This window comes from Glandiceps talaboti, chromosome 2, assembly GCF_964340395.1.
Source record: "Glandiceps talaboti chromosome 2, keGlaTala1.1, whole genome shotgun sequence".
NCBI classification, from domain to species: domain Eukaryota; kingdom Metazoa; phylum Hemichordata; class Enteropneusta; family Spengelidae; genus Glandiceps; species Glandiceps talaboti.
In genome coordinates, this window is record NC_135550.1 from 22875156 (window position 1) to 22936103 (window position 60948).

Consider the following 60948-nt stretch of genomic DNA (forward strand, 5'->3'; position numbering starts at 1 on the left):
GTTCCTGTATAGTGGCTATGTTTTATCGCATTGCTCGTTCCCTTCAGCTGGCTACTTGGTGGACTTTAATTGGGGCGGTATAATAGACGTATCATTGCTTCCCAGCAACTAGGAAGACTGTCAAATCCTAGCTAAGCATACGTAAATGTGTAGTTGAATGACTATTTCTTCATCATTTCCATTTTGTTCACAGAGACAGAAAACCCATTAGAACCGGCTACACGTCAAACGGTCAGTTTTATACGTGTTGAAGATTAGTTTCCCAGGACTATGCAGGTATGAATTTTTTCAAAGGATTCCAACTTTTTATTAAAAGTGGCTTTAGAGATCTATGACACAGGTGGTGTTTAGTGTTTAGGAATGATCTTGAAAATTACCCCCGATATACTAGCTGTCACAACTGTTCACTCATTAGTCACGCAGGAATCGTACTTGCAGTGGCAACGACTACCAGACACTGCAGATACCGACCTCATATTGTGTAAGTGTCAACAACTTCTACTCTCACTACGGTTACACAAAGCAGAAGGTAATGAAACAGGAATATCAATCATCTAAAAGTCGTAAACAGTATTTTTGTGTGACCATACACCATTTGTATTAATATTATTCATTTTAACAAAGAGTAAGTAATTCAAATTTTCCGTTGCTTATGTTGTATTCATTATGAACTGTGTGTTTGTACTTCAGATTGAGTCTTCTTTACCATATACAAACATTTGTGATTGTTTTTTCTAATAGTGTTTTATTCTTGGACACAACGGAAATCCACTACTCTTTTCAGCTTTAGATACCTAATAGAACAAACACCCCTCTAGTATTTTTTTCATCACCCGGGGATTCGACCCAAATTATTTGTGTTTACAGATAAGATTCCAGTCGGATGTATACTGAACTTTCCTGCGTGGCTTCTATTTACGATGCCGTACCACTGACATACTCGGCAAACATACTCTTTGTCCGTAATTGATTTCCGTGCACGTTTTCTCTTTCAGAGTTGCCCTCACAAGATCTGCGGCAATAAGTCCAATGTGCACACGGTATGAGAAGTGAAGAAGAAGTAAGATTCACACCATCAGCAATTCATATTGCTGTATCTTAATTTGTGATATACCCAATCAACTGGTTATCAAATGTCCAAACGTTTACAGCTATACCTAGTGACTGCATCCAACAGAAATATTTCGGTGTATCGTTTTGCTAAGACCAGCATGGCAGAAGGCGTCGGACGACCGAACAAGCCATCGAAGACGTCAAATGTGGGACCATCGGCCTATGACAAGGTCATCCGAAGGCACCGCAATAATGAACAAGTTCTTCAATTTATGAAATTCATTCGTGAACAGGAAACACAGCCTGTTGGCGTGAACAGTATTCAGCAAATGAAATATTTACAGAAACCGGCACCATTACCGAGCATCAGATCAAACTATAGAAATGCACAAAGAAATGAAACCCGTTCTCCTGACAGCGAAGAGTCGGGGTATAACGGAATGAACGATTCCGACTCGGATTCAGAACTTGAAATGTACAACAGAACGATTCCCAGCCCACCTAGATCTTATAGTCCCGACACGATGATGACAAATCATGTAATCGGGAAGGTGGCGAAATCTAATTCTTACAGACATTCGTATCATGGATGCCCGGTGCCTAGTGAAAGTAAAATGAGAGGCGGAACTAAACAAAATGGCAGAAATGTTGCCAATAGCATGAATCAATTACCACCAATAGACAGAGCTGGTCTGCCTAGCAGACCATCAGCTCCAGCACCATCATTTACACCACCATTACCCGATGCCTTGGATTATTTCGTGCCAGAAGAACCGATTGATTACATTGACCCCGAATAATTGGTGAGTATATTTAAGTATATTTGAGCCCAGTTATTATTATAACTCAACCTTAAGTTTTCCTCACTGATATTATATGTATATATGCTATATAAAAACCATTACTTTTTTTCCGAATTACATGCTATTTTTCCTTTTGAATTTAACGTTGACCGTGATACAGTGAACCATGACAATCTCACGGTCTGTACTATTGACAAAACACAGCGAATGTTGACTATCAACACTTAATGTTTTAACATGAAACAAACATCTTTGTTATTTTACCAAACGTACGTAAGTTCTCCATTTATACAAACTTCAAATGGGATTTGGGAGGCAAAAATGTCCATATTGTCATCATCGAATGACTTGTTTGAGTTGGTCGGTGGATTACCGGTTACTATTGGTTTTTACCAACATTGTTCAATTGACCTTAGGTCAATGAAACTAGAAGTTGCGCTGCAACTTTTATCCGGTACGTATTACATTTGTACACGGATCTTTGACGCTTTAGTATTTTGTGGTCCGTAGTAACCGCACGTGTGAAAATTGACAATTATTTCTGTATAATTTGAACGAAAAAATTGAACGAGTACTCGTTCAGCGCAGAGATTATTCCATTAACACGACATTCATGTTTAGTTCAGAGATTTGTCGTGTTTTGCTATCCCCAATTCTATAGCTATACAAATAGTAAGCTATAGTAAACTCATGTCAATTCTCTGTACTGCACAGACTAGACATATTTGCCGCCATGATGTGTACCTGTAATGACATAAGTCTACTGAAACACTAGCTTAAAAACACATTTCAATATAAAAGTTCGTATTTTCTTAGTATTTCTGTTTTCCTTCATTTGTTTCCAAAGGTTCTTTTTTGTTGCCTTTCTTCGTAGGGTGGACGTGCACGTGGCTGGCTGTTGTGTGTGCCGGTCTGGTAGACCCATGGTTAGAAATGGTTCCTTTATGTGAAAAGTGAATGCTTCTGTGCCTACCAATGGAGTAATCACTGATTGTGTGAAGTGTGCCACCTCAACGGTTTGTTTGCTTGACGTCTTCTGAAGGCAAAAACCCAACCTTATAATGACTAATGTTTGCTGACAAAATTCTTCAGATTTAACGCGAAATTCGTCGTTTGCAAAACGTGACGTTGCTTTCTTTGTAGCTGAAAATTAAATATGTGCCACACTGGCAGCTTACATGCGGTTCGTGGTCGTTGAGTTCACATCACCGAGGACACAGTTAACAACTTGGTCCAAAATGTAATCTATAACAATGTCAAGAGAACCCCTTCATGGTAACCTGTTTTGACGATGGCTGAGTGGGTAAAGATCAGTAGCTAGGTGGGTTTGATATGATAGATCTCTTATCAAAGATACCAATTTTTATCTACATACCAACTCAGTAATCGAACTCTTTCAAACAATATAACACCAAACTTGGTGACCTACGTTGAACAGCTTGCTAAGATACATGTGTGTTTTGTGGAGGCAAGATCCAAGATAGATCTCGTTAGGCACCAGTTTGTCTCGACACCACTATGACCCTATCTGGACTCGATACATGGACCATGCTATCAACATTTGGAAACATTTATTACTATACAAATACTTCTTATCAAACACATCTCCAATAATTTAGCTCAAAGGTCTGCAAAAAATCAATGTTTATTGGGGGTCTGTCAAATAGCGTACTCAGGAGTGAGTACGGGCAAACAACACATGACAACTCATCAACGTTATAGTTTGTCGTTTGGATACTAGAAAAAATTCTACGAATATTAGTATGATCCAATTAGTTTGTGGGGGTTTCAGGTCATGCTACATTAGGGCACTATGGAGAGAATCTCTCCTTTTTTGGCCAGCTCGGCTTGCCAGTATGAAGAGTTCAAAAGACAATTAAAAGAGGAACATACTCATTGAAGCAGTACTTATGTATATATATATATATATATATATATATATATATATATATATATATATATATATATATATACACACACACACATATGTGTATACATATATACATACACACACGCACGCACACACACACACGTACACACACACACACACACACACACACACACACACATATATATATATATATATATATATATATATAATTCTAAGTTATAAGTAGTAGAAAGATCAAATGTGTATGATGTATTTATGTAGTTATTTTATGTGTATTAGATTGATACAGCTTTGTACCGTTTGCCTTCGACATACTAGTTATTTTACAGCGAGTTCAAACTAAAAGCTCTGAAGTAGTGTATACTGCCTTTAGTTTAGGTACATATCACAACATAACATTGTCATGACAACGGTTACCTCTTATCGGATGACGTCACATTTAGCGGATGTTTGTATGGCTCTAAAGATAGAATACATTTCTTTGAATTCGTTTACATTCTTTCTCAGATAAATTCTCTATAAAAAGCTATTCTACATGTTCCTAACCATCACTTTAGTATTTCATTAATGGTTGTATCGTATCTGAAACTGTATCACTGTGTTTGCTATACATTGTTCAGAGTTCATTTTGAGCCAACTCAGACTCTTGACAGAAAATATAGCTGTGTTTATACAATATGTTGATGATCTAAATATCTCAGGCCCCCAGGCCTTCATACCCGAAGGATCCTTTGACATAGATTCCAAGGTCGTCGACCAACACAATGAAAAATCGGTCACAAAATTTAACAGCTCGCCAAAGCAAACCATGGGGTTTAACATTAAAAACGGCTTGTGACCCAAGGTCAAATTATAGTTACAAGACACTGGTGTGAGTATGCCTTTGAAGGTTGGTGAATGGATAAAAGGATAAGCTAATGAAAATATCACACATATCATGAAATGAAAGTAGTAAAATTCACGATTGTGCTACAACTTAAAAATACTATAGATACACAGCCATCTTTGCCAGGTGCACTTCAGCACTCCTAACCAACTGGTATATTTTGATAAATTGCTAACTTATCTAACTGGATAGGTTTGTTGTAAACTTGACCTCGTAGAGATATTGATTGATATATTGATGTAGTTTGATTATTCTTTATGTACACTTTTGCAGTACAACCTTGAATTCTTATCGATTTACATTACTTCAATAGAAGTTCACCCATTTCGATAATTGACACTTAGTGTTCCATCGCATCGAATCGTCTCTTCTACAGTAAGGTTCGGTTATATGTAACTGTATAGACAGTTACCGCTATTCTTTACAGTGTGACAGCTGGTAACAAAGGCCTCCAAAGAGGTCTGCTTTCCAGATAAAGGAAAAAACACACATCAATCTTCGAGGTTATCTTTTCTTAGATATCAGAATCACAAACACACACACCATATTGTAGGATAATATTTTGGCCTATCAATATTAATTACCCCAAGCACTTCACGTTTGACGTTGAGAGTTCGTGATGAAATACAGTTGTTGGAGCTCCTCCAATAAAAGTGGCAGATACTTTCATACAGTAGCCATAATATACTTCTTAACAAAACATTTACTCTTTCCAAGATGGATTGAAAGTAATGGTGCTTGTCAATTGATTTGGCGGTAGGCCAGGAATGGAAGCCACATATATTATTCTCTCCTAGGTAAGCTGACTAAGTCTCTGTCGTAGAGGGGGATCTTTTAACAATCACATTGTATATTTGCAACAGTGGCTAAATCTGCCACAAAATGCACCAAAGTGTCATTTTCCAAACTGCTCCTTTGCATAAAAGGTTGTTTTACATAAATAACTGAAGTGCATTCTTTTGAGCAATACATGGCTGTAACATTGTTTTCCCATATCGCTTCAAATCTGAGTCGGTAGTCGAGCACCAACTTGAAATTATAAGTTTTACAAAGTCTGTAATGTTACTGTGTTTTTAATTACCTTTATTCAAAATTGAAATATTTGACGTCATTCTGATCATCACTAAAACACCTTACGTCATGTCTAGCAACTGGTACAATTCTCAGAGTCATCAGGAATTTACACCATGATCAGATAATAAAATGACAATATCACCAAATTTCTTTGGTAGTAATAAATTCGAAAAACGCCACACTCTTAGTTAATTTTCAATAACTTTTAGCGTATATTGTGTATTCTTAATATTGATTTATGTATATTTCAATGAAAATATTTAATTCATATTTTGTGTTCATATCATCGTAGTTGTTTGCTGGATCTATATCTTTTTCGTTATTTTTGTTCTTCTTTTCGACAAACTTACAATGGTATGTTTGTTGAAGCACGTGCTATTGTCAATATGAACACTAGTACCTATCAGTATCCTACAATTTGCAATTTATTGACAACAAATAAATGGTCCTTATCTCGCTCAGGAATGTTTACACATGGGCATCAAGTCAGTGTACACAGTACAACGAACGACCAGTAGACGGGTAATTCAATTAATTAATTGGAATGATTAAACCGTCAGTGAAGGTCTGGTGTATATCTCAACGGGTAAAAACAATACGGACGAATAGTGACAATTTACAAGTACAGGGTATTGCACAATTATGAACAAATATCCCAATGCACGAAAAGGAAGTTTATCAATGGAAAGTACCCTACTCCCACACCCACCCACCGAATTTCGGTTTTTATGGCAATTCCTTGAAATCTTCAGTAATTATAAGGGGGGAGGGGTAACATTTTACAACTCGGTTCTCTTGAGGGGGGAAGATATTTTCAGAGAATAAAGAATTGGGGCGGGTCACGTGTAACTTTGACCCATTGCATTGCCTAAATTTACATTATATTTATAACATTGGCATTCCATCGCTGCTGCCGCTGCTTCATCCCACTGCTGTCACATAGCATCACTATCAATGTTGTACTTTAAACATATCAGTCCAATCGATTTTGACAACCATGCAATTGTTGGTTGCTGTGTGAGGAGAGAGGAGTGGGTCTCACAGGAGTGAAGGAGGAACATTGCAGTGAAATATTGAGGATAATGTGAGAGTATATGTTGACCTCGGTCCCGACAATGTAGGTAGTGCGCTTGTCCAGTCTTAAAGATTTCTGGCCAGCTAGCCTTCGGGTCCACCAAACTAGCCTTCAGGTCCACCAATTATATCCAAACACGGGCATTACTTAATGCAGTGCCTTCACACAGATTCACTGTGGTTGTAGTAGTGGCAAATAGCCAACATGTATCAATGTGAACGGTGGGATCGAGTTATTGATTCTAGGACTCGTGCTCTTTTTCACGTCTAACAGCATTTAAACCTATATGTTTGAAGTATTTGAACTGGGGGGGGGGTCTTGTTTTAGAGAAAGAAAATTGAAGGCGAGCCAATTTTCAGTCAACGGAATCGCGGAGGGTCACATGTTAAGCAGCAGCTGAGACTGGGCTTGATCTCTCCCCCATGTGTGTTTCACCAAACTGTAACAAAATTTACATCTACTGTAGCTTAGCTTGTTTTCAAATATACATATATAGTAAAAGATATTTATAAAAAAAATCCTCTTTTGACGGTCAGTTTATCGGTTTATCATAGTATATCATCTGAATATAGTGTTCTTCATAAACACATACGACCTTTTGCGTTGAATTGTGTCACGTGAGCAACTAAAACCCGTTAGTATCAATTGATAAAAGTTCAAATGAAGGGTTTGGGCCAAAGTCGAAGGTGTACGTCAACGGATATTGACACATAATTTGTCAACATGACGTTTAGACTTATCGGAGGACGTTGACTGTCAGGTTGTTAAAACAAAAGACATTGATTTGAAACAATTGACGTAGATGGCGCTGTCAATATCGCTAGGAGAATGTGAAAGCCGCGAGAAGCTGTGATAGGCACGAGGACGCCCTACAGTCGATATAATATACTAAGCCTACCATATGTATTACACAGTATAGTTCTCTTCATCATCTTTTCTTTTTATGCGTTCTTTTTTTTCTTTCAAGATAGGCGGATCGACTGAAAGTTCGGATCATAGAGATTCCATTTTATATTGACGGCGTTTCGTGCATATGAACGGGTGTATAAGCCGTCAAAATGCAGAACTTACAGTGTATCTGCTACTGGGAAAGAGCCATTTAATGGGGCAGAATTTGTCTTGTCATGTTTGACAATTTCGTTGACATCTTGATCATTCGAAAATGGAGATGAATAAATACGGGAAGGTTCAAAAGAAAAAAAACACACACACACACACACACACACACACACACACACACACACACAACTAGTAATACTGGTAGTATATCATATCCAGTTATCAAATGGCCACAGAATGAACTCAATATCGTTAACGTTTTATTTGAGCGATAAAATATGTATTTATTGTCATTACAATTTCGATGTACATGTTATAATTACAAAATTGGATTTAATACAATCATTACATGAACACAAAATGTATAAAGGAGACGACTTAACAGAAACGGTCATTACCACATAGAATATGTACAGCGCGAAATTACAGCGTAGTATTGCGAAGTGACGTCATGACAATGAATAATGACGTATCCATAGTGTCGTTGCTAGGTTACTTAACACAACACAATGAAATCGTTTGGCGAAATATTAATTTAGATGATCAGCTCGAGAATTAATCAAATCCTTGGAATGGAACAATGGAGCGAGGCAACAGTGTGTATTTCAAAATATTTAGCGTTGTCAGCGCATTTACCATACATATACATGCATATTTTTCCCCTTGTATATATCCTTTCGACCCGGTCAGGACAGTGCATTAAACCGAGTGTTACACACTCGCGTCACCTGTTGTCAAGCGCATTTTGTTAACGTAAATATGGTGAATATGTCAGCACTGAAATTGTTGTAATTTCCGATTTTGTAAACATGAGTCCACTGTCCCCACCATTTCAGGTAATTACTTTCTAAACCATGGGAAATAACAACAATATAACATATCAATTTAACTATGTTACGAGCACCCGTCTGACGATGTCAGAAAATGATTAAGGGGCAGAAGAGAGAGAGAGAAAAAAAAAAGAGAGAGAGAGAGAGAGAGAGAGAGAGAGAGAGAGAGAGAGCGAGAATGAGGAATGAGTGAGTGAGTGAGTAAGACAGACAGACAGACAGACAGACAGACAGACAGACAGACAGACAGACAGACAGACAGACAGACAGACAGACAGAGACTTGCCCCTCTATATCATCCCTCCACCCCGGCATCGATAAAGTGTGCTACTTGCTATTGCATTAAACAGGAGACTATTATACAATTATATATTCAGTCTTGGCAAGGCCATTTTCACTACTGAAAGATAAACTAGTCTCTGATCAGTCGTTGATCGTTATACAGATGACGCTAATTTATAGACTTCGGAATTACACAGTTTGACACTCTGAGATGACCCCGAGTGCGAGAATGACACTAAAGATATAAGAGTATGTTATCGCTTATCTAGGCCACAGGTTGACTAAAATACCGCAATGGGTTAAATAGCGTGAATATCTACAGAGCACAAAGTTAATGTTAAACACTAGTCCAAGACAAGATACAATAAAAAATATACTGGTACATATATGTACAAAGTCTACAAAACACGTTTAAAAGCTATAAGTTGGCAAGTCTATGGAGGAATGGACAAATATTCACACGACATTATTTATGAAAGAAAGACAGTCACTGACGCCAAATAAAAACCGTACCACATGTCTACAACTCAGAGCTGATATTGCAAAAACTATGGAAACAAATATCCTGAGATGTCTGGATCACCCTGTTCAATTTGCCACAATGAAATAGAAATTACTACCGATCAATACGTAAATACCCGCCGTTTATTAAATATTGCGTTAGTGTAAATTAAATGGCACGTATAGTGAGTAAGTTTACTTGATAAAAAATAAATACACATTTAATGATTATAGCTTTTGTAACTACCAGCGCAATAAGTTATCTTCCTCTAAATTATCATAGGTTTTGCTGGAGTTTAGTATGTCATAAACGCTTAGAATCTAAAATTGTTATTAGTACTTTTAAAAGTTACAACTTTGTTTATGGAACAAAGTGATGTTTAGGGTTTAAGGTGGGTATATACATATACATAATACTGGTATAAACAGCCCTGAATTTGATTAATGGCAATTGCGAATGAATAAGTCTATTGTGGTGGCAGAAACAATCGACATTGGGGTGATTAAAAGGTTACAAAGGTCTGTCAGTCAATTCCAATACACACCTATTACTCTTTGCATCTCATCACGAATTAAATTACATTTTTTATGTTCATACGTATCATTGCTAAGGCGTTAATTGGGTCATTGAATGTCAAGTTGGTTACAATATCCAAGTAATGAATCTCAATGTTAAAATTGTCAGGGAGATTAGAATGACATGGATGTTGTAAACATAAATTCGATGAAATTGTTCCATAACATCTGTGTCGTCGTTTTTTTAGATATGAAGGTATAAAATAAATAAATGGTTCAGATCTGCTGGTCGCAATGATTTTAATTAGAGCGACATGCTGGTATTACTTCAGGTTGGCCTCTATGTAGGGGGCTGGTCCATGGAAAGCTGCAGTGCCAGCAGGAGTTGTACTTCCTGTACCCCTGTCACCGACAAGGTCTTTATCCAAAGGTGGTAAATGGTACACACTAATGGGCTTTCTTTTGCCAAGTCTATCCGAGACGGGGTGTCTCAGTCCAGGAGCTGACTTATTGCGTAGTTTCTTGTACAGGTTGGCGTCACATTCGACACGAGTAGCACACGAGAGTCCTAATTTGACTGCGTCAGTTGTTCTGTTGTGTATCGATATAAGAGGTTTACCTGTGTCTAAACACAATGACGAAGCAGCTGTACCAATGTTATTACCCTTTCGTTTGTGCAGTCTGTGTGATTTGGGTACAGTTTTATCCTGACAAGGAACACCTGCACTTGAAGACCTTAACCGTACACTATTTGGTCCACTGCACCGATCGTTGACATTGCTTTCAGTTTTGGGATCGTTTATATCAGTAAGCACTTCTCGGCGACTGAGTTGTTGATGGTGACAACATTGTTGGTAAGGGAGGTCTTCTTCAGGCCACCCTAAATTATTATCCCTATATTCTGTATCAAAGTCAATGTCATCATAATTTCCATATTTGAGTTGCTCTTCCAAAGCCTGGCAATCCAGGCGGGTGTCCCCTCCCGCAACACTGGTTATACTAGCGTTAGATAAGTCCGATTCTCCATCGGAGTCTGTCGTGTCATCAAAGCTTTTTGAGTTCTTTTCATAAAATCCAACCGACGTTTTCGGTCGAATGCGTTTGCTTCGTGCTGTTGACTGAAGGGACATAGACTCAACTGCGCTAATATCATCATCTATCTTGTCGGTGCCATTAACACTGTCACTGGCACCTTTGTAATCTTCTACTGTCATAAAGTCATTACGAACCTTGCCTCCTCTGCTTCTATGATCCATTGCAGTTCTTGGCCTGGTTAGTCCTTCACGACGCCCTAAATGACCGGTCCATCTTATTTCTGACTCTTTTTCTGTCAAGCCATCGGTGTTATTGTTATTGATTGTGTGTCTCCTGGTAAGACCCATGTTTTTCAATCGTATCGTTAATTCCTCTTGATCTTGAAGAAAACGAGCCATTAAAACGGCTTTTGATCGTTCAAAGTCCCGTTCCATTTTCTCAAGAACCGCGTAGTTTTGTCGTGAAGAAGCCATGTTGAACTTGCTCCAGGCGAATATCTAGTTGCTATTTGAATACACCGAATACTGTCCGCTTTTCAAACTCGAGACTCGTAACTGTTTTTCATGTGTTGCAAGGCGTCCACTTAAAACACAGGTGAAAGCATGGCGTTGTTCAAAGCGATCTCTGTATGTTACCGCTTCAAAATAATTCTCCAAAATGCTGTCAATATGTGATCTGTCGACTGATCTGTCTATATCATGATATATATAGATTACATACTAGTAGCTCCGTGGAAGTTTCCTTTTGTCACCAGTGTTCAAAAACTAGTCGATAGGATACAAAGAACTGCAGGTATTCGAGTTTCTGTAACCGCTGAATGGTGGCTCTTCCCGTCATTTATCTTACTCCCCGAATTCATATACAGGTGTGAATGTATACAGAAAATATAAACATTCTTATGAGTGGATATGTGTGACCTGAAAATTATTTCATATCTACCAAGTTGATTAATATTTGCCAACAGTTAATCACGTGCGAAAACCCGCGTCGTTTACTGAGAAATAGCGACTTATTTAAACGTGTCTACATAGGTAGAGGAAGCGAGGGTCGACAATGCATGGCACAGCCAACGGTTACCAATGCCGACGTCGTCACAGCAAAACATGCACATTGATTATATACAGTGTTAAATGACGGAATCCAATACGAACTTTGTGTAGAGAACAAAACCTTCATAATAATATGAAAGAAGGTCTTTGATTTAGGAAGCTAGGCATTTTAACGAGGAGTCCAACAGTCTAGATATTGATTGGAACGAGAAATCAATACGTGAACAGCTCTGTCGCTCTGACTCTAGACTACTCGCTACGTACTATTTATTTTGATGATTTCACTGCGTGTATTCAGGTATTTGAGTGGGGGGACTCGACTGTGTATAAAATGGGTAAAGCGTTGCTGAAGTCTAATTCTGACCTTATACACCTGACAACACTCACCTAGGTTATACCGTGATATTTTATCGGTGTGTGGGGGCACGATTCTTGTGATGATCACACCCCCTCGTGTACCTAAGGTGTACTTTGGCATTCTTCAACACCGTTCATTGCACGACTACTCATAGATTATTATCAATTGTGATCTTGTTATTTATAGGATTGTGGTTGTTATAACACTGTCACCAATGATTTGTTATATTGTGCAGAGAAAATTAACAAACCAAGCTGGCGTGATTTTGATTTGTGTCTAGCGGAACACAGACACATTTCTGGCCGCGGTCGGTCCTCCTCAAAGTCACGTTGTTGTTGTCACAAGTTGTTGTTGTAATTACAGCTCACACCAAACAATGGGTCGCGCAGACAATTTCAATTGAAGATTTCTAAAACATTAATGACGGTATGTGCCATGAATTAAAACAGTAAGTTTGTCTGCGTCATTATCTACCGAATTGATTGCAAAAGGTGTGAAGTTATGCATTAGACTACTGACAATTCTATGTATCTATTTGTTTGGCTACTATGTATGATGATGAACAACACGACTGAACTAGATGAGTTACTGAATAAATTGTGAGAACAGACGCCTATCGGACAGTACAGTGTCAAATAGCAGTCAATGATTTTCTGAGATCAAACATAACGCAACCGTAAGCACGGTGATAATTTTATTTTGAAGATATTTTAATATATATTAAGATCTGATGTTACAGTTACAAATGGAATTTTGACACAAAAAACATGGATCATACAATCGTATAGATATTGCTTTAGGGTCCATATACTATTAAAATATATTTATTGTAAGTAACACATAAATCTGTTAAAATCTAATTTTGTAGGAATACGACTTCATTTTTGTTTATTTTTACCTTTATTCCCTTCGTATGTTGTCGTTTGTTTCTGATGTTGACTTTTAGGGACCGTAGGCGCTACGTGGCCGTCTCTTCCTACACCGATATGTATAAGTTGTTAAATCTAAAAATAAATGTCATTGAGAAGCTGACGGTAATTCAGACATATATGATAGTGGGTGATTGTATTAAACCGTTGAATGCTGTAGTAATAAGGGACCAATATAAGGCATAATTACAATGATAATGTCGATAATGATGAACATGATCAACGTGGGCACAGTCTGTGAAATTTTGGTCATTGTATACTTTCAAGTTGTTTTATACTGAAATACAATCGCGTCATTGCTAATGTACTAATTCATTGAATCATGACAGAACATTCACAAAAAATTAATATAAAGTTAAAAATGACATCATCGCATTTATAATTTTTATAGGTACAGTTAGAAGTAATTTTTACAACACCTAAAGATGGTTTGCGTATATTTAACTACCTGTATCACACTGTGTCGATATGTCATTGTGTAACCATTGTATACACCGATTCCAGTCAAACATGGGCTCTCAATTACCGATCAAATATGGAATATCGGTGACGACGACTCGAGCGATGACGAGTCTAAGGGATATTTATGCAATCATCGGTTCTCTGATGATGGGGCGTCAGGTTATCTGCCTCCATTTTATCAGTGTTAAAATGGAGGCATCCGTAGATGAATTGTGGTGATCGGGTGACTAGCAAGTTTCTGTCAGCAAAGATCACTTGGTCGCAATGGTATTTCAAGTAGAAGAGAGAGAGGGAGTGTAAGTCCCGGGTGTATGGTCAGACCCTTTAATTGACACAGCCATATTTCGAAACGAAAATCTTTTAATCGCTGGTTGATCACGGTGTAAGTTCTCAACTGCAAAATTGACTAAATGTTGACTATCTACATTAACAAATTTAAATTTTGTCCAATATTTCTGAGAGAGAAAATAATGACATAAAAACACTCTATGATTTGACATATTCTATATATTTAAACAAAATATTATTCGTCATCGCAAGAATTGAAGACTGGTCTCACCGCAAGTCGATGAAGCTAACTCAAGTCAGATTTTCTGAGCCACAAGACGTCACCTCTCGAGTCCTGCCAGTGAGCAATTCTCTATGTCTCTGAGGGCACAATTAAATTTTAATTTCGCGGTGAAAATTTCTATGGGACGCAAATTACGTTAGTTTCATAGGGCACACAACTCGTTCTCCCAAATTTACTACAATTTTCCATTTAATACATAGATTTGGATACAGAAGAAACGAGGGTTATAAAGAGGGGGGGGGGTGTTATAATTATGTACTCTTTAGACTAGCGCTAGACGACTAGTGCGCTGAATTGATTGTTTGATGATCGTTGAATAGGGCAGCTGTACTTGTTTGTCCAAGGGCATGAGGCAACAATTCTGGTGTCTATAACCAATTCTGGTGTCTATAACAATATTGAATAACGTGAATATAGACTACATCAACAAGTTCCGTCAAGTTCTTGTTTATAATCATTTCAGTATCTTGAATCGCTAATTAATATCTAATTATAATACACAGAGCAATACATATATTTAACTCGATCGAATCGCACTGGAATACAAATAGAATGTACGGGACGCTGCGCTGGCTGCGCTGTGGAGTGTACCGATTGAATAGCGCCACCAACGGTCGTAGAATTTACTTCTCTGTCTTGTCGCGAGATCGAATGATTCGAATCTTGGAATTTGAAAATTCAACCTCCACGAGCTCAGCATTTGCTCAATATTTGCTGAATTTGCTCATTTTCTAAAAAGGTATTACAAGTTTAAGCAGGAGCATGAGGCAACAATTCTGGTGAAACTCGAAAATGATAATGATGTCATACAGATAATAAAGGCCCAAGTTAGCTATGAGTCACATTTACATACTTATTACTTCTTTATTTATAGTATATTTTAATAAACTCATTATACACGTCTACACATATTTGTTATTTTGGGTATAGGGCCAGAAATGGAATGATTAAAAATATTATATGTATGTATGTACTTGTTCACTTTCTGGTCTTTTAAAAATGTGAAACATTTTTTTTATAATAATCGCAGAAAAAAAGTTTATATAAATATGGAAGACTCCAACAGAAAAGAATAAAGAAAAAAGAAAGTATACGGATAAACATGGTGCAAAATCGACGCTTAGTGCGCTCGCGACAGCTGACGCGCTCCGCTGCTTGGCGTGTTCGAGCTCAAACGTATTCCTTGCTTAAACTTGTAATACAGAGGGGTAGGACCAAGGGCATGAGGCAACAATTCTGGTGTCTATAACAATATTGAATAACGTCAATATAGGCAACATCAACAAGTTTCGTCAAGTTCTTGTTTATCATTATTTCAGTATCCCGAATCGCTAATTAATATCTAATTATAATACACAGAGAAACACATATATTTAACTCGATCGAATCGCACTGGAATACAAATAGAATATACGGGACGCTGCTGTGGAGTGTACCGATTGAATAGCGCCCCCAACGATCGTAGAATTTACTTCTCTGTCTTGTCGCGCGATCGCGAGATCGAATGATTCGAATCTTGGAATTTGAAAATTCAACCTCCACGAGCTCAGCATTTGCTCAATTTGCTCAATTTGCTCATTTGCTAAAAAAGGAGGGGTAGGACACTTTGGTGTTCTTTTTCGTCGTAAGCTTGAAACCACATCGCCCTCGTTCACGGACGCTTTATTCAGTCAAATGATGTTGTTGGGTTATACTCTCTTCTGGTTTATTCGTTTCCAAAACAGCATCCCTAGCGGCAGAACACTGCAATCTTTTGTTTTTATACACATGGCGTGACATACGTAATCGGCCGGATCTAGCTATAGCTGTTCTCCACAACTCCAATCTAGCATTGGTTGCGCTGTGCTCATGAGCCCATCACAGCATATAAAGAAGTAGAAAGAAATAGAATCGGACTAGAAAATGATATACTATGAAAACTACGTGACTTTGTACTGTCATGCGCTAAACAAATTTTCCTACCTTTTGTTAGAAAGGAAGCAGGATGGTTCAAGGAAAAAGATGATTTACATTTTACTGTAGTAAAGAGACAGTAGAGTTTTACAACTATTAGTATGACCTTTTCTATAACTAATTATAACTAAATTCTTTATAAACACAATTAGTAGACATATTTTATAAGACAGTAGTTGTCCCCCCCCCCCCTCTGAAGGATTGTTGAAAATACACAGTTTGTACAGTGTATATGGTTAATGCTTTAAATAAACAATATCACTCAAGTGTGAGGTGGACTAGGTGAGATGTGTAACAAAACAAACAAACCGTGACATACACCATAACATTCAACCAAACAAGCAATCAATCAATCAATCAGAAATATTGAGATGGTCAGAGAAATGAAATTAATTTGCAGTAAATGCGTACAAAATGACTTGAATCTTCGTCTATTTTTGGTTTTTGCTCCTCAGTGGGCTGGTTCAAGAAATTTGGTTCAAATAAAGCCATTGGTGTGGTGGTTGATGTTCTTGGATAGCATCTCAACTCAACTCAACATGACAAATGCTTTACTCAGCTCTAAATTCAAAATACTTCCTGGTGTGTTTCCTTTAATAATGGGAAGCAATGAGAGGGGAATTTGACAACAATTATTACTTCTGTTTTTTCTAGCGTTTATTTCAAAACTGAAACATACACATCATGACTTAGAAAAAAGTTTATTAGTCATATAATATACACTGACAACTGAAACTTGTGGCAGTTCAAAATACATACAGAGAAGTAACAACACATAAAATAGACATGAAAGTGGCAATGAAAGTTACACCGATATTATTTAAGTTTTCTCTTTTTACCAGGTGGTTGCATACTAGAAGGAAATGCACTTCTAGGAATTGATGAGAGAGAGCTTCTTATACTGGTTGATGTGCTGGTCTGTGATGACTGATTTTCCTCTGTTTTCTCTTCCTTTACAGAACCATGATTCTGCTCTGTTTCTTTGTTTTCTAACGTTACTGGCTTTTCTCCAGGTTTTGCCTGACAAACGAATAAAAAACACTAAATGATCAGAAATAGCCATAATCTATGACTCAAAGTTTTGTTTTGATGTGCTGATGATTAAGATCCAAACTATACCACAAGTTAAAAAGCAGAAGTCTTGACATATAATTGTAGTAGCGACAAAAAACAAGAAAAATGAAGTTTAGTGTAACTACTTCCTTCCACAAGACCAGAATTGTGGTATTGCCACAGGAAGTAGCCCTGAAAAAGAAAGTATAATGCTAGATAAAGAAATAATTTGCTTTGTCACATATCTACATACATGACTTTGGTTTTTGCATTCAATGGGTTATAACAATCAAAATATTAAATTGGGGAGATGATAGTTACAAATGGACACAATTTATTTCCATTGGTTTTGTTGACTATTACTCATTTGTAAACTCACAATACAGTTGCACAAGTTCCAGTGCAAAGTAGACACAAACTATAGATCAAATTGGCTACCCTATGTCACACCAGTTCACAAATCAAACCTACGAGAATGTAATCAGTGTTGTCATGACAACATCCTACAAATAATAAACTAAGCGATATCCATTTATTACTGGGTGTCAAATTGTGATTGATGGAGCAAACTGGAAAAACCAATCTGATTACAATCTGATATTTAGTTGGCTAGTTGCCATCTACAAATATCAGCAATCAAGATAGAAACATAAACACATGATGACAAGGATGATTTCACCAAAATAATCGTAGGTTTCTCATGACCCGATCAACCCTATATTCTTCAATCTGGTGATGTAAAATAAAAAGAAATTAATGCCCTCTATGGCAGGATTAGGAACAAATGACAACATCACTGATTGTATGATGGCGACCCCATGAACACATATCTGAGCTAAAATCATTATTTACTGCTGAAATTTCAGAACTTTGATGAAACAAATGATTCAAGGTTTCCTTCTGACCTTAACTGACTTTTCTAAGTCATTCAGAATGTTGAAGTATGATTATGAAATGAAAGTATCACCAAATGTACTCGTACACTTAATTTTTTAATTTAAATTTTATTTTTAACTGACTGACTGACGACCCATCATTTTTAATTTGTTATGATGAGACACATAGAATTAAGTATGGATGGCCTAAGATTGAACCAAACAACTATCAAACCTACACAACATAAGTTCAGGTAGTAGAACATCAAAAGATTGCAAGTACACACCACCAGTACACTTTGATCTTTGACAGCTTTGCAGATTTTTGCTTGCGAACAAACAACTGTCTTAAAAAGTCAAACTTGACAAGGAAATTGTCATCTATATTTAATGTGAAATTCATGAAGGATCCAATTTCAGATTTTCAGACTAACTACTATGACTCATAAAAACTGTCGGTGACAAATTTATATTTACCTGGACTACTTTTGGGGGGAATTTTCTGGCTAATTCTCCAAGTAAAACATCCACTCTCTGTCTTTGAAAAAATGAACTTAGTTCTTCTTTTTTCTTCTTTTTCTTTGTTTTCTCTGAAAAGGGGGAAAAATAATCATGTGAAAGTGTCTCATACTTTTACTTGCAACAAAGCCCAATGAAGTTCCCCCATTACCAATCATCACCATTGAGGGCAGTCAACTACATCTACCAGGAAGTGCTCACAACGACAATTTCACATCCAATTCTTCCTTGGCAGTGTGCCAACATCCTGGAACAATCAACATTTTCTACCAACCACAATTATATTCTTATAAATTTCCTCCATTTACTAGTATGACCAGATACTTGTGATAGAATGTTGTGACTTTTTCTTCATCAACATTGTCCTAAAACTGGTTGCTTATTAAGGTAATTGGGATAAGTTTGAATTTGAATATTTGAATATTCTAGACCAAAATAACATTGAAATATAACCAAAGTTTACAAAAAAAACAACTTTTTGTTCATATGATTTTGGTGGGAACTGCACATGTTTTTTACTTTTATACACTAAGTTCAAAAGGATAACAATTAAAAAAAAGAAGATTTTTACGGAAAGTAGTTAGAGCCAAGTTAATGGTAACTACACTTTAACCTTACTATCATACCAATTTAGTCTCAGAAAATTCAGGTCAAAACTAACAGCTTTTTCAGCTTGTTTCTTTTTCCTTTTCTTTGCAACTGATTGCTATGGTTCAGATGAACACAGCCATAAAAGATTGCCAAGACTACCAATAACCAGCTATTATTGTATACTTTCCTTTATTACTGCGCATAATAAATAACTGTACTTGCATCATAGTCTGTAACACACACCATGATATGGCACCCTCACATATCAGTTAACCCCTTTCACAGATAGAGCAGGCCTATGAGGGTTTAGCAGTATGAAATACCTCATACACAGTCTACTAGCATCACCACATTACACAATCACACACAAAACATTGTGTTGTTGAAGCCCCACTAACTCACCTGTTTCTTGCTCTCTGTCTTTGAACTCCCACCAGTACCCCTTAGAAGGGTGATATTTTGAAAAGGATATGGCTTCATCAAAGGCAGACTGGATATTATGAGTAGCAGTTTGCTGGAACAAATAAAATAAACTTTATGAAATTCATTTCATGCAGACTTTAATATTGTTTATAAAAAGTAGATTAATAAATTTCAAATGATGAGATTTCTTTAGGTTATGAGTAGACAAATGTGTTGCATTTTTTGTAACACTCTTGAGTACATAAATCAAACCCCTCACATTATGAACCCATTTTTTTGTGAACTAAACAATATCACAGTGAATGAATGTGTCAAATATTACAATTATACTGACATTGGTGTGTCTGTTAAGAAAGTATAAGCACCCAAAGCATCAACAAATAAAATTATTTACATATTACAAGGGTTTCCCAGCAAAAGTACAGTTGAACATAGAGGGAAAAACCCCCATAAAACTAGTAGATTTCTTTATGCTATCAGTCTGATTTGAAAACCTTAACAAAAAACATAGACATTCTTATGCTGGTGAAGGACTTCTTTAATGATACTCAAATTCATAAGTGGGGTTGCCAGGGTGATTACATACCAAGATGAATCAACAAACTTATCTGGTATACGAAAATTTAATTTTATTACATTTCTTGTCTTTGTGTTTTCCACAAATTAAAATAAAGTTGTTTTACATGTAAATGTGTACACAAACACTGCCTGCACTACATTGTGACAGAATTAAAAAAAAATGGAAATTTATACTTTGGATTGGGAGCTTTTTTAATATCATATTGATGTAAATATTGTAATAAGAAATATAAATTCCAAAACTATTAGATAAATAAGCCAGATAGCAATGTACACTGATCATGTTTATTCTGTCATGGCTTCCAGGCCATTGAACCATTTGCAAAGATTACTAACAGTGAAAAAATACATTTCTGTCATACTGTCTGTATGATCTATCTTCCTTGCAGTTGCTGAGTGTTTCTGTTTTATAACTTTTGACTTTTAGTGTTTGATTTATAACTTTTGTTTGTGAGCATGAGTGCTTGTTTGACCAAGGGAAATCAAATTATTTTTAGCACATAAAGTACCTGTCTGATTAATACAATTCACTCTTTACTCCAAGGCCATTCCAACTGCCACAAACAATGAAAAGTATTTACTCAGGTATTGCTATTTAGTATTAACCTGTTCAGTTCCTGAGGTGAAGGGCTGCATGTCCATATATGGAAAACATATCAGCCATCCTTTCCTTATATGGAAATGACAAGCTTACTTCAAAGAAGAGGGGCATGTCTGTTTATCCTAATGATCAAAACTGTGGGCGGAAGGTTGCCAAAATCTGTAAATATTCACCACAAGCATGAAACCCATTCTGATCTCACTATCAAATAACTACATATCCATATAAGGATATCTCATGAATATATCTGCCATATAAGGAATTATAATTGGCAGTACAGGTATACAAATGAGAGCGCTTTCTAATCTTAATGATCAAAACTGTGTGTGGGTGGGTGGGGAAGGGGGCATAGCTCATGGAAACCTACAATCACCAAATATTCCATAACATATCACCACTCAACTTTCAAGTTGATATGATTATTGACAAAGAAAAATACTTTTACATATTTGAGATGACTTGATTATTGTGGTATGTAGTAAACAGGAAATCATATATGTCTAAGGATTGTACATTTAGTCATCATCACAATAAAAGCTTATTACCCTTTCTCTTTCTGAGGTAAAGATGACCTCATAGAAAATATTGTACCTTTCATTTCTTAAGTTTTCTTGTCACATTTTCAAGTTGTAGTAATTGTTTCAAGACTTTTACACTCAGCTCTGTATCATCTCATGAAAATCATCTCTCTCCAGTACAAAATCTTTTTTTTTTCATTTCATTCAGAAGTATAATTTGTTAACCTGGAATCCATACTACTCAGTTTTGAAGTAGAACATGACTATGTGAACTAAAAACTGTGGACTTACAGCTACTCCTGTATAGCAGAAAACTTTTCATTCATATAATCACAATTACTGTGATGTACGATATGCCAAGGTTTATGAGTGTAAAACTAGTTACCATAGTGACTGACATGTGATTGCAATCATTGGTAGAATACTAGTATATTAAATGTGTGTGGTTAAGTTCAACAATGTATACCTAATTAAACTCTGTGTTTGATTTTAGGTGCAAATGTGTAAGAAAGTTAATTTGGGCCATGTCATGGAAAGACATTATCTAAACGGGCATCAGTTTGATGCTATTGTAGGAAGGGGCTATATAAGCCAAGTACTGTAATCAGGTTAAAGCCTACACAAGTACTTGAAAATGTATAAGTTTTAGCCTCAGACTACTATAGAAACTGTTCTTTATAGTGGTCTGAGTTTTAGCACAGTCCCTCTATCACTGGTTTTACTAATACAGATATCAAAGGTATAAATATGGTAATGAGTATATCACTAGCTTGTCTACATATGTTGACACAGTTTTGGTATTTGTTTTCCTAACACCATGGAAACGGAGAATGACATTCCATAACAACAGACTTACAATCATTCTAATAGCAAAGTACAAATCAATGCCTGTAGACTACAATATCATTACCATATATAAATGCGTCATGTTTTTATTTCTGCAGTAAAATATAATATCATTTATTTACAGCTAATAATAACCAGTCTGAATGTGACATGCCCTGCTAATGTCAAATTTAAGGTCAAACAGTACGTAGGTGACGCAAACTTGTACAGACTTGTTTGCTTTGATAAAGCCTTTGATTAAATGACTCTGTAGGTGTACTGCAGATAAAAAGGTGAATGGAAAACATGTGGGCGGTGTTTATTATTTGAAAAACAACACACACACACACACACACACACACCTGTTATACTGCTGTTCATGACAGAATACAACCTGATGGAGAAAACTTGAAAACAGTCTGAAATCAATACTAATTCATAGATATTTCACATATATTACCATATACCTTAGAACGGGAAAAAATAGCTTCTGGGCTAAGTCATGGTATTATTTATACAAAGCAGCAATATCTTAAAAGTTGAGTTTATGTGTGTGAGTGTTTTTTTAAAATTTTTTTCGTTTTTGTTTATTTGTTTTTTTTTTGTTTGGATGGGTATTAGTTTTGCTGTATATTGAAAGCTATAGTATTCTACTTTCTGAAGTGTACTTAAAGGGCCATGTTTCAATCTGACATAATCACATAACAACCATAACAGTCCTTCATTATTTGCTATTGGCAGAATTTCAGTTATGGATTTAATGACATACTTTAGTATACACACCTATACTAAAATGTGGAAGAAACTCCTTTTATGCTATCAACTGTACTAATAATGGCAGACAACACACACCAACATTTGGTATTATACTGGAATGCTTTCACTGAGGTTATGTAAGAATTTTCATCCCCAGTAAAATAGCTTATAAACTCAACTTGCGCAATTCTAAACTTTTATGAATGTAACTAAAAGGAGGCCTAAGAAGGCTCTAAATCTTACCATTCTAGCATTCAACACTGAACCGAGGTCTGGAGCTTGATAGACAGTACCAGCCATAATGTAATAGTCAGCTAGTGGTGTCACCTGATTTGGGGAATGTCTATGCTGTTTTCTTATGACGTATAGGATTGGTTCTTGTACATGAAGTAGAATGTACTCAAGACCAGTAAGTTGACTGTGAAATAGAGAAAAAAATAAAACATACTTTAATCCATTTTGACAACACAAAGTTACTTCGATGTTTTACTCAAAATTTAATACTCTAGTACCACATAGGGGGAAATCATGTAAAATTTATAGCTTCACATTATACATTATACATTATATTATGTCTTAGGACAATGGTAACAAATAGGGGTTATTGAATGATTTTTCTATCAAACTCATTCATTCATTCATTCAAGTAAACTGTTGACAAATTATTTCAATTTTGCAAATTATAACTTTGAGTTCAGTATGCTTGAAATTTGATTTGCAAAATTTTTTTTCACTTAACCTGTTTTGAGAAAAACTTTGAAAGATAATTTTACAATTGCCTTATTTAATATTTTAACAACCAAAAAAACCACCCTTAGGAGGAGGGACACATGCACAGCTGTTGATATGAAATACACAAAGCTGAATTTGATATCAACTGGAGCTAACAATGTGCATTTGAAATTTTGATTTTGATGACGTTATGAGGATTACCAAATATTACATATCGTTAGTCAAAATACGGAGTAATACAGTGCATGATATGAATCAAAACTTTCCTTTTTCATTGTTGAATGCTTTGCATGGGCCGATGATCTCATAATACGAAAAGAATGTTCAATTTTTTTAATAGCAAGTGATCTGTGTACATCAAAATAGGAAGCACAAGTTGACAAATAATTTTTTTCACAAGTAGGGTCTAAGATAGGTAACACATTCTGTAATTGACAATTACTGTCTGTTTGTTTGTTTTGTTTATCAAAGTGTCCTATGTGGATTTATCAAATAATAAATACAGTACTTAGTAGAGTATACACATAAAGAGCGCACCCAGTCAGTCTGGCTTATAACAAGGTATACAAACTTAAATAAATAAACAGTTGTCACACGTCTCAGTTTTAGATGGTGTGTTTTGAGCTTTATGTAGAAAGTTTGTGGTATAAATGGGAAATTTTGTCATGAAAAAATACTGGAATTTATCTTCTGTGTTCATATGACTAAAGTTTGGTGTTTATTTTGTCTAGTATAGTAATAATTCAAAACAAAACGTATACTTTGACACAAGAGTCACATTTCCTGCCTTCGACTTAGAGACCACAAAATCTGCCAGTTTCTATTGTCATTGGTGGAATGCACAATCTAAACTGGGCCATTATGGGGTTTTTGCATGAGGTAGTACCCTACAGGATATTACCCCATCAGCTAATTTTCCATTCAAGGCCAGAAAAAGGTCATCTAGGGTCATGTGGCTGTTTTTGTAGTAGTTTAGATTTCCAATATATCAAGTGGAGGTCGACATGAGGGGTGAGCATTTTTGTTCAGAAGTACTTTATAGTTATGTGCTCAGAGCAAGTGGGTGGGAAAGCCAAACAGATGGCACTCTACATCTAGAGATAATGAAACTTTTTTAAAAGCTGCAGTAGCTGTAACTGTTCATAATTTGTCCTTAAATCATTACCCAACAATACATAATACACCAATTATATATATGCAACACTTCAATCATTCTAATTAGCTGAATTACATGATGTCTACTAGTTGTTGACAGTACTGTGTACACTGACTTGATGTCCATGTGTAAACATTTATGAAAGAGCTATAGACCATTGAAAAGTTTGTGAACAAATTGTAAATTCATAAGATGCTGATACGGTTTGATCATACTATCACACACTACCTAAAATGAAGCTATTTCATGGTGAAAACAACTGATAACTCAAGTCATACGTTCTGTTTGCATATGCAATTACTGTTTCCATCCCACATCAATAGGACTACATGAATATAGCTAAAATCAAAAATTGAACTGTTCTGCAAAAACGAGTATGAAATGTCTATTTTTGGCAGAATTAGAACTTATCTACTTTTAGAATTATCCCGTTAATAACTAGTAATCCTCTTTGCTCAACTTGCAGTTATTTGTGTACAAATACCCCACCCCACCCCCATCCCCACCCCCACCCTTCGGTAGAGAGAGGATTAATCAATCAAACTTCTTTAAAATATTCTGCATTGATTCATACACACACACACACACACACACACACACACACACACACACACACACATATTCATACAATACTTACTTGAGTCGTTCAGGACCTGCCCGTTGCATTTTCACCAATTCATTGTTACATGTTCTGTCATAGAATGGATTGGATCTTTCTGAGAAATAATCCATTACATTACTAGGATTTAAGACAGGAATCCATGCACTGTCATGCCAGGATAAATGTAGTGGATTATCTAGAGTAAACAAGAAATATATAAATTACAGATGAGAATGGCGAAAAAGAAGAAGTATAATTGCCCTATAAAGAAGGGTTAATCTCTAGACTTTAAAACAATGACAGAATACATATATGGGCTGACACCTTGGTGGACTGACATGTAGGTAAAGTCATCACCCTCCATCTAACGTTGTAAAGCACAGGCCTCTTTACAGCACCGTCCAAAACATACCAGCCAAGTGGCTGTGGTTCCATTCATATACTTAGTTCATTACTTCAGCAGAAATGTGTGTTCTGGCTTGTGAGAATACCCCCACCTTTATTTTTAAGTGACACATTCACACTGATATAGTTTGTGCATTCTGAGACTAAACCAGCCTCTAGACTGGAAGATTAAGATCAATCATTGCATATAACCACTCACTACCCAACAGTTTGAACTATGTGTGGTTACATAGCAGAAATTGCCATGGATCTTTCAGTCCGATCACCCTCCTGACTGGAACAAAACTTGAATACTGGCAGGTGAAAAGTTGTTCTTTCAATCAACAGTCCAATAGAAACGAATATTTTGTCTGACTACAGTGTTTATGTTTTCTACACTGCAGCCTGGAATGATGACCATTCCAACATACTGGATATTTCCTTTCATACACTTAGTGAAAAACAGGACAACACAGCTTTCTTACTACACTACATATTGTATCATAACCTCCTCATGCAAAACTGGCACTACAGCTAGTACAGGGCACTGAAACTTTTGTTATCAATTCAAGTAGTATCATCTATAGAAAGTGGTAAATTCAGAACTGCATTTTCTGGTTGGAAATATGTACGATAGTTCTGTACACTATAAAAGCAAGACTTACCCACATCAGATATATGTTTACCTACAAATCAGTGTTGTTGTAATATTAAGTGTTGTATTAAATTTGTAAAACTTTTTTCAACACCCATTTCAAAGCACCGAGTCCAATAACTTCATTTACACAATAAGAATAAATTGAAATCCAACAAATCTTACTTTTTAATGCACTTTTGTAGGAAAAATGTATAAACACTGTCCAAAGGGACATTATCAGAATCGAGTCCCGTACTCCGTCAGCAAGCAGGACTCTATAGTAGTAGTGTCCATGGCCTGGGGTCCATGCCATGGTGTGTCTAGAATCATAGTGGTCTATGGTCTAACCATAGACAGTGGAGGGGTCTATGGTCTAACCGAAACATTACCGACATCTATTTGTTACGTTCTCCTTTATTATCAAGAAAACTGGAGATTCTAGTACATAAATTCGCATACAAGGAGAGCAACGTATTTGGCTTTAATCGTTAAAATGAATAGTAATGTAGTAAATTTAGAGTTTTATTACCTTTCTCAGTATTGTTAGCCGCCATGTTCCCACAATGCACCACGATTGGGGTTTCCCAATCCCAGCCATGACGTCACAAGGGATTTCCCCTATGCATTTGTAGATCATCTTGATTCTGAAAATTTGTACCGACGAAATAAACATTATGTCACTTTCAATGGAATACGTTGATAAAAATAGTAAAAGGACACTTTCTTACCAGATGAGGCTACAAAGTAAAACAGACAGCGTTAATTGACCCGTGTTGTCGTTTTCAGCATGCAATGCAACAGTTGGATGACATTGACGACAAGTTTCTGTATGTGGTGTATTTAGAGTGTTAAAAAAGTCAAATCTGGTTCGTTTTAGGCCTAACTTGCCCCGTACGTTTGTTCTCAACCTGTAAGCTTATTCCTATAAAGATTTAAAATAAAATGAAAATAGGTTGTTGTTGTTGTTGTTGTTGTTGTTGTTGTTGTTGTTGTTGTTGTTGTTGTTGTTTTCAAGTAAGGATAAAATTTATAGTTTGTAATTAAGATTTACCAAGATACGTGTAGTAATTGTGATTATTGACGGCTGTGAAAACAGTTAGAAAATCAGCTTTATTTTGCGGCGGTTCAAGTTCCATTCGCAATCAGGATTGGTGTGTGACCTTATCATATCACTATGCTGTAACCTTTATCATAACCAGTGCTTCAAATTGATTTATTGTATAGTGTCGGAATGTGACTGGTACCATGGCAACAACGCGAAATAAACACCTTGATTACCGGACTTATATGATCAAGATAAGGTGAATTCGATTAGCGAGGCGGGACTGTACCCGTAAATGTACTTATTTTCGCTCACTCGATGAAGCATGAAGATAGTTCAACAAGTTTTGATATTTGACATCATCGTAAATCTTTCACTCTCACTGCAAGTCAAAGCATATTTTTCCATTGACGCAACGAAACTGGTCATAATAGCGAAAAAAGTCTCATCTTCAAGGGGTGTATGTGAGGTAGCATTGCCGCAAGATTGAGGACGACGATTACATATTTGTGTCGCTATAGTAACAACGTATACAGGTCTATACACTTTAAACTATTTCAATCATCGCATTAACCACTAATTCAATCTATGTTTTGTCTGCTGTACCCGTTACATGTGTACATAAATAGTGAAACGGAATAAAGGGAACACCACTCCGGAGGACAAAACTCAAAGTCATCTAAAATTGATCACTACAATTGAGATTATGAAATAATTTATTTCGCCTAGTTGCTTAGAAATCATTGTGAGATGCAAACGCAATATAATGCCAATGTCGTTCTTATATCCAATGTTAGGTAACAAAGACACTCTCGTTGTAATTATATGTTTGACCGCGATTCAAGATAAAATTCAAAAAAGCTCCACAGTCATGTATTTATTGCTGGTATAAACATCGACAATTTTTTAAAAATGACATTTGACAGCATCTGCTTAGATTAGACATCATCATAAGGATTAAATACATGTCCCCTTCATTGTATAGTTTTGTTTGATATAGTATGCACTGTGATTATTGCATGATGATGGAATAGTTTGTAATAAATTGTTGAATCGTTTAGAAGTGTCACTTTTGAAAAAAAATCAAATTACAGCGGTCAATGGGCAGTCACCTGTTATCGTATTTGTCAGGGCCCAGAGTTGCGTGGGATGGGCTGTATCTGTATATGGTATACATACAATGGACATACTACGCAACTTGCCAAATATAGCCATGGGAAACCCGTGATCGTATGTGTTTTCTTATATAAATGTGCTTACATGCCCGCCTTACATACCCCTTGTATCCGTATTCTACATGGTGTGATCATGTCAAGGTCTTTGAGCACCCACCTGTTAGTCAGGGCAGCATTTACATGTATTTGTATGCTGTGTCTCTTCTCAACAGCACTCAAAATTCGTAAGTAGTGTTTTAATTTGTCACTAGACCTTGGAGCCTAAAATTTAGGGGTTCTTTGATTTCTCCTCATGACAGATACTGCAATGAGTCGATATAATTCATCACCATGATTTGAATTGAAATTTGAAATGCCAGGTTGTTAAAACAAAGAGAACTCCAGCGGCAAGCAGGTCAAGATGATTTTGATAGGACATATGAAAACCTACAATACAATGGGGAAGAAACACTGAGCAGAACCAGAGCCAATATTTTAACTGCAAGGGGATGAACAGACCATACGTTTTTCGCATTTTTTTTACTTAGCATGGGAAATCCCCTCTGACAGTGTAATTGCAAGGTTCAAATGTTCAAATGAAATTAGACGTTGTGTTTTAACAAAACGTCTACATGATGCATTTTTAGTTAGGAATCACAATTCGTAATCATTATTTTTAACGAAATATTTGAGTTTTTCTGAAAATCTCAAATCTCATTACTCAATCGCGCAAAATGGAAAAAAAAATATGTTTGTTCTAGAGTCTATGATCGAAAACCTAACTTGTGTAAACACACTCAACTACATGAGAAGATTTTAGTTTCTATATAAAAAAAACAACACAAGTTCAAAACAAATCCAAACTTTTAAAACCAGCATGAAACTATTTTGGTAGGTCGTTCATAATTAAAATCCATGATTTTAATTGTACGCTTACCGAATCGCGAAATCTTACATTTACCTCCAATGTCGAAATAATCTAAGACTGCGAGGACACATTTGTAGTAATGGGTGCAAACACTTTGAAAAACGAGTGAATGATGCCAAAAGATGCTTATTTTCACACAGTCGTCGTAAGACCGCTGGGCCTATTTTTGGTAACGGTACGTTGAAAACGCTCCATTGACATTTTCGTGATCGTGGAAGAATATTTGTTCACGAGAATAATGGTTCCGAAGCCTGACTAAAATGAACGGATAACAATGCATACGATTCAAAAATAGGCGATAAAGAAAGAGAATATGGAAATAACAGTTATGTTGTTGACACAACACTCTTGCTCCTATAAGTTCCAGTTGCTTAGGCCAAATAAAATAAAAGTTGTTTGGTTCCGGTTACCCGACCCCCACTTAGTTTTTTCACGCCGATCCTAAACTTTTTTTTTACGTATTCAAGAAAAATAATAATAAAATCGCGAAAATCGTGAAGTCTCGCATGAAATAGTGAATGCGGAAACTGACATCAACTTAAAAAGACAATATAAACTATTCTTCCAATCTGTAATGACTGTACATCTGATGAGAAGAAATAAACAACACAGAGACCATTTGGAAAACAATGGAAAACCTGTACTAGACACTCACACATGAAAAATATATGATAAAATAAAATTAAAAAAATCTACCTACCCCACCTATTTTTAAATTGAATGTTATCGGAATCACACAATTTTTTTTACGCCTTACTAGTATACGACATTCAGTATTGTACATTTCAACAATTGGTGAAATGCTGTATGAACAGTTGAGTTAGTCGTCAATTTGCGGTTAAACCGCAACATCTATTATTTGCAATCTGAAGAGGATATACCGTACGTCCGCTGTTTGTGGTCACAAGAAATTCCCGCGATGAGTGCGTGGGTGCCGGTGATATGTCCGCGGGGTACTATAACGAAAATGAAACGTGGGCTATTGATCCTACTTTCAGTTTTATTTATACATTTTATGTAGGTGTTATTGTCACAAGGAAAAGTGTATGGATAAAGAATTTTATGATGACAATGTAAATGAAACAGGTAACTAAGCAGATATTAGCTGAGTTGGCAGTTCTTGGTCTTCATTTATACATCATTGAAACGTTACTAACTTGTAAGTCATTATAATGACAGATGCATATGAATGCAGCTAAAATTACATTCAGCGACGAGTTCATATTATAATCATAGACAGTGGAGAAGCTAATCTGTCAGTGCCATAGTGAATTAGTTACCCGGCCGTGTTGATTTGAAATGGTTTGGTAAATACAGCGTAATGTTACCGGTACTGAGATATCAATCAATTTACATTGCTCGCTTTAAGTAGGTCTAAATGTTCCTAAGGTGTAAAGCTGGGCAGTTTCAATCTACACAGCTACAGTTTTAAAACCACTAGAAAAGAGGTGGAACTGTGACATCTTATATTTTAAAAAAATGATCTTTTTACAACCCAACAAGCCTTTGTCTTGATAGCCTGGAAATGGAGGAAACTGTGGTTTTGATACAAATGACAGATCACATTTTTGTCAATTTGAAATGATTTTCACTGTAGGACAGATGAAATGAAATCTATTTACAGTATATAGGACATGTAGCAACTAATTAAACTATCAGCAAATGTTGCGTCTGACTTATTCCCCTTATCGGATATTGGACACGGGTATACTTATTGTAACGATATGTCACGTTATATGGAATTAAATAAACTGCCACTAAAGCCCGATGAGATTTGCAGACGACGACACAAATACCGTGTCATTGTCATGGTGATACATTAAATCGTGTTGGATATCGTGATCATGCAAACCGAACTCCATAGTTTGCACCCACGCATCGATTGCGAGTCCGGCGTCCGAATCGTAGGAAAACCCCTTTTTCGATTCCGTCACGACACTATATTTCCTCACTGAATAAATTGAGATCATCGGCGAAAAATCTGCACTCTGTATTTGTACTTTAGAGGATCCACACCAGTTCTAGAAACGATTTCACCATTAGTGTAATATTCTCTACCATACTCCGATACATGCATATAGGTATATACGGTGTTCATATTTGATTGGCAGGTTCGGTGTATTATTTTCTGATGATGGCTTTTAAATGCATCATCGTGTATCTAATTGCTCTACTCACAGGTAAGTATATAACTTATAAGTAACTGTTTACATCATTTTTTAAATAGATATTTATACAAAAGGCTTTGTTATATACACGGCAACAAGTGGTTTTCTCTTGACCGTTCGACATTATCGGTTCAATGCAGTGAGATGCCCGAAATGGTAAAACTTTGCTACATGTAAAAGAGTACAATCTTTAGTTTGCCTTATAATGTCCACTAGTATGTATCTACACATGGTAACAAAGCTCTGACATTAGTAACTGATATTTGACTGTTCGCATCTGATGAACAATCATAACGCCGCAACGTCACGAGAAATTTGGACGTGCTCTTTGGTTCATAGATGCGTGCAATTGACGGTTGTGAAGTAATTCCGCTTCACTTCGGCCAAACCATTTCTTACTAGTAATACCCGGTGCACCGACTTGTAGCCGTACGACCCTATCGAATTAAGCCGATGTACTCCGAACGAGGCATGTAACTCCATAACCTACTCCATGTACGTGAATTGGACTTTGATGATGTCACGGTGCTTTTGAGTATGTTGTAATGTATTAACCCCCGGTGTATTTACCCGGGGTATTCGTGATACTCTAGCTACGTTAGAGGTTACAACTCAGTCTAAGGTCATACTATTTCCTCATGATTCCACGAAGCACGCAAAGTACTTTACTTGGAAAGCTTCCAAACCAGAGTTAACCTTTAATATAGACGCTTTCCAAAATCATGTAAAAATCGAAGTGAGACACGCTTTGAGTTTGAAATAATTAATTTATAGGACAGTAAAATAATTTGTTAACTTACAGGATTGAGAATTTTTTTAAATTCATTTACAAGTAAATACTTGGACAACCATTCCGAAGTACTAGTAGACTGACATCTGTTGTTATTAACACTATGGTCAACATGGCCGGTTATTAAAGTATAATTTCTTAAACTTGTTTCTGGCATGTTCGTAGCCCGTTTGTACAACGCTCAGACCACAATAGTAGTCTGAGTACAATGTAACTACAACTTTGGTATTTTTACGACGCCAAAGTTGTAAGTGATAAACCGTTCATTATAGATTGTTTTACGGTACGAACAAATACATTTGATAAATTAGCATGTATTTCCACAAAATCATATACATATGTTTACCGTGACATAAAGCGGAACAAATGAATTTGTTTAGTTGAGCTAGCGTTACTAGGGATACATTGTATTGTTACCTTGATGATTAGCTGCAGAAATTTTGATTTTTACGCAATAATTTTCATCCCCTATCACCGTATATTTTTGCATTTTCTTTTTTCCGTGTCATTTTGTGTGTGTGTGTGTGTGTGTGTGTGTGTGTGTGTGTGACCATTTACAACAGTCTTTTTAATTCCAATGCTTTACTTCTAATTAATATTCATTTTTTTTCTTTTCAAAAAAATGTAGGCCTACTAATTATACTTATAGTCTAACGCATCGATTCTGGTACAAGTTTTAAAATCATGGACTGGGTTGTAGGTTTCATTTCAAACAATCTTCTTCTGGCCCACACAGCTATATATCACAATGCAATTACACATATAAACATGCAAACATAGCAGTTATTATTGTCAGTAAGTGTGATCGGTTGAAAATATATCAAATGATCGTATCAAGGGACGCCATAGTTTATAGACTTTGGAAGAGACAGTTCGGCCACTTTTGAACATCTGATTCTGATCATCAAAAACTTATATGTACTGTAACCTCAGGGGCGAGATCAATAGTCTAGGATAATAAAAAAATCTAAAATTCTTTACAAAAATTGGCGGGTGGGGGAGGGGGGGTTGAGCTTTTTCAGTTCTCATCCTACAGAAACAATTTTAGTTGTAATGGATCTGTTTTTACCCCTAAATACAAATATTTCTAACAAATGTCGTCAAATTGAAAAAAATGGAAGAATTTTCGCTATAGTACATGCATGGCACTAAAATAAATTAAATCGTCTACAAAAGAACTATTTTCATCACTACATTCTGGTTTTGTATTCATAGCACTACATACTGATTTGAAATTGACGGTACTGTCTAAAACATTTTCAATTTTGAACAATTTAGTTAGAAGGGGTGGGGGGGGGGGTCTGAGGCCTAATGGCAATAATTAGTTTTTTATCCTACATTGAACTATTGATCTCGCCCCTTACCTAGTATCCTTATCAGTATTCTCGAATTAAAACATCGGAAATCATCGGAGATCATCGGAGATCATCGGATTTTTGAGGAAGTGGAACAAGTTAGAAATAGTCACAGATGAAATATCGTTAATAAGTCAGTGGGATCATTCGAAACCGAAGGTACTCAGATATCGTACATAGCAAACCTCTCTTGCAAATGAGCTATGGAAAGACCAGGGTATCTCGAAATTGATATCATCCAAGTCAATAATAATTATGATAATACAAGGAAACGATATTTTTAAAATGATTTTTAGAATGTGCAGTAGGGAAAATTTACTACGTCTCCAAGTGGGCAATTTGATTACAATGACGGAAATACTTGAACAGTATGATAATTATGATGGTTTCGACTTTCTAAAATGAAGACCCCTAAAGAACACAACTAAATTCCGATATATTCACGCCCATGCATGTATTTGCAAACCAATAAATTCATACTGAAAACAATGGACATGTAGTATTTGAGCAGTGAATCGTTTCTGAAACAAAACTGAAACGGAAAATTTGACATTCACTTTCAAACTGATTACAGGTTGTAATATGATTAACGTGCTATCTACCTCAAGGTTTGAGATGAGGTTAAATGGCTATTGTAGAATTTAACAAAATCACTCTGTATAAACGCAAGGGGCGTTAGCACAATCGTAACATTTTATCGATTCGCAGTTTTCGAGATAAATTGTCACGATTGTTTATCACAGCTACCAGGGTAAACAATCGATATATTTACCCAGCAAGCACTGCTGACAAAGATGAGTCATCTACATCGAAATATAGACCCTGGAGTACATCTAACAGAGTCAAGTCATTGAAAAAGTTGTCAAACATTTCTCGTACACAGAACCAATTCTGTGGTACATTGTCATTGGCAGGTTGAATTGCCTCACACCTCAGACCACTATCTCCAGAATGGTCTTTAATAGCCAAGTAACGTGTCTTGGTGTTACTCTATCTCTAGATAGCTTCTTGAGATAGTATTAAACACTAAGACAAGTTTCTGGGCTAGAATGTGGTCTAAGGTCGATCACACAATGCATAATAGGATGATATGGATTAGTATTAAATCTCCTCTACATGGCTAGATGCTGCGCTGTCATCCATCATATGACTATAGCGTTGACCTACAAGTCCGAAATGCATGACGCAAGTTTTTGTCATTATTTTCCATGGAAACATTGAACGTGGTTTTGGTCATGATGTCATAAGCTGTATTGACTATTGTCCCGTATATCATTACTTGCATTCACTCATACCAGGAAATAGGGGGAAATAAGATCAAAACATATTTGAGTCATTCGTATATGTATAATGGGCTATTTTTGTTGATTACCCTTGCATACTAATCATCTGCGTACAAACATGAATTGTACAAGGAAAATCCCGACTGGACCCCATTTCCACACTTAAAATGAGATATCAATATTCACCTACTAGCCAGTATTTTTATTTGATCTCAGAACTTTGTAGTGTTCACATCATCTCATCACACACACTCTTCGCGATATCTGGCACTTCAATCGAACAAGAACCGAAGTCCCATTGCATTTATTGTACAGTTAAACTGTTCAGCAATGGCTATGCGTTGTACATTTCTATTACTAACTGTTTTGGGAGTACATGTACTACATGTTAATGGTGCGTATATTATCATTTTTAATTATGTTTGTTTGTTTGTTTGTTTGTTTGTTTGTTTCGATTGATAACGTTATAAAAAAATTGACACTGTAGAGTAACGAAGTTGATAATTGTCAAATACCTTTTTTTACCTTGATGGCATTTGCTAGGATTAAGACACTCATCTCTGGTACTGGTTCGTATTAAACAACCACTTGTTGAATTTACTATACTAAGACAGTATCAGAATGGAGTTATATATAGTTTGGAAAACTTCTTTTACCGTTTACGCATGGGAAATTCCCAGCACATGCGCACCGACATCCAAATTTACAACTCGTGACAGGGCTTTGAGGGGTTTCGGTACTACTGCTAGTAAGTTCGACGTCCTGACAGCTGGGGTACAGTACGGGGCAACACGTTACGAGTGTCCGTGTAGTAGCTTTGTCGCCAGTATCTCAGACCACTAACTAATTTTTAGTGGTCTGAGCCAGTATGTATCTTTCTTTACACCATGTAAACCCGAAAATTGTCTCACACTATGAGAACGATTTCATAGTTAACCTACCCCGTGGTAATAAAACATTTTGTTTGTCACGAAAGTTTATAGACCCGTAAAGGTTTCCAAACGTGTAAGCTCGCTTTTGACTTGAGTAAGGACTGACAATTGTAAACAATACGGTATTACAACTTACGACTCACAGGTAAAGGAAGTATATTGTACTATGAACAGGAAGTAGTTGAGAAAATCCGATTGGTCTTATAAATCTGATTACAGTTATTTTCTATACCACTCATCTGATACTGCATAATTCTTGTCCTTCAAGATTTGAATATTTATGACTTGGTAATGTTGGTGGTATTTTGCGTTAAATCTCAGACAACCAATCTATTGGTTGTTTTACCTGCACACTTTTGTGGTCGATTACAAGGTTTAAGTGACCTTCGTTTATTGTGTGAACATGTTTAAGGTGAATGAACACCAGTGTTACGGTATTTGTCTACAGAGTATGACGTGAAGAGAACTTACTGTATTCATTCATTCCACCGAGTTCAGTATTTCAGAGCTGCATGTGTGCCAGACGGAAACTTTCTGACGCCGTATTTCACGCCAAGTTTTATATGTGTACAGCAAGGACGGGGGTGGGGGTAGTGTCGGGGTCGCAAAGCATACTTCGATCGAAAACGCGTTCTAGGATTAGGATACTATTTTACATTTATTGATACACATGCATGATACACAGTGTAATTCCAAGGCTTAACGACCACTGTCGAAATGACTGTAGATGTTCGTAGATTCTTAGTAAATCTCAGTGTGAAATTGTATATTCTTGTCCAAACATGAATGTAGTACATTATCAGCTTCTCTTCATCTGTCCATTTGTCATCATTGCCAGTTTTGCATTTCTTCCTTCTTCACCAAAATGTCCCCTTTGAAGATTTAATATTTCAACAGAAAACTTTCCTGGAAATTTCACCAAAAAGCCGTCCGTGGAGTATTACTTTAAAATTTCGTTAGGAGAGTGGTCCAGCTTTTAGTAACTTTAGGCACCTTTGATTTCAACTTCGTGAGACGACACACTCTTTGCGTTTCACTTGCTGAAGTTGTTGATTTTAAAAGTTCTTGGGTTTATTCTTGTATTTGCAAATTATTTGAATTTTGTGTATCCGTTTTATGTGTTTATTGGCAGACCGAATTTCCTGAAAAGGATGACTAAAATTATATTGTACTGTATAATTGTATTGTGACGGGACAAGTGTTCAAATATTCATCTTTCAGACCCAGAAAACAAGTGGTGTACTGTTCCTTTTTTAAAACACATAGCTAGCCACCACATTTAAAATGATTTATTCTATTACATTCAACCAGTTTAGTCTAGCAACCATCTTTGAGATCTTGTAGTTGTTGAAAACTTTGAAAAGTGTATAGATTTTTTTTGACTCATCTGTAGTGGCTGCCATGCAGTGGAGTTGATCAGAAAATAAATATAAAATAATTAAGTATTTGTTATCTACACATTTTGATCAGGAAATCGCCACAACATCAATGGTGTCAAGTTACATCCTGTCTTCAGCGCAATACACATGATTCTGTTATGGTTTTATGTAATGGTAACTATAGCATGGGGAAGTTACAGGCAAGGTTGAATCATAACAAACCCATGCAATGTGAAATCACTTTAACTTCTACAAATCGTCAGTTATGAGCAATACCCAATGATTATTGAGTGGCCAAAAATAATTCGTGTTCCATCGTGTTCAGGCTCAAAACAAGGTAGAAGTCCTATTTGAATACTAAATTGCCATTTTCAACAAGACAGCATGCAATGATGTGAATAATGTAAGCTAAAGATGATGTCAACAATTTATAATTCTGACTTTTACAGGAGCAGTTGCTACACCTGTATTATGTGATGATTACGAGGAGGAATGTATCAACCTTGAAGACTTCACTGGTATGTGCTACAACCCAGCAGAGGAGGCATGCTGTGGAGGTGTAGTGTATGGGATAAAACGAGACCAGAAATGCTGTAAGTATTTATATAAAGAATGCATTGACATTATACTGGAAATTTGGTTTTGGCGTATTTTCACTTGAGTAAACAGCTTATAAACTCAGCTTCATAACCTATCGCATGTGAAGGATGATTCTCACAATACACAAGATATATCTGATAACCATATTAGGACAAATCAAATATCTCTTGTAACTGACTGGACATGAATGTCCATATTGCCTTTAAAGATCAATTTCAGTGTGTATGCATTGTTTATGCTATCGTTGACATGATATATACATATAAATAGTGAATGTCTTGTAAATCAACTACTAGTATTCTATTGTCATCACTCCATTTAATGTTATGTATATACAAGTATTTACATATTCCTTGCAAACTCATACTGTTATGGATTTTAGTACATGTATTATTAAAACTGTAATGGCACTGTCATGTGCCAACAGTGTCTGTCCACATACTATCCTTCTTACATCATTTTGGTCTTACAAGTTGTCATGCCCTTTGATGTGGTAATGAGAAATATTTTCATGTATCCGTCTCCTCTATTGCCTGGTTCAGTAAGGTTTGAATTCCATGCTATCTATATGGTATAAGGCAGAACTGAGTATCATGGATTATGCACTGGTGGCTTTGGTAGTATTCTGATGTACTAGTTATTCCATGCATTACGAATAGAAATGTGGGTGTCAAATGTGAACAGTAGAGTTCTGTCCCTGTCCTGTCCTGTCATTACGTTTTCTCACTCACTCACTCACTCACTCGCATGCATGCATGCACGCATGCACACACGCATGCACGCACACACACACACACACACAGACATAGTCAGGACCTGTCAAGCTGACAAGTTTCGACTGCTTCCTCTCCACAAACACTTACACAGACATCATCTGACACAGCAGTTAGCTATAAATCCAGTGACAATTTGTGGCCAGTTTTCTGGCTGACACTTCGTTTCAAGTAAAATATTGAATTGAAAAAGTCTAAGCATTTGTGAAGAGGACATAGTCAAAATCTGCCACAGTGAAGGATCTAGGCTATTACTGACAGCACACAGTTATGTAATGTATTTTATGACAACTACCCCAACATTAACATAGAACATCACTTTAATCTACAACCCACATTGTGGTGGCATGCAGAAAATGATTCAAACAATCATTAAAACCAGTCTCTGTGTATGCACTACACAGGCAAAAAAATCCATATGAAAATCAAAAATTTAACTTAGCAATTGATTTCCAGCTCTTGTAAATATATAGCTACACCATGTACAAAATAAAACTGCCAAACAAACAAGAGAGACTTCAGGCTCTACATAGTTTGAATAGCGTAAAAGGTATACTTACACATCAAATATATTAGAATGCAATTCTAGTATATGTCATTAAAATAAAATAAACTTATGACCAAAATAATGCAATGATTTAAATACAGTAGACAGGTTAAGAGTCCTTTCTGTTTGTCCTTGATTACAGGTGGGACTGGTGTCTACAATGTCACCACGCATACATGTTGTGGAAAAGAGTTGAAACTGTTATCAGAGAATGCAGAGCTAGAGTGCTGTCATCGGCCTTATCATGCACCAGAAGCCGAAGGGAATTTCTACAATCCCAACACACATCAGTGTTGTCTTTCAAAGGTCCAGCCTAAAGGTGTTGGTACGTAGTTTGCTTCTCTTTACAAGACAACACAGTATCAGTTGTGCCATTCTGAAAAGTAAAACAAAATAAAGTCATAATCCAAATTTGAGATATTGAAAACTTAAAGTGACATAGAGCAAGGTATCTTGTCAAGAAAGTTGTTATAATTAATATATTCATTAATCAATGACGAGTTAGACTGTACGATAAGATGTGTCGCTCTGCTGTCACTGGCCTGCTCTGAAAGGGGTTGACTGATATGTGAGGGTTATATCAAGGGCAAGGATATGGTAAGCACAATGCATAGTGGAGTACGGTAAGTCATTGAAAACAATTGAACATGAGGTGTTTGAATATCTCAAGCATATAATAATACCCAACTGTGACCCATACATAATTAAAAGGCTTTGTGATATCTTAGTATGACACATTTCTGTGTATTTGGATCCTCGCCATCTAGATTTTGTCTAACATACTTCCATGGTTACGGTAGTTTGCATATTGTATTTTAAACCTGACCAACTACATATTGACCAAAAAGGTTTCTGTGTGTTTACATTTGTATGTTTCCTGTCCTGACTTGAAACAAATGAGCAGAAGAATGAGATTTCATTTTATATTTCCTTGCAGGTCTTGGTTGCTGTGGCTCTGAGGTCTATGACCTGCGTTTCCAGGGCTGTTGTCCAAGAGATGGTAGCATGTCTGTAGTGAATGGTGTGGGTGATCAATGCTGTGATGGCAGCCTTTACGACAGCAGTGATGAACTCTGTTGCCAGGATACAGCATTGCACAGTGTCAGCAGTGAGGAACAACATGAAATACAATGCTGTGGATTGGATGTCTATAATGTGACAGAGCAACTCTGTTGTCAAGAGGTACGTTTATCCTCATCTTGAAATTCTACATTCTACAAACAAGAATCTGCTTGCAACAACAAATTACAGACAAATCACCTATGGAGGTCGTTCATTCTCATATGTTGTCCCCAAATTATGGAACTCTTTGCCACTTGACATTCACCAAGCCTCCAGCCTGGATTGGTTCAAAACAAAACTGAAGACTTATTTGTTCACCAAGGCATATGGTGTGCTTTAGCCCTTCAGCACTACTGAACAGAACATTGCTCTGGAAATCGGCTATCGAAATTTGATTGATTGATTGATTGATTGATTGATTGAAATCTACTTGCCTAATTTAACCCTAGTTTTGATTTTTATGCATTCTATGGATGTACCTTGTATGTACCTTGCCCTCAACGTTAACAGTAATTTGAGTTTAGCAGATGTGTATTTCATATACCAAATTGTTGTATGGCAAGGATGATTAACATGCTCTTTGCAGGAATATGCTTTTTTTTTTTTTGCTTTTTTTTTTTTTTTTTTTTTTTGCAATTTTTGAAATTTAAACCTACTGATTTATCCCTCAATGAATGTATTTACAAATAATACTATTGTATTAATAGACTGAACTCCAATTCAGGTTGTAACATTGACAGGTAAGACTTCTAACAACTTCAAATTTCATCATAAACCATTAAATCTACATACCATACAGGGTAAAACTGATGTCAAAAGTATGTAGTATTCAAAGCTTTACAACTAGCATTCAATTGTTTGTCATTACAGACAAAGATACCGAGAGATTCTAACAAACAAGAAGGATGTTGTGGTACACACAAATATGATTTGACAACAGATATTTGCTGTGATGGTCAAGTTGTTTCTAAAGCATTTGGAAAGACTGAATGCTGTGAGAAGCACTCCTACAACCCACAGATTGAAACTTGCTGTAGTGATCGGGTGTTTTCTGTTGGTAAGTCAAACTAATGAGGTGTGTTTATTAAATGACCTCTAGAGGGCGCTATATATACTCTGCTGACAATAATCTTCAGTGTCCAGGTTTCATTTGTGTCTATTTTTGCTTATGCTAAATAAATCAATTGGTTTGCAAAACCTTTTCAGTCTTACTTGGTCAATGAAAAATGTAATGTAGGATATATTCACATTATTATTTTTGTACTCAAAGAAACAAACTGTAACCCACATCTGTCTACTTCTTTAGTTGGTGGTAGGTGCTGTCAGGGAGTGGCCTACAACCCTCATACATCATCTTGCTGTATCTCCGAAAGCAGAAGTGTCATCAACACAACAATACCTACTATTAACAGACAAACTTGTTGTGGTCTACAAGCTTACTTTCCTGGTGACCAGCTATGCTGTGATGGTATGCTGCATGACAGAAACAGTGGAATATGGTGCTGTGGTTCAGGTAAGTTGTATAACATACACTGTATACAGTGGATTATAGTGTTGTGGTTCAGGTAAGCTGTATGACACAGTGAAATACAGTGTTGTGGTTCAGGTAAGCTGTATGGCAGACAATGAAATACAGTGTTGTGGTTCAGGTAAGCTGCATTACAGACACAGTGGAATATGGTGTTGTGGATCAGGTAAGTTGTATAACATACAGTGGAATACAGTGCTGTGGTTCAGGTAAGTTGTATAACATACACTGTATACAGTGGATTATAGTGTTGTGGTTCAGGTAAGCTGTATGACACAGTGGAATACAGTGTTGTGGTTCAGGTAAGCTGTATGACAGACAATGAAATACAGTGTTGTGGTTCAGGTAAGCTGCATTACAGACACAGTGGAATACAGTTTTGTGGTTCAGGTAAGCTGTATGACAGACAATGAAATACAGTGTTGTGGTTCAGGTAAGCTGCATTACAGACACAGTGGAATACAGTTTTGTGGTTCAGGTAAGCTGTATGACAGACAATGAAATACAGTGTTGTGGTTCAGGTAAGCTGCACTACAGACAGTGGAATACAGTGTTGTGGTTCAGGTAAGCTGCATTACAGACACAGTGGAATACAGTGTTGTGGATCAGGTAAGCTGCATTACAGACACAGTGGAATACAGTGTTGTGGATCAGGTAAGCTGCATTACAGACACAGTGGAATACAGTGTTGTGGATCAGGTAAGTTGTATAACAGACACAATGGAATAGTGTTGTGGTTCAGGTAAGCTGCACTACAGACAGTGGAATACAGTGTTGTGGATCAGGTAAGCTGCATTACAGACACAGTGGAATACAGTGTTGTGGATCAGGTAAGTTGTATAACATAAAGTGGAATACAGTGCTGTGGATCGGGTAAGTTGTGTGTATGACAATACACATTTAGTATACATTCATAACATGTAAAAATTTACACTTTACACAAAACCAATAATTTTGATCAAATTAAATATTTTGTGTTGCAGATACGTACAACACTGACACCGAGATATGCTGTCAGGGCCACAAGTACAACAAGACCCAACATAACGTGGCATGCTGTGGAACCAACACCTACAAACCACATACACAGATATGCTGCAATTGGCAAGTGTTCTCAAAGGAGGATGGTGATAGTTGTTGCTGTGACAACACAGCTTTATCTGATGGCTGTAAACCATACACTAGCAGGTCAGCTTTATGCTGCGATGGTGAGTAGTCAAATCACCATACTCAAATTATATCGGTTGATTATACACATAGTTCATGCCAAGTACAGTAGTGCTTTAGGAAAAAGGCATTCATAGCAATAATTTTCTGTTTGATTGACACCCACATTACATCCGAATATGAAATACAGTGCATTCAGAAATATTGATGCCATTCTCTTCATCATAAATATTTTATAGTCACAGTTTCCATCTTTAAGCTTAAAACTACACAGGTACAGTAACCTAGTACTCTAAATGTCGTACACCGTGAAGATTACTGAATCACTTGTGGGTAAACATATTTTTTGTAGCTGTATACATGATAAATCAAATCAAATTGATTTGTGGGTCCGCACCCAAAAATCAATGATGATCATGATTTAAACCTGTTTGTGTACTGCTTATGAATAAGATCAACCACTGATTAACACCTAATGTCTAATTATTGATATTTTTGGAAAATATTGCAGTTGTATGATTGAAAAATGATACTCCAGTTATACCAGTGCAGTTTTAACATGATGACAGATTCAAAACCAAGCTTAAACTTGTCACTACACTACCTACATATAATATTGTCCCTTAATTAACAGATACAGTGTTTTTATAAGTAATTGACACCAGTTTTTATTGAATATATCTTTGGTTATTTGATGAACCAAAATGTCAAATTTGCAGCTAGGGCAGGTTTAAGCTGCTTTCTAAAATTTCTCCAAAAAATGAGATGTGAAAGAGTTTGCTCCATAGAATTCCAGCAAAAAAGCTCATAGTATACATTATTCAAAAAATTGCCAAGTATGAAACATCTCAGTATCTGCAATGTATCTCATTTAATGAATATTTTCTGCTTCAACCAGGTAACTTAGAAGAACTGAAAGCTGGTGATGAAGATACCGAATGCTGTGCTAATGACACTATAAATGTATCTACACATCTATGTATGGATAATAGCAGGCAAATCCGAAAGGCTCATACTGACGATAGCAGAATCTGTCCACAGTACAATGACTATGGTGTTTATCAGGGAGCAAGAACATACAACCCTTACAATAACGAGGTAAAAAATTAGTGTGTACTACACATATTCAAACCATTTCTTTTTATTGAAATGAATGCCACTTTGTTAAAACACAGAATATTACTTCAAACTATTGATGTATAAAAACGTATACGATGACCAAGCAAGATGGAAAACTATTGTGTATTTTCATCTTCACATGGAAATCACACTATAACCCACAAAACAGAATGTCGCTTATAACAAATTATATTGTGATTATATTCAGATATTTCTGATGTTAAACCGTGCACAGTAAGTACATTATTGGTACGATTAATAACCAAATTATCATTTGTATTTTAATAGGTATGTACAGATGGTACTGTAAGCATTCTTAGTCCATCACAGAAACGATGTGGTGGTCACTACTACTTTCCAAGGACCAAGATTTGTTGTAATGGTGTCCTCTATAATAAGAGAGATCACCAGGGCCATGAGAGGCGTTGTTGTCAGCCAAGTACTCATGCCTATAGTCCTTCCTACCAGACTTGTTGTGATGGAGAAGTGACAGACAATGTTCCTCATCAATATGCAGGGTAAATGAAGTAGCTACATTTTGTAGTTGCTATAAAATACATTTCTAGAGTACATCACCATGCTATTTCCTTGAGTGAAATTGCACACTACTAAGAAAGACGTGAATACAACTTTTTGTCTGGTTATTCATTAAATATCAGCTAATGTACTATATACTACACATTTCTAGGTAAAAAATGTAAATGAGTATACTTTTTCAAAAAATGACATTCATTTCACAATTTGTGGAAATATACCTGTTTTTATCACATCGTATTACATCACATTGCATCATGTCACACCACCTCTGACTCCCCAAATCTGTTTTCCAGGTGCTGCAATTGGAATGCTTATGACCGTAGGACACATCGTTGTCTGCACCATCAACTTGTCATATCAAACGAGGAATACCATGAAAACTTAGATGTATGTGGGTCTACCCTATTTGATACCACCACAGAAAATTGCTGTCCGAATGGTGAAATAGTCCAACAAGAACAGACCTGCTGTGGTGACAACATCTACAACACCCCTGGTACTGGAGTCAATGGTGGAGAATGTTGTGGAATTCACCGTATTGGTTACAATCCTGAAACTCACATATGCTGTAAGAACGATGTGTTCCCCAAGAATTCAACAGGTATGCATAATACATGATGATAATAGTCACACTACCTAGACCATACATTATCGAATATTTCTCTAGTGTTGTATCTGTTCTAAAACATGCTAAGCATGAAACAAGTTTATTTACTGCAGTGCTGGTGTCAAACCCTCTTTTGCTTTTCCTTTCCAATTAAAAGATGTGGCCTGGAGATATTTCAATGTCCCCATCCTTCACTGGTGTTATTACCATGGTTTCCAAACCTATCACAGACTTAGCTCTAGTATCAAAGATAATCTTTCTTGTATAATGAATCAGAATATTGTTCATCTTTTGACACCCAAACCATTCCTATACCCCACCCATCCCAATAACCATACCCAACCCATCCCCATACTCCATCCATCCAAATACCAAACCATCCCCATACCCTAACTGTTTCTATCCCCAAACCTTGATCATCCTCATCCCCAAACCATCCTAATATCCCAAAATCCCCACCCCCCCAAAAACATTCCTATACCCCAACTATCGCCATACCCCACACATACCCAAACCTGTGAGTCCTTCATATGCAAGCTGGCTACAGCTTGATGTGTTCTACATCTGTTTAATTCATACTTTCTATTTCATTGAACCATAGATTTAAGCTGTTGCAATGGTGATCGCAAAAGTTATGCCTATGACACTGACTTTTGGGTTTGTTGTGCTGGCAAACTGAACCTAAAGACTGACGCAAACCAGATCTGTATGGGTAGTGTGGCCTATGATCCTACAACCCAGACAGTATGTGGGGACAAGGTCTACCAACAACCTCATGGGCAGTGTTGTGGTGATGCCATCTATGATAACCAAACTGAACTGTGTTGTCAGGGACATGCTTATCAAAAGAATACCCCTAACTTAAAATGCTGTGGCAATGTACCATTTGATCAGTCTGACAATACACAGAAATGTTGTCATGACAGACTGAACACCAATGCTGCTGGAAAGACATGCTGTGGTCACTTTCTAATTGATCCAACAATACAAGAGTGCTGTGCCAGTAGTGATGAATCCTCTCTGGCATATGCTTACCCGAGACAAGGCACTCATCAGTGTTGTGAGCATGTAAGTTACGACGTAAACAAAGACACCTGCTGCAATGGTGTACTACAGCCTGGTATTGCACACGGACAATGTTGTTCTCATAGGGTGATTTCTACTCCTGATACTGAAATGTGCTGTGATGGCCGGATTTGGGGGAAATACTTTTATGAAGATTCCGAATGTTGTGCAGGGCGCGTCATTGATGGCTCATACCAATCCTGCTGTAATGGTGTGGTAATTGATACAACTATGTCACAATGCTGTGATGGTGTAAAGATAAACATATTGAATGAACTGTGCTGCAATGGTACTGCACTGTATCGAAATGATCCCACTGAACAATGTTGTAATGGAGCAGTCTACAATCCTCGTCATAAAATATGCTTTGATGATACTCTCTACGACAAGAGACACACCAGTTTCTGTCAGAGGAAACCTTTTGACACTAGAACTCATGCCTGCTGTAATAGTGACATCTACTTGGTATCAGATGAATCTGTTGGTTGCTGTGCTGATCAAGAAATCTACAATACAAGCTCACAAGTCTGCCTGAATGGTTATGTGGTTCCACTTGAGTCTGTTCACTTCTGTAATGGTATACAATATAACAACCAAACCCATCTATGTTGTGAAGGACAAATCCATGAAGCAAAAGAACATTTGCAGTGTTGTAATGCCCAGCTGTACAACTCCACAACACATTTCTGTTGTGATGGCCAAACACACAATACTACAGCTGAGTCTTGCTGTGCTGGTAAAATCTACGACACAAATTACTTTGGTTGTTGTGGTGGCAAACCCTACCGTAAGCAGAATAAGATGTGTTGTGCAGGCAGAATACGAACAGTAAAGGATGGAGAGACACAATGCTGTGGTCATAAAAACTACAACTCTGATACACATCTCTGCTGTGGGAAAAGCATCAGATCAAAATCACCTTCTCGGGAATGCTGTGGCAAAAAGTGGATCAACAAAAGAAAATACACATGCTGTGGAGATCGGCGGTATCGACTACACAAATTATACTCCGAGACTGGTAACATAACATGCTGCGGTCAAAGTCTGATTGATCTCAACACACACATATGCTGCCAGAATAAAGCTGCTCCTGCAGTATTTGGCTGCTGCAACAAGGGGGAACTGTTCAACCAGGAGACTGGACACTGTGAATTCATGACTACGAAGGTGCCCATTCTTGATCAAAGTAATTCTCTTACTGTTTACATATTAACCTGATATCATGCACTTCACAAGGAATCACTGTTAAATCTCAACCCTATACCTAAACCAAAGTGATAGCCATAGTTTAAGATTCATCTTTATGTACCAGGTAGGATGAGGTTTAAAGTAGTTCAATGGCTAGATGTAAGTCATTGACCCCAACACTCTCACTACATGACTTCAGTTTTTATTGTCCATTTCAAATTTGCATTTATACACAGCTACTTCCTGCACCCAATACTTTAGTAGCACCTACTTGTATCTACTGTACTAACACTCTTCACTTACTTGCTACTATTTCATAATCAAACTGAAAATTTTTCCACTGCATTACAATCACTTGTCTGATAACCTCTGACCTCTACCTTCATTATCCTGTAGTAAAAATTTTTTTTATATAAGATTTATTGAAATGGTGGTGGACATGCTTTAAGATCTCCCCCCCCCCCCAAAATTATTCCAATTGCAAGCAGGTAAAAATCACGACATCTGTTCATTTCAAATTTACCATGAGTAACTTCAGTTTCAACTGTGAAAATAACATGCACCAATAATTTTAAATAATGTAATAATTAAATTGTTCTTTGAACATAAATGGAAAATTTAGTTAAAGCTAACCGCTTTCCTTGGCCAAATAAAAAAACAAAAATTGAAATTAAAGCTAAAATTTTTAAAACATAGGGAAAGCATAAAGTATAGCAATGGGTAGATTACATTAACTTGCTAGTGACAAAGACAAGTTTAGGATTTTGGATAACTAATATAAATTTTCTATTTTTTTACTTTTAATAGCTGAAACCCATAAAGAGAATGGAGTTGAAAACCCAGAGGAATGTCCCATTTGTGAGGATGCTGAAGGTTGGGAAAGCAGGGCATGCCATAAACGAATTCTACTGAAGGGTAAGATCAGATCCAAGTGTGAAACAGACGGCGAACTGGAGATCAAGTTAACCTCAATCATGGACTTGCACGGTTTCACCAACGATGTCGAAGATGACGTAGTATTAACGGCCAGTAAGATCAAATTACAACTGCCATCACAATGTAGCACAATGTGTTTTCAGAACATACAAGTTGGAGAGTACTACCTAATAATGAGTACAAGTCAGGTCAACAATGGTGTAATCAGACTACAGCAGTCTGATATCATCAAACCCTATGCACAGTGGATGAAATCAGTATTGCTTGAAGCAAATCAATCACCACAGTGCTTGCATGCTGGCAATGGAACAGAAAGGGACAGTACTGAAGCTGATGTTATACATCTGGCTTGATACCAGTATGATTTAATTGTTTTATTTCATATGTGAAACTGATAGAAATCTGTGTAAATTAAGAAGAAACTGAATCCATTTCAACTGGCCATGGTAAGACATTACTTTGATATGTATGGAACACAATGTATTGTTGTTTCATAGTTTAACAAAATGAACTGAAAACATACTTAATCTAGTAATGTACACCATATATGGCTAATATTTAAATTTCAGATTCTACAGTTAAGGTTGGCTACAACTACTTCATACTTACCAATGCATAACACTTATCATAGATGAGTTATTTGATTGATTGATTGATTGATCGATCAATTGATTGATTTTTGATTGATTGATTGATTGGTTGATATTGATTGATTGATTGATAACAAGTGCAACCTTAAGTTGTCATAACTATATGTTTACCATATAATGTCTACCACTGGCCAGTTTGAACCTTCAGAAAATTCCTTGTACTTAAATCAAAACTTAAAAAAAACACAGATTTCATAAGTTTAAACAGATGTTATACATCAATGTCCAGTAGACAAACTGGCATCTCCTCATATTTTTTGAGTTATTACGAAACCATGCATGTTTATGCATCAGAAATTATAGTAGTGCATGTGCACAAACATATAGTAAACTAATACTTGTTCACCTTGTGACGCATGGCAGTTGTTGAAGTAACAGAGCCTAAATTATAGGGCTAACAAGCCATCAGAAATGCTGATTTATAGAAATCTAATATTGTATACTGCTTCTCAGGTAACCGACAAACTCCTCCACTGGGCTACAATGCCCGCACAATTTGTGGATGTTCTTATTTTTTCAGATATCAAAGCAATGATGACAAACTATTTAGTTTCCTTGTAATCTTATCAATCTAAGTAATTCTCTGTCCTATCCTGTATAACACCATGCAGTTTACTTAATATCAACATTAACAATGCATGATTTTTTTTTTTTTTAAATTTATGATAATTCCTTGTGTCATTGAGTCAGGGTTATTGTCATGTGATATGACTACCATATCTCAAGGCTTGATAAAAATCCCATTTAGACTAGTAAATATTAGCTAATACTCTCCAACTGATAGACTTCTATACACTTGTATGTTAAACATATACACATGTAGATATTAGCGTTTCCAATTATGCTGCATGTATTTAAGTAGAGGCTTATGTTATATTAGAATCTTTTATAAATTAGTATAAAGACAAAGTTATAGCATTCATATATTTATCTATTCAAGGTTTGTTATTTGTGTGTTGTGTAGATTTATATGAGAATTAATCAGTATTTTGAAGTATCAAGATATAAGCTTTTTAAAGAAATATCAGATGGCCTTTAATTTTTTTTTTACAGTATTTATGGAAATTTGTGTGATTGTCAATTGTTGTAAGTCCTACACATAATAGATTTAATAACTGTAAATGTTGTTGGTGCTGTATATCTATCATTACAATGGATTGTCACTAGTATTCCCTCGAATAAGAAGCAATATTTTCTATTGTGGGTTAATATTGATAAGCTGTGTTTTCATATGAGTCATCAGAAAGTAATTATAAGGGATAGGGCATTACAAGAACAATTGCTGTGTGTCAAAAATGGGTCAAATTGGGCTCACTGGGTGTTACTAACAATACCAGTAGCCACATTGCCACACAGGCATCCTATTTTTGGATGTATCCTGTTCATACTGTACTATAGGTAAAAATGGTGCTAAGGATAAGATAAGATGTGATGTGATTTTTTGAAAACTCTAACTGATTAACTGTTCAAAAATATCACATAAAAGTGATAATTTATACCATTCATTGTTGTGGAAGATTTTTGGCAAAAGTTTCCTTCCATATAAGAAAATGAAATTGTTAAACTGTTCACTTGATAAAGCTCCTTTCTTGATTATCTACCACATCCACTGAAAGATGTGATACATGGATTAACATACAGGAAATATATGGTATAGATGCTGCATTCATTTTATTACACTGACAATCTGGATTTGAAATTTTGTACCCAATCTGAAATATGACTACTTTAGAGCCCATTGTATTCTGAGATTAATTGTAAGACAACATTTTATAGATGATATATTTTTCTAGAAGTGACACATTTTAATATATATATAGATATATATATATATATATATAAGTCTGTATCTTTGGATAGCCCTACCCCCCCCCCCCCCACCAGATTAAATAGTCTGCCTTCCAAACAAAAATGAAAGCAACGTTATTGAAAAATAGAGACTACCATATTGATAGTTTTAGCACCTTACAAAACACCGCAGTTTCCTCAAAATCAATATTGTTATGAATATAATGTTATTCTGAAATAGTAGACAAGACCTCACTTGTCAAACATTCATGTTATATCATCTGAACCCCATTGGTGACTATAGCTTAAAGAATACCAAAAATTTTATAATCTGATACCATTCTTAGACTGAACTAATAAAAATATGATCTTTAAGACTTTAATAAATCTATCATGACTTGATTTTAAAATTACATTCCATTATAATATTACAATTAAATGAGAAATGTACTTTTTTGATGGATTATTCTGCTTTATCAATATGCTTGAAATATTTCTAGTTTCATGAAATTTAATACAACTGTACTAGATACTTGTAAGCAACCGATGATTGAGTTATCAACTTGAGACAGTATTAATGTAGTCAGAGATCACGTTATCTAGAACTAGTACTAGTTTATAACAGAGAAATTCAAGAATTTATTTTGATAAGGAGCACTCCAACAATTTAATATTTTAAGACAATGACTTTTCCATCATAAATTTTCAGATTTTTAATTTTTTTTTTTTAAATTTGCTGTAAAAAACCCCAGTTATTCTAAGGTAGACCTACAGTAGCCAGAGAACTTTTATAATTCATTTGATATTTATGTCTACAGTCTATAAGAATATGAGTTATGAAAATATACCAAGATTAGGATGCTAGTCTTATGGTATAATTGCATGTTGAAGATTGAGCAGATCATATTTAATGATAATACTATGATCATCATTTTTCAAATTCGAAAAATTCCACAAGCCAGCTGATATATGCAAACAAAATCCTGTTGGTTTTCATACTTAATGATATTCCTGATAGGAATTACATGGCACAAAATTAATTTGCAAAGGTGAATTCATCTTATTATAAGCATGTGAAGTAGTTTACGTATAGTCAGTGTTTTCACATATTTTTAGAGAAACTAGTCTAGTATTCCCTACGTATTGTCATGTAAGTGAAATAAAATATTCAGATGTTAAAGATTTATTACTTAAATTGTTTAATTTGAAGAATTCTTCGCAAACATAAGTATATTTTAGAATTAGGATCAAATGGCAACAGCACTAGAAACAGCATATTGGGAGATTTTTTTTACAAAGTAATACTTTACAGATGATGTATTAGATTTGAAATTGAAAATTTAGAACCGAGGATGTATCAAGAATCAAGTTCAATTTTCTTCTGACCTTTTAACTAATGCCAAAAAGTATTAAATATGTAAAGATGTGGATAGTAGGAGGTTCTGCCTAAAGAAATGTCAACTAACTGTTACCAAGTGTAAGTAGCATGATTGACAGAAAAAAAGGTAAACCTCTGACATTTTTAATGTACATGACTTTCCTTGCTTTGTTTACCAATAAACCATTTTCTTTTGACTTAATGTTTGATTCCTGAGTGCAGTTTTTTCTTACCTTCAAAACATATATTTTGACCTCGCTGACCAGTTATTGTTGTCTACTGATGTATCTGTTTCAGCAAAATACTGAGCTTCTTCTTTCAGCCATGAGCCCTCAAAGCCATTAGTTTGGATGATGTCATGCAATATCTTGAAGTATTGTTCTCCGGTTACTTCTCCAGTTTTTGTTTTCTCATTGAATCCATACTTTGTTACCACTGACCCATAGCCAGGTACCCATTTCCTTGGGTGAAATACATAAAAAAAGTGTAGTCACAACAAACACTTGTCACAAAAGTTATCTTGCTTTTCACGGTCACAAAAAGTGTATCTTGAATATGATGTCAGGGAATCTTACAATATATACTACTGTACCTCACGTTACTCGCAAGGTAGGATTAGTGGGATTGTGTTTGTCTATTTTGTGTATGCCTAACACTCTGCTATACAGTATCAAGGCACATATATTTAGTTGCACATTAAGGCTATTTGTATGCATATGTGTATGTATGTATGTATGTATGTATGTATGTATGTATGTATGTGTGTGTGTGTGTGTGTGTGTGTGTGTGTGTGTGTGTGTGTGCGTGTGTGCGTGCGTGCGTGCGTGCGTGCGTGCGTGTGTGTGTGCACATACATGTATGTTATTTTGGTGTCTACATCATGCCTCACTCATGTTTTCATGTCCATGTTTACTTGTGGTTTATTTCCTAATCGTAGTTACACACATCTGCACCACATTTAGGGCACATTTATCTTACCTATGGTCGGTTTATCAGTATTAAAAGCTGACTGCCCAAACAAATCTAGCTTGTCTGTAATCTATGTTTATACTTACTCCACAGTTTCTTTCAGCTTAAAACTCCTTTTGGTGAGCAACTGTTTTACCAGGAATAATATTAAATCATAATCAAGTTTGGTCAGGTTGTGACTAAAGAAGTCCCTCCTTGGTGTGGCTTTTACAAGGTATACATTCTGTATGGGGAAAGTTGAAATCTTAAGTTACATATCAAAATAAACCATCAACATATAAATTGATACACTAATACAGTAAACCACTGTGGTGACAGATAGAATGCAGTACATAACTATGTATTTATCTGCCATGGAGCAAAACATGCTCGGTGAATGTTTTGGTGTGATACTCCTGTGTTCAAAAACTGTACTGAGAGTTACTGTCTTTTGATATCACTATGAAGAAACCATCCACTGGTGGTGGTGGTGGTTGTGGTGGTGGTGGTTGTGGTGGAGGTGGGTGACGAAGGTGGTGGGGGTGGGGGTGATGGAGGGGGTGAAATTTGTCAATTTGATAAAAAAAAAAAATAGAGGACACTTGACAAAATCTCCAGTTTTTTACCCTGATAAACGATATAAGTTCCTGCACTAGAGTAAAAGTACTTGGTGATATCAGGTACAGAAATATACATGAAATGGAATGAATCACTAACTATTTTCAGTAAAACTTGATATCTTCTGGTTCAAACTTACTGGAATTTCAGTATCTTCACTTGGTTGCTCTTCTCCATTCTGTTTACTGTAGACATGCAGATTAGGATAAAGTGAAGTCCTTGGTTCCTGTACAAAAAAAAAATAGTGTTATTTTTACATGTTTACACTCAAAATATCACAAATATATCGAAGTCATCTGAAATACTTTATACACAAAGCTATAAAGGGCTAACAAAGCTGCATAGGAAAAACAGTTGGTATCTGCCTGCCTGTCTGCATGTGTGTGTGTGTGTGTGTGTATGTGTATGTGTGTGTGTGTGTGTGTGTGTGCCAGTGTATCTCTCTCTCTCTCCCTGTCTCTGTCTCTCTCCCTCTCTCATATTATTGTATTGTATTTCTATGTAGAAAGTAAGGAATCTAGATAGATAGTATGAGAAGTTAAACTCACCACATGCAGTAATTCAATCTCATAACACATATTGTAGAGTACAGTAAGTAACTGGTAGTATGCTGGCTTTCCTACAGGGCATGGTGGTTGGGTCAACACCTGTGGTACATACATACATACATACAGAATGATATCAATGGAAACTGTGTAACTGGGACTAAGACTTGTACACAAGTAATGATACAGGTTACACACTCCAGGTCTGAATGTGTTGCTAAATGTCCATGTGAAGAATTGCTCAGTGTTGTTGTATGCACAAATATATACAGTCAATGTGCATAAGTGTAGGACGATAGGTTTATGTACAGTTTTACTATATAATCCACATGTAATGAAGTGCATACTGTGACATACAACTTTTGAGGTAGTCACAATACTTGATTAATAAATAGAATACACTGGCTCAATTCTACAATATATTCCATTAACTTATGACCATAAGCTAGTGTAGTATACATGTATATATACAAATTTAGTACCTGCATGTTAACCATACAAACAGCATTCCTGTACATACCTTGCCAAAATTTGTTCCATTGATATAGAAAATTCACCAAATAGCTATTCATATATGCCTCCTTCATGAATAAATCTGCCCTTAAATAATTTTTATTATTTAGATTTGAATCTAACTGTCTTTTGACAAATCCAATATGGCCACCTACTGAATGCAGTGTTGACTTGAAAAAGTAGTGACAGGTGACTTTTTTTATGGCCACGCTACATAGGAACTTGGGCTATACACCCTGAGCAAAACATTGCTAAATAAGAATAAGACCCCTTCTCATAAAAACATCTATTGTATTGGTCAGTCAACAAAAATAATTCAAGGATTCATAGCATGACATTTCCTATGTCCATCCCCTGAGTTTCAAAATCAAGAGACTTTTTCACAAAGTCAAAGTGTTCCCGACCTCATTTGGTTATGTTTATACATGGCAAGGAATCTATCACCCTAGTCTACTTTCAGCTTACCTTAAACTCTTTATCACTCAGTATTAAAAAAGTTTCAATTCTTCCAAATTGAAACCATGAGTATCTAGAAATAAGGTTGTATACATTCCGGAGAAGAAATCTTCGTTCATTTGATCTGTTTGCTAGAACTTGGAAGACTTTAATAACTGGCTCTGAAAAAAAAAATCAGACACTGGTTTGAACTTCAGTTTAATTTACTGACTGGCAATTTGCTTAGGAAAGCCTGCAGTCATAGCTGTAAATAAAATGGTATGTAGTTAGCACAGATACCAAGACCAGGTTGGAAAGTTAGGAAATGTGTAACATTTTTGTTATCAACTGTTACATTTTCACTGTAACATTTTCATAAAATGTTCAATTCTTTAACAAATACTTATTTGTTTTGAATAAGCATAGGGTTCTTTGTCAAGTCTTCTTTTGTGTGCATCTCACATGCAGGCTGCTCTTGTATTCTACTTGTCACAAGGATGCAACAATCTTGGATTCTAACACAAAGATTATTTTGCTGGAGTTGATGATGTCATTGTGTACTAATCTACATTCAAGCCTAAACTAGTGAAAAAAACTTTTGAATAGCCCATTGTAGTACACCACTGATCACACATCAGCAAAAATTTGGAATTTGCTTTCAAGAAATTATTTTGACTGTGAGTAGAAATCATAAACTGGAGAGAAACTGTATTGAATCATTTAGCAGCAATTGAATTTTTTCAGGGAAAGAGTGCACCTACCTGAGTCCCACGATGCAGGTTTGACATTAATTGAATGAAATAACTCTTTGGATGGTCTAGCTGGTAGTATAATGTCTCCTTCTCCTATTGGGTCTAGACGTGTAACATCTCCATAGATTACCTGTAATCTACCTGGATACAGCTTGGATAATTCTTCAGTAAAGGGAAGAAAGATTTGATGATTCTCGAGTGCAACTACTTGCGGGGCTCCTCTTTTCAACAACTCTTCTGTAACAATTCCTGGTCCTGTAGATAACACAAGTATATGGTTTTAGAGAAAAATATGGACCAAAATGGAAAGTAGTATAAATTAGGATGTATACTTTACACTCTATCATATCTGCTTAGTCATTTGACATAACTTACATGAATTTGTGTATCACATACAGTAAGGTTATACCAAGATGTTGTAAGTCTGGCATGGATGTACTTTTAGCTGAATATTGCTGTCAAATATCTGTTTTGCCAGAAAATTGACAGACTCATTTACATCCACCTCAACAATAGTCAAAAGGTCTTTTACTGGCAAAGCAATTATCATGTGACTTCTAAATACTTGTAAACAAAGACCGATGAAGAATCTTACAACAGGTCACAAAGTCCTGTAGAGTGACTACTCTTTGAATGTTTATATACAGTATTGTATCATGTTAATAAGTTTTCAGCTAAATTCTATCAAGGCAGACTAAAAGGTTAGTCTTTGTAAGCACTCCCTAAGACCCTTATTTGGTCATGTGTTAGCAAGCGAACAATAACAATTACAACAATGAATCAGCCAGTCTACTATCATGATAGCTTAGGTTCAAGTCATTTTATAACTGGAAATTGTTAGTTATCAACTAATGAGAAAACAACTAAAACACTTTTTACCTGGAAATGCTTCAAGTATGTGAGACTTTTCATTTACAAGTGATCCATTTGGCCATATCTTGTCAATCATAGTACTTGCCACCTCCCTATCAAGTATATAACATTGCTTCACAAGTTTCCGTTTGGTAGATAGAAGAGAGTATTTTGAAATCAGAGTGTCTAAGTTTTCTCTGTCTTCAAAGTTATACTTAATTTTTTTAATTGTTTTCCTCTTCTTATTAGAGCTAGTAGCCATACATCTATGCTCACTCTGTGTAAGTCTGTGTTTTTGTACAAGAAACTGAGTCCTTGGCCAAGTTTCACAGGGGTTCCTGGCAGTCAATGGTTTCTCTACTCCAGATTTCCATTTCATATTTGAAGTACAGGAAGTCAATGTAGTGAAGTTCCCACAACCACAGCGTGTTGCCAGGGTAACACTTCTCCACCTCGACCCCCAATTCGACAGTAATGTTTTCATCACTTGCTGGTGAATGATGATGCAATTTGCCATATTTGTTGCTGGTAAGATTAATCTAGAAAAAAGAATATTATACCGCTGTTATTGTTTTCAGAATTCGAGTGTAGTGTGACAGAACTCGAAATTAACAGTAGTCCCATGTCCACACACTACCAATTCTTGCTATGGGGCTACCATAAATTGCAGGGGTAGCCCGCCCAGGCTACCACTGATTATGCAATGATTTAGAGGGTGGAAGATTTACAGACATAAAATTATTTTAATAACACACATATTTCCAATTTAGAGGAACTCTGTTTTCAGCTCAGGAATATAGGACTCTTGGTCATCATCCTTGGGCTACCACTTTCTGAAATTGGTAGCCCACTGAGATTTGTTAATTTTGAGCCCTGTCACAGTGATGAGGTAAAATATCTCACGTCTACTTAAAAGAGAGGCAAAGGCAAGTCAGCCATCCTTGCAATGTACATATATCCTGAACTAGGTGGAAATTAGCATATAGGTAGACTAAACATGTCCAATTTAGTGTTATTGCTGAGGGTGGTACAACGTAGGTGATATTGAAATTTATTGAAGTTCCCCAGTTATTTTACGGTTTACCAGGGCTCGGACCAAACAGAGTTATGGTAGATTCTATAGCAAGCTATTACACTTTTAACTCTGTCCCCTGTTTAGTTAATACCGGGGTTCCTTAATAAAAATACTGAGCATGTAAAATAAACGTAGATGATGACTACAAATTTATGTAAATACTGGGTGAATAAACCACCATTGGCACCAACATGAGCACTACATTCTAATCAAATGTCATCTATGGATGGGGGGGGGGGGTTGTAGGGCTTAGGGGAGGGGGTCATTTATTACGGCATTGTCTCATTTGACAGACCTCAGAGAGAATATTTGAACATCGATGTGAATGACCTGAACCTGACCTGATCATCAAGACACGTCTCTGACTAACCATTCTGCCTTCCCTGGCGAAATCCGAGCAAATCTGACTACCTAACATCTCTTTATATAATCATACATCTCTTGTTGATGATAATATTTCAGTATACAGTTACATAACTTTAATAATATTTTTCAACACGATGTGTCCCTTCAAAAAACGACATTGGTTCTTGCACGTGGTGTTGTTCATGTTAATTTTGGTTCAAAAGGTGTAATTTTCAACTTAAAAGCCAGGACCACAAATGCCGGTTGTTCTCTCCAGCCCGGTTCCCCGCGGCCGGTTCCCAATCTGTATGTACTTTTAAAGATCTCAATGTACTGACAGGCAAGTTACGATTTACCGGTTACTGCCATGTTTGCAGACGATACTCGATAGTCATATCGTAAAAGTTGGAAACAGGGACTTACGTTACACGGTACTTACCTTGGTACATTACTATATCATGTTTTCCTGGACACGCACAGATTCATCAACGTGTAGAAAAAAATAAAACGATTCGTTGATCGCTTCTCACTAACAACATCAACAGCGAAAGTCGATCCTCAGCTGATCGATCACGTAAGCCACTTCTATTTATCGTGCACATGCGTTCGCGTGATTCGCGTCGTGTAAGTACATCCGAACGTTTGAGGCGCTGTTTATGCGAGAAATTGCATAAAATGGACTACGTAAGGCACCGAAGATTTTGTACCAACAACTCACCTCATCATGAGTTGAAATAAAACATTCCATTAAATTTCGAAAAGATACCAAAATGAAAAAGACACTTTTATCACGGCCTGTATTGTAATTATAAAAGTAGTATGGTTGACGATCGATATTCGTTATATACATTTATCGGCGCCTTAGGGAGTCTGACACCGCGGGATTTTCATACAGTTAGTTATGCTAGCTCGATAATATGAAGAGTCAGAGAACTGCTTGGGGCTAGACAGTAAGGAATATTACAGGTATTTGTAGTTTTTGCATATAGAAGGATTGGTCAGTTTTTATGGCCCTGCAAATTTCAACGAATGTCAGTTGTTGCCATGCAAAAATTAATAAATTATTAAATATAGTGACACATATTAACATAAACACATAAATATAAGTTTATACATGTTAAAACCAATGTATGTATATGTATGTATGTATGTATGTATGTATGTATGTATGTATGTATGTATGTATGTATGTATGTATGTATGTATGTATGTATGTATGTATGTATGTATGTATGTATGTATGTATGTATGTATGTATGTATGTATGTATGTATGTATGTATGTATGTATGTATGTATGCATGCATGCATGCATGCATGCATGCATGAATGTATGTATGTATGTGTGTGTGTGCCATGTGTGTGTGTGTGTGTGTGTGTGTGTGTGTGTGTACATGTATATTTAGTATTGGATTTGTCACCCATCATCAATATTTGTTGCCATACTCTTCTGATACTAGATGTATTCTGCAAGGATAAAATACAATCATCATGCCCCTACAGTGAGTTGTCATTTTACCAGATCCAGTAGCAGGTCAACTGTCTGCTACATCAACAAACTGAGTCCAGAATGTATGTACTTAATCTTCAACCATTTACCACTGGTAGATCTACTTCAAAGTCGCAGAGTTTGCAAACATTGGCATCTTTTGATCAAAGACAAGACACTGGTGAGTATATGTACACAAACATTGCTAGAGTATTGTATGATGTCACACATGTTGTCAAGGTGTTGTCAAGGTGTTTTGAGGCATGGTATGGTAAATATGTTGTGGTGATGTATTGTTTGTGTGCTGTGGTGTGGGGGCTGTTATCTGTATAATCATAGTATGTGGTGTGTGTGTAGAACGTGGTAGTGTGGTGTGATATGGTGTGATGTGTTGTAGTATGGTGTGTCTTTCTACAACATGTATGGTTTGATTTGGTATTGTGTGATGTGATGTGGTGTGATGTGCTGGGTAATGTATGTGGTGTGGTCTGGTCTGGTCAGGTGAGATGTGGTGTGGTGTGGTGTGGTGTGGTGTGGTGTGGTGTGGTGTGGTGTGGTGTGGTTACAAATGTATCATGGTAGATGTTTGGTATGTGATTGTAGTGTCATGTGATGCGACTAATTGTCTTGTTGTGTCTCAGTGATATCTAATCTACAACAAATTGACACCCTGAAAGCTATTTTAAAAGAAATCAGCGGGTACTTTTATGAATATTCTCATCAATATATGAGGAACTTCTCAAAACCACAGTTTCTTAGCGAACACTATCAAATTTGCTACGAACATCTTCACAAACTTTTCTTATACATTTATCCAACAGTGG

The 60948-nt window shown here is 36.2% G+C and overlaps 3 protein-coding genes across 6 annotated transcripts in view; 1 reads left to right on the forward strand and 2 right to left on the reverse strand.

The window, feature by feature from the left end:
• The window catches only part of LOC144453354 (uncharacterized), a 7696-nt gene extending 3942 nt beyond the window's left edge, over nucleotides 1–3754 (forward strand). For 3 of the 4 annotated variants that reach the window (XM_078144625.1, XM_078144627.1, XM_078144628.1), the window contains exons 2-4: nucleotides 194–276; nucleotides 996–1856; nucleotides 2731–3754. In XM_078144625.1, coding sequence (XP_078000751.1) covers nucleotides 1134–1853 — 720 coding nt within the window. In that variant the 5' untranslated portion in view covers nucleotides 194–276; nucleotides 996–1133 and the 3' untranslated portion in view covers nucleotides 1854–1856; nucleotides 2731–3754. Of the gene's footprint in view, nucleotides 1–193; nucleotides 277–995; nucleotides 1857–2703 lie in introns of all 4 variants that reach the window. The other variant, XM_078144626.1, reaches the window with a different exon arrangement.
• A 13291-nt stretch (nucleotides 3755–17045) lies between these two features.
• Nucleotides 17046–27135, reverse strand: LOC144452809 (mediator of RNA polymerase II transcription subunit 6-like). Its single transcript, XM_078143967.1, has 6 exons — nucleotides 27107–27135; nucleotides 25593–25752; nucleotides 23311–23485; nucleotides 19768–19879; nucleotides 18733–18845; nucleotides 17046–17347 (listed from the first exon to the last, which is right to left on the reverse strand). Exons 1-6 carry the CDS (start codon nucleotides 27129–27131, stop codon nucleotides 17144–17146), a joined length of 789 nt encoding a protein of 262 aa, XP_078000093.1. The 5' UTR covers nucleotides 27132–27135; the 3' UTR covers nucleotides 17046–17143.
• A 12493-nt stretch (nucleotides 27136–39628) lies between these two features.
• Nucleotides 39629–57664, reverse strand: LOC144453697 (dimethyladenosine transferase 2, mitochondrial-like). Its single transcript, XM_078145030.1, has 8 exons — nucleotides 57244–57664; nucleotides 56374–56619; nucleotides 55643–55794; nucleotides 54668–54766; nucleotides 54259–54345; nucleotides 53609–53745; nucleotides 52787–53014; nucleotides 39629–39904 (listed from the first exon to the last, which is right to left on the reverse strand). Exons 1-7 carry the CDS (start codon nucleotides 57593–57595, stop codon nucleotides 52789–52791), a joined length of 1299 nt encoding a protein of 432 aa, XP_078001156.1. The 5' UTR covers nucleotides 57596–57664; the 3' UTR covers nucleotides 39629–39904; nucleotides 52787–52788.
• Between the last annotated feature and the right edge of the window lie 3284 nt (nucleotides 57665–60948).

Excerpts from the sequence above, each read along its gene's own strand:
- LOC144452809 (XM_078143967.1), bottom strand. The coding sequence starts at position 27,131 with ATGGCGGCTAACAATACTGAGAAAG. Across the intron at positions 19,880-23,310 it reads CAGTGTTGAATGCTAGAATG|CAAACTGCTACTCATAATAT; the intron begins GTAAGATTTAGA and ends TATTTGTTCCAG. Across the intron at positions 17,348-18,732 it reads TCCCCCCAAAAGTAGTCCAG|GCAAAACCTGGAGAAAAGCC; the intron begins GTAAATATAAAT and ends TTCGTTTGTCAG.
- LOC144453697 (XM_078145030.1), bottom strand. The coding sequence starts at position 57,595 with ATGAAATGGAAATCTGGAGTAGAGAAACCATTGACTGCCAGGAACCCC. Across the intron at positions 56,620-57,243 it reads CATACTTGAAGCATTTCCAG|GACCAGGAATTGTTACAGAA; the intron begins GTAAAAAGTGTT and ends TGTTATCTACAG. Across the intron at positions 54,767-55,642 it reads TGAGTGATAAAGAGTTTAAG|GTGTTGACCCAACCACCATG; the intron begins GTAAGCTGAAAG and ends TATGTACCACAG.